Source organism: Camponotus floridanus, unplaced genomic scaffold, assembly GCF_003227725.1.
Source record: "Camponotus floridanus strain SB8 unplaced genomic scaffold, Cflo_v7.5 scaffold288, whole genome shotgun sequence".
NCBI lineage: Eukaryota > Metazoa > Arthropoda > Insecta > Hymenoptera > Formicidae > Camponotus > Camponotus floridanus.
Window position 1 is genome coordinate 45392 of NW_020229423.1, and position 72089 is coordinate 117480.

The 72089-nt window shown below is 33.8% G+C and overlaps 2 protein-coding genes across 2 annotated transcripts; one reads left to right on the forward strand and one right to left on the reverse strand.

Annotated features, from left to right (window-relative positions):
- Positions 1-8093: 8093 nt before the first annotated feature.
- Positions 8094-9199, reverse strand: LOC112638326. Its single transcript, XM_025409824.1, has 3 exons — positions 8894-9199; positions 8262-8578; positions 8094-8109 (listed from the first exon to the last, which is right to left on the reverse strand). The coding sequence occupies exons 1-3, from the start codon at positions 9197-9199 to the stop codon at positions 8094-8096; spliced, it is 639 nt and encodes a 212-aa protein (XP_025265609.1).
- Positions 9200-44939: 35740 nt separating this feature from the next.
- On the forward strand, positions 44940-48698 carry LOC112638327. The gene has a single exon (XM_025409825.1). It carries the CDS (start codon positions 44940-44942, stop codon positions 48696-48698), a length of 3759 nt encoding a protein of 1252 aa, XP_025265610.1.
- Positions 48699-72089: the final 23391 nt, after the last annotated feature.

A 72089-nucleotide genomic window follows, 5' to 3' on the forward strand; every position in this document is an offset into this window, starting at 1 on the left:
ATATATAAATATAAAAATATATAATATAAAATGTACAAAATATATACAAATATACAATATAAATATATACAATTAATAAACAAAATATACATTTATTTACAACGGTATCCGATAATGTCCCTACGGTAGCGTATCGGTGGTATCGGGTACGATATACCGCTTGTCGTCGTACGGACTCAGAGCAATTTTCGTCTCGCGGATCGTGTATACTTGGTGTAATTTAGATCGTATACATGACTGCTGACGCGTCATTTCAATTTCTTCGTTCAAGCTCCGCGTGTAATCGTTGAACGTTATTGTTCTCGCGACAACGTTGCTCTTGACGCCTTTGACTTTCTTCGTATCCTTTTTCCCATTCACTCGTAACGAGTACATCTTTGCTCTGAGCCTAACGAATTCGGTCATTATGGCACCGTTGTTTTCGTCCTTCATCAGACCCGGTACCTTTTTATTTAGAAGTGGTATAACATACGCATAATCGCTCGTGTCGAATCTAGCGATGTCGCGCTTTATATTCTCATACACATCCGCACACTCGACGTGATATATGAGACTGTCCATATCGGTGTACATTACGGCATTTGTCGCGATACATTAGCGCCATATACTCGTGATGAAATTCGTACAAACATGTCTTGGATATGTCAGGATGCACATACCCACGTAAATTGGTTTGTAGAATTTCACCTCGAGTTTACGCAATTCCACAGCGATTAAGTTTTCCGAAAAAACACTTCTGCTGTGGAAATTTGGTTTCGCGATCATCGCCTCTGCGCCGCACAGTGGTCCATATCATTATTCTAGCTGGACAAAATTAGAAAATATGATTTTTTTAGAAAAATATTTACATCTGTCACATATAAACTATTCTCTAACGTTTATATTAACATATTAAATAGAAACAGACATTGTATTTATGCCGAAGTGCAATATATTTTGTCTCCATCAAGTAAGAATAGAATCAAATGCAATTTCAGAAATTGACGTATATACTAATCTTATTCTCCGTACGTTACTTCAACAATATATTTTATCAAAATGTTAGTACAATTTCATATCTTGCCAACTTCATTTTTTTAGTTTTCAACAGTAGATAGAGCTGTTTGTTTCTTTAGAACTACTTTCGCTTGTTTCTGCTATCACTTATTTTTTTTCTCTCTTCCGTGCTGCATTGTGTAAGACAAGTAATAGAGACAGATCTTTTTTAAATGATTAACAGTGTCTTACTTAGAGAAATTCTAACAATGGACAATAAAATTACTCGAAGAGTCTTATTCGATGTCTGGCAAGCCGAGAAAAATGTTTCGAATAGGAATAACAGTGTTTATAATAACATAATAGATAATTTAGGATTACTAGATTGCGATGATAATGTGACAGAATCTATAAGAAAAGTTACAGACAGTTTTTGTGTGCATTTACAAGATAGATGGCGAAAAAGTTTTTATATACTGAATAACTTTTTAACAAAGAATTCTAAGTGGCTTGACGGTGTAGTTGATTTTTCTAACATTGTATTAAGTGCTGCTAGTAAAAGAAGATCTGAATTATCTTATAATTCTTCGACATCAAGCGTCCATGTGGTGGGTCGTCCAAGAAAGCTTTTTGGAGAATTAAGCGATAAAACAAAGAAGAGACGATTGGCATCTTTAGTAACGCACTCGACGACTGAAGAATTGATTTATGCAACGCAGATGAGTTTACGTTCAAAAGGAAAAAGAGATGCTGCTGAAACTGTCAAGCAAATTGAAATTTCACCAAATAGGGCGACAAGAATTAAGAAGGCGTACAAGAATTCACACAAACTTACGCCAATCAAGCTAAAAGGAGAAGAAGCTTTAGCGCTGTATATTGACGCTAAATTGACGAAAAATCAATACGTTTTAATTCGTAGCCAGGCAAAAATGCAAAATGCAGATATATATCCCTCTTATAATAAATTGTTAGAGGCAAAGAAAAAATGTTATCCGAAGGATATAATTATTACAGAAGTATCTGCAGAAATAAAGCTCCAAGCTTTACTTGATCACACTATTCAACGCTTTTTCAGTTGTAACAACAATAATATATTAAAAAACTTGAACATAGAGCTTCATACAAATTTGACAGTATTCTTTAAGTGGTGCTGTGATGGAGCATCGGGACAAAGTACTTATAAACAAGTGTACTCAAAGGACACAGGAGATGTACCACATTATGATGCATTTTTGTTTGTCATATCATTGGTACCTCTGCAATTAAAGAATAATGAAGAAGTATTATGGCAAAACCCACGACCATCGTCAACTAGATATTGCCGGCCCATAAAGTTTCTGTTCACAAAAGAGACGATAGAATTAATACGGTCAGAAGTTAACAAAATTGAAGAGCAAATACAGGCTCTTTATGCTACAAAAGTTGATTTTCAGTCTAAGGAGATATTTGTGAACCATAAAATGTTGTTGACAATGGTAGATGGAAAAGTTTGTAGTGTTCTTGCCAAACAATCATTCCAAAAGTGTTACATTTGTGGTGCAATGCCCAAAGAAATGAATAATCTAGCTAGCCACTCAACAAGAACAATTGATCCGACAACACTTGCTTTTGGATTATCAAGCCTTCATTCGTGGATAAGATGTTTTGAATGTCTTTTGCATATAGCATATAGACTTGAAGTGAAAACTTGGCAAATCAGAAAAAATGACAAAGAAAGTGTTGAAAAATGAAAGAAGATTATTCAAGACAGATTTCGCCAAGAAATGGGTCTACTTGTAGATGTTCCAAAACCAGGCTATGGAACGAGTAATGATGGTAATACTGCCAGAAAATTTTTTTCGAAACCATCTTTATCAGCCTCAATCACTGGGATTGATGAACAATTAATTAAACGATTTGCAGTTATTTTAAGAATCATTTCTAGTGGTTATGAAATTAATCGAGAAGAATTTGAGACTTACACTTTAGACACAGCCAAGTTATATGTGCATTTATATAATTGGTATTATATGCCTGCAAGCGTCCACAAATTATTAATCCATAATAAGCAGATTTTGGAATCTGCACTACTTCCAATAGGCCAACTTTCCGAGGAAGCACAAGAAGCTCGCAATAAAGATTGCAGAAGGTTCAGGGAACATCATGCGAGAAAAACTTCTCGAGAAAACAATGTGCAAGATTTAATGCACATGTTATTGATAACGTCAGATCCACTAATAACAAGTTTAAGAAAATTGGCCCCCAAAAAAATAGAACATTTTTCAGAAGACATTGTTACGCTATTAAAAAATCCCCCACAGCATAAAAATGATGCTGAGGAATCTATTCGAGAGGAGGAAAGCTCAAATGAAGAATACAGTTCTTCATCCAGCGATGAAATATAGCTTTAAAATTTTTATTTTTTTAATAAAGTTGGTAAGATATGGTTGTAAATTTTATTATTTACATTCTATGATAGTTATTGTAAACAATAATTATGATTAGAAGATGGAGACTAACGGAGAATTTCCTATAAGCGTAAATAAAATTTGCATTTTTTAAAATGTCATAATAACATTACATAAAGACAAATTCTTTAATTTAAAAACACTACGTATCTGTAAGATCTGTAAAATTTTCACAACATAGAACTGAAATTGTACTAACATTTTGAACAAATATATTGTTGAAGTAACGTACGGAGAATAAGATTAGTATATACGTCAATTTCTGAAATTGCATTTGATTCTATTCTTACTTGATGGAGACAAAATATATTGCACTTCGGCATAAATACAAATGTCTGTTTCTATTTAATATGTTAATATAAACGTTGGAGAATAGTTTACGACAGATGTAAATCTTTTTCTAAAAAAATCATATTTTCTAATTTTGTCCAGCTAGAATAATGATATGGACCACTGCGCCATACCGATCGTCCCTCTTTGTTAATAATTTTACATCGACACGATTGCGCACATTTTCCATCGTTTTACCAAACACCGCATTATTCATTAATTTGTATAAATTTTTTTCGAAATCATTTTTAGCCAATGTTCTGAAATGTGTATTTAATTCTATGTAATTTTGAAGCCAGGGAGATTGTGAAAACTGTAAAATTCGATGTATTTTTGTTACACGAAGGCCGTGCCGCGTACACTGCTGCAGGTTGTGGTAGTGTATCACGTAACGCTTCTTATCGTATAACGTTGCAAGCAGTTTGAATTCCCGCTTGCCAGGTGGTTTATCGCGTGTCAAGCAAAACGGTAGGTCAAACGGTGCATCGTGAAGATGTTGCGGGTACTCGAGGTCCACTTCGAGGATATAGCCCGTAGGCGAACCTAGCGCGATGGATGATACGTCAAAATTGGACACATTGTCGACCCATCGAAAATCGGCATAAGGCAACGGTTGACACATTGCCCATCCGTACAAATTATTTACATCAAGTACGATGATGGTTTCGATGGATCGTACGAGTCCATGTACTTGTTATTAGCGCGAGCGTATCTACCAGAACATTGACTCAGACCCCCGCGTATGCCACGTTCGATTAACATAACCATATCGATGTCTGTAAGCAACTCAAACGTGAGCTTTGTATGCTTCAACATGGCGTTCCACGTGTATCCGGGGGGGGGGGAGTATAGTAATACGCGGGGTCGAGTCCGTAACTTACGATACATTTATCTCGAAAGTTTTCGAAAATGTCAGCTAATAACAAGACATCGATTTTGAGTCGTGATTTTGAGACATTGATTTACAAGTCGCTATATTCGCCTAGCGTCCGAATGGAGAATCGCATCCAGACGTTCTCGGCGTGCGCGTAATCGCTCTCGGATATAATTTCGCTAAGCTAAACTAAATACCCGATGGTGTTGATACGCGTTTTTTCCTTCTTCCGTCTTGGCTAGGACACATTCCAAGTCGGCGTACACGATGAATGGAAGCCGCTCCTTCCGATTAGGGTTGTTGAACGATAGCCACTTGTCCTTTTCGCTCGGCAATCGGACAGCGCAGTCGTTCATCTTTCCGCAGTCGACCGTATGCGACTGCAATTTGGCATCCGAATCAAAATAATGAAGGCATCTGTAAAAGAAAAATTTTAATTATGATTCAAACAATCCATATTATAATTATATAAATTATAATTATTCAAATAATATAAAATACACTTACCGATCGCAGATATATTTCTTGCGATTTTTTTGCTCAGTTGCGAGCTCACGAGCCTGGATAAATTCTTGATCCAAGCAAAATGTCCCACGCTGTTGTTATCTTCAATGTACAACAGATTCACATGCTTATCCCGCTTCTGCTGCGAAAGATGTATCGGAACAATGCTGTTTTTGTCTTGGATGCCGTACACATTGATTGAAATGTCATTTGCATGTTCAAATTTCTTAGTCTGATTCACAGTCACGAGGAAACTCAATGTTCCGGAGATTCTGTCGCGTAATGCGGGCACGATGATTTTCCGTTCCGCGGGACTTTCGGTGTGATACAGAGCGGCGACCACTGCCATCCCGCGCGCATGGGTTTGTACTTGTTAATATTTACGGTCAAGTTGAGTATTCGCGACAAAGGCCACCCGCTATCGCGTTCCTGAAACTCTTCCAGAGACGCTAGAGTGGACTCGATAATGCGCCGTTCGTACCACTCGCGTAAATCGAATGAGCGAAAAAGTTCATAGTTTCTCGTATTCACACTTTTATTCGCGTGTTTATCTCCGGCCACAAATTCACCGTTAAATATAGTGTTCACTTTTACACTGTTGTGTTTTTTTAAAGCGTCCTGCACATGTTCTATCACAATGTCTTTGGTGTCGAGAAATTGGCGGGGTTCGATGTGATTATAGTTTATTACTGCACCAGTCGATACGCGACCCTCGAACGCCGTATCAATTTCGTGCCACACAAGTCCATTTTGACGCGCACTACATCCGGCACCCGCGTATACGAAACGTCCACGTACCGAATTTTTTAACTCTTCGAGGCGCGCGATCTGAGCAATCAGCGATTATCGATATTCGATCGATAATCGCGGTCGTTTGATTCGACTTTGCTCTTCCAACGACTTGATGTACTCGCATCGTTGTTCCCACACAATGTAATTTTCCAACGAATAAAGCAAAGCGGATTGCTCTCGCAAAATTTGCTCCTCCATATTGTAACACTTGCGAAATTTAGCGTTTCTGATGATACTCCTGATGCACTTTAGCTACTGGTGAGGTGCGCCTCTCTATCATGATTTATATATCGTCTCATGCATTGTTTTATCATCGAACATTCTAGAACGATTTCATCTTACAAAAAATTCTCCGTAGTATCGTGTGCAATTTGACCTTGAAAATTTCGCGTTTTGTCACGTATATTTGAAAAATCTAACGTGATTGTATCAGGGGCAGCCGTACATCGGCGCTCGATTTTAGCAAATTCAGCTAAATCTTTGTCTGGGGATGATACACATTTTAACCTTGGCTGTTATTTTTCACTATTTGTCACGTACATTTGAATAATTTTGACATGATTGCATCAGGAGCAGCCGTACATCGGCGCTCGATTTTAGCAAATTCGGCTAAATCTTTGTTTCGATGCGGATCGTAACCTTGAAAATTTCACGTTTTGTCACGTGCATTTGAAAAATCTAACGTGATTGCATCAGGAGCAGCCGTATATCGGTGCTCGATTTTAGCAAATCGGCTAAATCTTTGTTTCGATGCGGATCTTAACCTTGAAAATTTCACGTTTTGTCACGTACAATTAAAAAATTTAACGCGATTGCATCAGGAGCAGCCGTAAATCGGCGCTCGATTTTAGCAAATTCAGCTAAATCTTTGTTCTGAGGATAATGTCATCGCAGCCGTACATCGGCGCGACAAAATTTTGGAGGAAATTAAAATGTTGCGTCAGCAGTAATCCCATCTACATCGCAATTTACGATACTATTTGAATTGATATTAATTCTAATACAATTGCAGTATTGCATCAATCGCGCATGTGAAAGGTTCACCGCTGAAGAAATATGAATTTCTACGTTCCGATTTGAAACGATGAAACTCCGCCGTGTAAGAAGCAGAAATGCGACACGTAAGATTTGATTATTTAAAAAATTTGTTATATTAATTAAATTATAAATAAAATTTGTTATATTAATTAAATTATAAACATATTGGTTTAATTATTTATTAATAAAATAACTAATGTCGCTAGTCAGATAATCACAAGGATCGTTGAAAAAAATGTAGTCGACCAAACTAGCCAGAAATTTGTTTATTAATACGACGTTTCGACCATATGGTTGTGGTCCTTATCAAGTATATACTGGAAAGATTTATAAATAAATTAAACAATTAATTTACGATTTGAATAATATAACAAGCACAACGAAATAAAGTGTGATCAATTTTACCGATGCAATAATAATCAGGAGACAGGCATAGACGATAATCTTGCAAAACTGCACAAGTCACATTAACAAAAAACGTTATTTTTTATTCGATTTGAATTTGAGAGAAACTGATGCGTCCGTTTGAGATTTCGTCAAGAAACTAAACACAACCAGAGGAAAAACGAAACTAAGTGACCTTTATTATTTTGTCATAAATGTTGTTTAAATTATCCGTGTCTTTCTGTAGGTTGATTAAGTTATTAAATCTCTTGATAAAGAACATCTCAGCGATCTCTCTCTTTCGAACATATTTTTCGCTATGTAAAATATTGGGTTTAGACCAGTCAAATTCATATCTCGATTCTAATCTATGTTTGCTAATGACTGAATGATTAATTTCATGTAACTTTATATTATTGCAATGTTCTTTCATTCGCGTACGTAAATGTCTTTTTGTTTGCCCAAAGTATGATAAGTTACAATCTTTACAATTTAATTTATATACAACACTTGTCTTGTCATTATTATGTAAGCTATCTTTACCGCGTCTAATTAAATTATTTAGTTTTTTTGTTATTTTGTAAACGACGTTAAAACCACTATTTCGTAAAAGACGGTACAGATCATGACTCGTATTCTCTACGTATGGTATTGTAATAAAATGAGTTTTGTTTAAACGAGTAGGATTCACATCAATAGTATCATTGTGGTCGCGATTATTTAAAAAATTAATTCTTTTTTGAATATGCCTATGGATGATATGTTCTGGAAAACAGTTATTGATTAAGGTGTCATATACTAACTTAATGTTTTTTTGTTTGAAGCAGTCATTAGATAATAAAATAGCATGGTCAACTAAATTATAGATAGAGTTAATTTTGTATTTTTGCGGGTGGTTCGAATAATAATTAATGTACCTCCCAGACCATGTAGGTTTCCTGAACCAGTTTGTAATTAGTCTAGTTTTCGATCGAATGACTTTAACATTTAAGAAACTAATCGACGAATCAATCTCCATCTCGTAAGTGAATCGCAAGCGTTCGTGGTAATTATTAAATTTGGTTAACATTTCGTCAATTCTTGTGCGTGGCACTATCGCAAAAACATCGTCCACAAATCTATAATAAATAGGAACGGTAAAATTCAGTGAATTTAAGCATTGTGTCTCCAGATCGTCCATCACCATATCTGCTAAGATAGGTGAAGGCGGAGAACTCATATGAGTGCCGAAGATCTGTTCATAAAATCGTTCGTTAAACGAAAAGCAAGTTGAATCAAAAATCGCTTCTATTGCATATAAAAATTGAGATAAGTTAAATTTTGTGTTTTTTGCAATATCATCCCAGCGATTTCTTATGGCCTTTACAACTAACTCTTTTGGGACGTTAGTAAATAGCGAAGTTACATCCAACAAGATCATGATGTTGTCATCATTAATAGTTGTATTTTTGATATTCTCGACGGAGGATCAACCATCTTTAAAGAATGAATTTGGTTTCTTTATCGATTTATACAGAATATTGTGGATGTAACTGGAGATATTATATACCGGGATTCCCAGAGCAGATACGATAATTATCAACGGAAAACCGTCTTTATGGATCTTCGGCAGACCGTAACAACGCGGTAAATTTCCGTTCGTACAATTCAAGTTTTTGTATGTCAAATCATTAATCAAATTATTTTTGCGCCATAATTTGACCAACTCATTGATCTTATTTGTTAGTTTTTTCAAAGGATCCTTATTTAATTCTTTATACGTGGTTTGGTCACCCAACAGCAAGTCCATCTTGTCAAAATAATCTTTTTTGTCCATGACGACAGTAATCTGACCCTTGTCGGCTCTCGTTACCATGATATCATTATTATTATCGCGTAAATATTTCTTGGATACGGCGAACGAATTGAGAATACATCTGTCTGAATAATTAATATGTTTCTTGGTATAGAGAAATCTTTGAAGGATATTAGCCACGGAAATCCTAGTTGTTTCAATAGCGTCAGTGGGCAGATTATTGCTATTCACTTCAAAGCTCTTGACCACGTCCAAAACATAATTGATGCGATCATTTTTTAAATTCTGTTCTATAGGCAACTCAAAATTTTCACCCAGCTCAAAAAATCAGAAACTGTGTCAGGTATGTCCTTGCTGCTGATGTTAACAAACCACTTAGACTTGTCAATATTCGAAAAAGGATGTAAACAAGTGTTGTATTTTTGTTTCAAATTGTTGAACTCTTAATTGAGTTGTTTTTTATACTGTAGTCAAAAGATGTAAGTCTATGTCTATTTAATTCAAAAAAATTAGTCACTAAGTCATGTGGTAAGCATTCAAACAGTCGTTTTTCTATTTAATATTTTTAATTTTGTTATGTAGATAATTTAAATTAATATTTTGATCCTCAATCTCAAAGTTCAACAATTTGTATTGATTCGCTTTCTTAAAATTATCGAATTTGCGTTTAATGCTGTTGCTATGAAACGCGACGCTAATCTTTATGTTATTAATATGTGCAGGGATCAAGTCGTGTCTTCTGCAACGAATCAAAAAAGTTAATTGTTGTTTCGAAGTGTAAATCTTCTGTTTACAATTTATCCATGATTTCAAAAGCGTTGTGCAGTTGTCATCAAACCGTTGAGAGATATGTTGGAAGAAGTCATCAGTACGAATTAGCTTCATAATTAGGTCCAGGAGCGAAATTAAAATTATTAAAATAACTAATGTCGCTAGTCAGAAAATGTGTTCGAAAGAGAGAGATCGCTGAGATGTTCTTTATCAAGAGATTTAATAACTTAATCAACCTACAGAAAGACACGGATAATTTAAACAACATTTATGACAAAATAATAAAGGTCACTTAGTTTCATTTTTCCTCTGGTTGTGTTTAGTTTCTTGACGAAGTCTCAAACGGACGCATCAGTTTCTCTCAAATTCAAATCGAATAAAAAATAACGTTTTTTGTTAATGTGACTTGTGCAGTTTTGCAAGATTATCGTCTATGCCTGTCTCCTGATTATTATTGCATCGGTAAAATTGATCACACTTTATTTCGTTGTTCTTGTTATATTATTCAAACCGTAAATTAATTGTTTAATTTATTTATAAATCTTTCCAGTATATACTTGATAAGGACCACAACCATATGGTCGAAACGTCGTATTAATAAACAAATTTCTGGCTAGTTTGGTCGACTACATTTTTTTCAACGATCCTTGTTAATTATTTATATTTTTATAGTATTCAGCCTCGTCGTGCAGCTCGCATACTTGGAAGAAGGTACGGTCTAACCCCGACGTCGTACAAGTATTTGGACATTGGAATAAGCGTTGGAGCTGTATCGTATGTGGGACTGATTCTCGGCGATAATCGAGGCAATTAAATAGTGTTGTCTTTTTCAACGTGGAATTTGTTGATGCGGAAGCAAGCAGACGTTGAACAATTTCTACAATCGGCTGCTCCCCCATTAAGGATTGGAGATTTAACGATCGAAATGTATCAATCAAAAATTGTGAAAATCACATTATGTGGCAATTCTTTGTATATGAAATCAGAAACATTATTACATTTATTTAATTTTGAGAATTGTATCAATCATATGCACAATTGGTTATGCGAGAATACGTATCTCGTAAATGAAAAATTTAAACAATTTGAAACTGTATTACAACGTAGTAATATTACTACTGTATGCGATGTTGTAAAAATGATACGTGAGAGTGATGTTTTTAACAGCGAATCATTGATCGATTGCGAATTATTAACATGTGCTGTAAATGATATTCGTTACGATGCATGCAATAAATAATTATTTTTATTCCATCTATGATTTTATTTCTTTCCTTCCATACGAATAAGAATAGTCGACAATTTTTCTCAACATGCTCCGCTAAAGATGTAGAGAAATGCTGAGGTAGATGAGACGCGATGCTCTAGTTGGAATGAGACGCGAGATATTAAAAGATATATAATGAAGAGGAGTCTGCGGCATTAGAATATTATTTCGTTGTTCTTTGCGTGTCTTGTGTGTTACGTTAGTGCAATGGCTGAAGAAGATGTAATCGTCGGCATTGAAGGTATGGATGATAATGATGATTTGATGGATCCAGTTGTGGCGGAAAAAATTGAGATTGAGAGAGAGAGGAGAGCGAAATGGAAGAAATTGTATGCGAAGGAAGAATCATACGATAAGGAACCTGATTTCGATTTTCGAATTAGTGATGTTGAAGAATTACTTCAGTATGAGCGGGAACAACATTCGAAGAATCTGGAAACTTCAGTTGTTCAATTTATAAGAAATCGAGAGTTCGGCTTGAAAAAACCTCGCACAATTTCGTTGAACAGATTTCTCAAATCTCGAAAATTTTGGGCGAACTCAGTTAAAAAATGTAATGCAAGTTTTTGTATAGATTGTATAGATGCGGAAGATCCTAATCACACTAAAGTAAAATGTTTCGGAAATAGACTTTGTAAACATCTTGAATCATGTAAAGGGATAGAAAAATTCGAAGAAGATGTGCATGAGAATATGCTACGACATGACTTGGAAACGTTGAAGGTAAAAATATTTTTTGTCAATGTGTAATAAATTTAAAACATTTACAATTATTATGTTTAATTTCATAGTTTACGAGAATATATGAATGGTCGACGAGAGGACCAGGAGCGGCCTCCCCCTGGCCCAGCGCAATGCCCTCCCTAGTCTTCCAGGAGCGGCCTCCCCCTTAGTCCGGCGTTCCCCCCATTATTATCATTTTTTAATTTTATATTTTATTATTTTTATATTATTTTAAATTTTATTCTTATTATAATCATAATTTTAAGTACATACACACACACACAAATATGTATAATACTCACACATTTTTAATAAATTTTATATTTTCATTTAAAAAAAAATCTAATTATTTACGCGCCTCTCCTTGCGCTCCCATCCCTGCGTCTCTCTCGCGCTAGTTATCGTGATATCGTTCTCTCTTATGCGTTAATTGTAAGTCTATCTTCATCTTTCGCGCTTAAAATAAGTAATCTCTTACGCTGACACAAAAATGTACAGAGTTAAATAAATTATATATTTTATATTTGTAAAAAATGTGATTATTTACACGCTTCTCCTTGCGTCCCCATCCCTACATCTCTCTTACGCTAGTTGTAAGTATTGCGTTAATCTCGATTATCGTTCTCTCTTGTACACGTCGTCTTCGCGCTATCATTCTCTCTCTCTCGCACGCGCTAGTTGTAAGTCTTCGCGCTATCGTTTTCTCTTTCGCGCGCGTTAATTGCAAGTCTCGCGATATTATCATTGTCTGTCTCGCACGCGTTAGCTTAGAATATTATCATTCTCTCTCTCTCTCTCTCTCTCTCTCTCACATACTCGTTGCTCACTTGCCTTTGCGTCATCCTTCTCACACCTATGCATCGTCCTTGTCCAACGATGACGCCATCCTTGTCGCACTCGTAGCACTATCCTTTTCCCACACGTAGCGCTGTCCTTCTCACACCACCGTCTTCTTTCCGCGAATCCCCTTCACTGCGCGGACCCCCTCGTCCATCGCTCACGCCGCTGATCCCCCTTCACTGCGCGGATCCTCTCGTCTATCGCTCGCGTCGCGGATCTTCCTTCACCTCGCGGACCCCCTCATCAATCGCTCGCGCTGCGAATCCCCCTTCCCTGCGCGTGACGTCACCCGCCGCGCGCCATAATTCCTCCTTCCCCGCGCGTGACGTCACTACCCCCGCACCGCGGTTCCCCTCGCGCCTCTGAGAGGACCTGGGTTAGAACCGGCCTAGTCTCACTACTTACATGTATTGTTTATGCATGTTACACATGCTTTCTGCATTGTACAACTACATTACTTAATTTTTTTTAAATAAATATTATTCTTTATGCTAGCATTCTTTTTATTATGATTCCTTCCTATATTATGCTGTTGTTGGCTATATGTTGGCTCTTTTTAAAAAAGGATAAAAAAGGATGTTTTCAAATTACTATTATTTTTCAATCTTTTATTTACATGTTTATTAATTTAAAAAGATTTCTGTACTAATATTTCATACAATTTATTTCTTATTGCAATTAGGAAATTACAATTTCTTATAAATTAATTATAAATTTTTTTGCCATAGGTACAATGAAAAAATTTAAAGATCGCATCCTTAAATGATGAAAATTAAATAAAATATTTACAAAAGGTCGGAAATAAACAAATTCTTAACTCGAAGGTTAAATCAAGCATTTTTTATGTAAAAATTTAAATATAATAATAATATTTGCTGACATATATATGTAGGATATTTTATGAGTACATATGCTGATCAACCCGATCACGTATTACCCGCGCACGGTCGCACCGCATTAAAACCCGAAGTGTCTTGCACTGTGTTATGTCTTCCGCGTGTGTACCTTTTCGGACGCCCCGCACAGTTCTTAGAACATCCTGCGCTTTATTCAGATACCTTTTAATAACTGAGGATACATGACGGAAGGGCGAGTGTAAATTGCAGCAATGCAGTTCAGACAAAGGCAGTTCCTATCGTTCGAAGAGTCGAAATGTACTCTCACTGTACTCTAATTCTGTAATTATATTCTATATTATATACCGTTTTAAATAAATTATACTTGTAAATAACATCTTACATATAATTCTTTTAATGTTATCATAATATACATTTGATGCCTCAATTAAAAATATCTTTTATCATATTTAATTATATCTTTATATTTAATTAAATCTTTTCTTATACTTAATTATTCCTTTTTGTTGAATTAAATTTTTATTATATATAATTATATCTTTTTATTTAATTCTACAATCTTAAAGATTATTTCATTCTTACATTTTATGTTCGACGTGTAAAACAATATACAGAGTGTCTCAAAAGTTTCGGATCGGTCGAATATTTCATAAACTATGCACTTTAGAAAGAAATGTTTCAGACAAAAGTTGTATGGCTTGAAGGGGGCCGTTAGATAATGTCAATGATTTGACCTTGGAGAGTCATTTGAAGGTGACGTAAAAGTCACCTTCAATTTCTTAAATAGAACTCCTTATTTTTTATTACATATTTGTGTAGCTTATCTCGAGAGCTTTCCAAAACATATACTAAAGTATTTCTTCATTGAGTACTTTTCGAGTTATGAGGCTTGAAATCATTTCTTAATTTTGCATAAACCATAAAATATCTAGTAAAATATTCATTTTTCGATTATCTTACCTTAATACTTTTATGAGAGGACAAAATAATGAGAGGAACAGGTGTTCGAGAAACGAAACGATCATTCGAAACATGCTTCGCGATCAAAATTAATATTAGCTGAAGAAATTCATAAAAATTATTCTCGAATTCAAAATTAACGGGTATTTAGAATCTTCTCGACTTTTCGATCGCTTCGAAAACCTCAACCGCTCGCTTATCTGCCGTTTTTTTTATCGCATAGGAAACGTTCGTTATAAACATTCATCATAACAACATCAACCGTCAACAAAGGCTGCGTTCCAAAATTCACTACCAGTACTAAAAATCTATAGTTAACGTGACGTACACTATAGATTTTCAGTACTGGCAGTGAATTTTGGAACACAGTCAAAATCAGCGCAGCGAACGGACATGTGCGCGATCATACGTCACGATCAGCTGACTGCCAATCAGCTGATCGAAAAAGAGTGCGCGTATGCCAACCGCAAACTTTGACGCGTGAGAACCTAGCAGTGGCCTCTCAGATCAAGAGCCCTGAGATCACCACCAAAAAATTGAAACCATTGGCCCGCGTCGTAAAGGGACACCTCAATAATAAAAGACGCGATTAAGAAACGATCGCAGTCTCTCACAGATTTCTAGCTAGCATCGCTTACGCTACATTCGCTAATCCGCATTGATAATCCGCAAAAAAATCGCTCGTGTTAAAACGCTCAGCTCTAATCTGTAAAAAAAAGGGCTAGAATCTTGAGCAAGAGTTCTTGAGCAAGATCTTTGTAAATATATGTATATATTCTAATTAAAAATTGTGGTGTCGTTTATAATAAAATCGTTAAAATCAAATAAAAAAAATATAAGTGTAGTGTGCAATCTTTATAATTCTAAGAGTTTGTTTTGTCCTCGCGCTTCGCGCTTATGAATTCAGCATCATCGCGTCCATCCGCGTTCATCCGCCAACGACAGGGTTTAATACAAAAATGAATATAAAATATAATTTCGAAACTTAATACAAAATAATTTATATATATTACATGGAATAATTTATTACGCAAAGATGTCCAAAATATACATGTAATACGAAATTTAGTAAAAATTTTTATATAGTTTATATAGTTTAGACAAGTCTGATAAACGATAATTAATTACGCGACATTTATCATTAATAATCGATATGCAATAATAGAATTTAATAAGTTTTATGTAATGTAAATAATCGGGATTAAAAGAGTCATTAATAAAATTATTGATTATTTCTTCGATTGTAGAAGAAAGTACTTGCATTACTGGCGCGTTTTGTATAGATTATCAAAGAAAATATTCAAAACGCCAAAAATATTAAATAAGCTTCAATATAAATCAATAATTAAATTACAAAATAAATCGCGATTTTAAATTTGCGATGAATAAATAAATCGATAATATTCAAAATATTCATATTGCGTATAATTTTTATAATATAATAATCGAAGCCAGATACGCGGGTGACAAACCGGTAATAAAAAGAGGAGCGATTTTAAAAATGAAGAAAGATTAACATCTTGTTTCTATATCAGATTTCACAAGATCAATTTACGAAGAAAAGTTAGGTGATCCATTGAACATCGGTAACTTTACTGTAGGAGGGAACGAATCCTGGATCTTTTGGACTATTTCCAATGATCTCAGTAGTAAATCAACGACAATTATTCCTCGTCATTATTTTCAATTCATGAAATTGATATTCACGTCAGAAAACATGTTCTTCCATTATTAAGAAATATATTTCTTTATTGAAAATTAAGTGAATATAACAACTTTTTATAGAAATATGATTACGAACGATTACATTTATAAATAATAAAATCCATGCATCATTAGAGTTTGTGTTGAGTGTGCGAACACATATAATAATTTTCCGAGTACCGTTTTGCGCGCGAGATGAATCGAATCAACGAATCGATAACAACAAGATTTTAAATTTTAATTGGAATAGTTTACAAAATAAAATAAATCAAATAATTTTAAATAATTAATTCTAGAATAATTTTCTAGATTTTTATTCTTATAATTTAAATATATATAAATTAAAATTATAGTTTAAATTAATAATTTTTTTCTTTTAATCAATATCTTACTGATATAGAGATACTCATTCGATTTGTCTCGAAATTTTTAAGTGTTCGCTTATTTTATGTAACATTCATATATCATTTTGTGTATATATAATATACATATAATATTAATAAAAATTATAAAAATTTTGGATACGTTAAATTGTGCATATATTTTATTATGCATATACATAAAATAGCATAAAAACTATATTCTAAAATAGTGATGGATGTCCAATACCTGTAAATAGTTTCTTAAAAGAAACTAAAAACTAACATTAATATTCCCAGTACCTAGAAATAATTTTTCAAAAAGGATAAATTATATGATTTAATAAAATATTCGTTCGTAATCATTCTTCTCAAAAAAGTTAATAAAATCTAATTACAATATGAAACTTAAAAAATAGAACTTACTTAAAAAATAGAACTTACTTAAAAAATAGAACTTACTTAAAAAATAGAAATTTATACACAATGCTATATCCATATTTAATCTACTATTAAATCTTTCTAGCATTAGATAATAATAATACCAATCCTAATAATGATAGAACATTTTTTTATCGAAGAAAAAAAAAGATGCATTTCTCTTATCTAAATATATATTATTTTAATTCGACTTTAAAGAAGCGTATGGCATTCATCATTAAATTACTACCGAAATCATTACTTTCGGAAATTGCCAGGAAATCCTGGCTTAGTTCCAATCTTATAATAAAAATCCTCAATTTTTAACAGAATCAATTTTTACACCGAACTAGACGTCACAAATGGATCTCACAAGAATTGATGAGAAATAATTCTCCATGATAAAAATCGTTTCAACTCCTCGACGATATAAGCCATGCAACTTTCATTAACGTTTATGTAATGAAAGAAACAAGGATATCTCTTTTATTAAAACGACAATCTTGTTTAAGAACGCAAAAAGAAACACGGTGTTTTCGTAACCGTAATTTATTAATTTATTTAGAAATATTTTTCGATGTGAAAAAGAAAATTCGTAAATACAAATATAACTAAAAAAATAAATTAAGTTCATAATAATTAATTCGCAATTCTATATAATATCGAAGGTGATCGTTAAATTTTTTGAAGCTGATATTTAATAAAATTGGTAAATAATTCGGCTCTATATATTTAAACAACGTGATAATTAAATAACGAGCAATAAGAGCCTACAAAACGCGGATGGCAATGCGTGAATTGTTTCGAACATTAATTGTTCGCGAAAAATTTTTTAAGACACATGCACACATGCCAAGTTACAGATTCTCTTGGTTTGAGACTTCTATAAATTTTTAAGACATATGCACATATGCCAAGTAACTTGGCATATGTGCATATGTCTTAAAAATTTATAGAAGTCTCAAACCAAGAGAATCTGTAACTTGGCATGTGTGCATGTGTCTTAAAAAATTTTTCGCGAACAATTAATGTTCGAAACAATTCACGCATTGCCATCCGCGTTTTGTAGGCTCTTATTGCTCGTTATTTAATTATCACGTTGTTCTGATATTTAATCGTTGACTTCTCGAATTTTCACACTCTTATTCGATATTTCTTTATATTTAAATAATAACATTTAGCAATAATATCTGATGAGAGTGACAGCGATAAAATTCTTGTATTAAAACGACAATTTTATATAAGAACGCGAAAAAAACACGTGCACGGTATTTTTGCAATCATAATTTATTAATGTATTGTACGAATATTTAGTTTCGCGCGATATGGAATTCAAAAATATAATAGATAAGTTTAATGAAAAGCATATCATTAAATTTATAATAATTGACTCGCGATTTTGTAATCGCCTTCTGGCGAAGGCGTTCGTCAAATTTTGTAAAGCTTATATTTAATATAAAATTAGCATCGAAAATTTTTATATTTTATATAAAAATTTTCCGATTTTATTAATGACTCTTTGATAATAACTCTTTGAAAATACAAACAATTACTCTTTTATGAATATTTCAAAAATATACAGGGTGTCCGTAAATTTTCGACCTTAATGAAATAAATAAGTAGATTGGCTCGAATTAACAAGAAATGACCGGTATTGCTTTGGGATTGTCGCAATAATTAACGAAATATTAAATAAAAAAGATCGGCCAATCTGCGTGAGTAAAAGCGCGCGGCGACGAGAGTCATCCCACCGTAATCCGATACTACGAACGCGGCGAAGCGGTGGGCGGGTCGCTCTCCGAGACATGATGGTGGTTTGCGATATATCGCAATACCGCGCCGAAAAATGACCCGTCCCCCCTTTTCGTGGCGAGAAAATGATGCGCTATCATTTCCACACCACCTTGCGGTAGATAGCATGGTGCGCTTTTTTTATAGTGGTTTCCCCCATAGGCCTATTCCACTCTCAATTTAAAAATTATTCAAAATGCCATTTACTATACGCTGAATATATCGTAAATGTAAAAAATTAATGGACAGTACCTTTACAAAAATTCGTGGTTGAAAATTCCTCGATAAAATGTATTACACACGTTGATAATGTGATACGATGATAAAATTCTTCAAGAATCCTTTCTTCATCTCGTACACGAAGACGCACTGCTGGACCGGTTATCCCGATATTATGCACGACACTCAGTTTCACATAATTATTGCACAACACGTAAAATTGTACGGCCACTTGGTTTTCGTGCACGCCCGAGAAATGATTCCATGTAAATTGCGGCCGCACGATAAGTATTTTCTCCCGCTAGTCCGTATGCCACAATCATATCCGTATATTCCTGCAGAGTACACTTCATTTTCACTGGTAATTAACTGCGCGAACATAAGATTTTTACTAAGCGTCTTAGCTCTCGCACGTTGTTGCCAGACTGCGTACGCCAGCAGCACGCAACTACAGCTGAGCGGACATGCGAGTGTAATCATAGTGCGCAGGGGTCGAACTCACACGTACGCTTACACTCACATGTCCGCTCAGCTGTCAGCTGTAGTTGCGTGCTGCTGGCGTACGCAGTCTGGTAACAGCGTGCGAGAGCTAAGACGTTTTAATAAAAATCTTGTGTTTGCGTAGTAAATTAACAGTGAAAATGAAGTGTACTCTGCAGGAATATACGGATATGATTGTGGCATACGGACTAGCGGGAGAAAATACTTATCGTGCGGCCGCAATTTACATGGAATCATTTCTCGGGCGTGCACGAAAACCAAGTGGCCGTACAATTTTACGTGTTGTGCAATAATTATGTGAAACTGAGTGTCGTGCATAATATCGGGATAACCGGTCCAGCAGTGCGTCTTCGTGTACGAGATGAAGAAAGGATTCTTGAAGAATTTTATCATCGTATCACATTATCAACGTGTGCAATACATTTTATCGAGGAATTTTCAACCACGAATTTTTGTAAAGGTACTGTCCATTAATTTTTTACATTTACGATATATTCAGCGTATAGTAAATGGCATTTTGAATAATTTTTAAATTGAGAGTGGAATAGGCCTATGGGGGAAACCACTATAAAAAAAGCGCACCATGCTATCTACCGCAAGGTGGTGTGGAAATGATAGCGCATCATTTTCTCGCCACGAAAAGGGGGGACGGGTCATTTTTCGGCGCGGTATTGCGATATATCGCAAACCACCATCATGTCTCGGAGAGCGACCCGCCCACCGCTTCGCCGCGTTCGTAGTATCGGATTACGGTGGGACGACTCTCGTCGCCGCGCGCTTTTACTCACGCAGATTGGCCGATCTTTTTTATTTAATATTTCGTTAATTATTGCGACAATCCCAAAGCAATACCGGTCATTTCTTGTTAATTCGAGCCAATCTACTTATTTATTTCATTAAGGTCGAAAATTTACGGACACCCTGTATATTATAGAAATAAATACTTTAATTTAATGAATTACTATTATGTTAATTACTATTATGTAATCATTTACATATATTTTCAATAATTTTTCGTTTAATTTACATAAGAATTTATAATCGTAAATACAATTTCATATAATATAAATATAGTCATAATTGTATTGTATTTTACAATATATTTTACAAAATATCAATATTAGATTATAATTAAAATACAATTATAACTATTTATAATTTACAATTTACAAATTTATAATGCTATCAATATCAAATAATAATATTCGACTTATTCAAATGTTTAATAACATCAATAATTTGATATTGATAGTGTGACGTTCTAGTAATATCGATCAGTTGGTTCCGTGAGGCAGGATTTTCCAACAGTTTTACGAGTTCGACAGAACATCTTAATTGTGGGTTCTTCTTCTTGCGGTTAAGGGGGTAAAACCCCAGGATAATTAACTGCTTTGAGTTGGGTTTTCTTTACAGACGATGATTAAAGAGATATACTTTTATTTAAAATTTGAATTTTTTATTCTGACTTGACTTGGTCTAGCGGTTTACAATACGAGTAAGAATCTGAGTGAGTTTAAGTCTGGAGTGAATCTATGAGAATGAGGCTGAGAATGAGAATGAGCTTGAGAACGAAAATGAGAATGAACTGAGCTGCTCTTCCGTTGTTGGAAGTGTTTTTATACACTTTAAAAATTGAATGATAGGGGTAATTTATGACAGAGTTTTAAGAACAAATTCCTTAGCTATGAAACGGATTTTTGCGAACTTCTTGGGTGATCTTTAAGAGAAAGTTTTTCTAGGAATACATATTAACTAATTCTCTGAATGCATTGCTTGCAAGGTTGTGTCTTACATACATTATAATAAATTACGATAAATGACTTTTTTTAAAGATTTACAATAATTATTTAATTATTTAAAATATTGGTCATTTATTATGATTTTTACATAGTTGTATAATAAGAGAAATTTATATTGAAAATTTCTTTATATCGGTCTTCGTTTTTCCTAGATATTACATAGAAGTCTATCTCGCTCATATAGATGATTCATATATATATCTCTCTCAGATTAGCATTTATTATAGGTGATGTATAAGTGTGTTTTTCTTAGTTTCATGTTAGTTTATGCTTGTAGCTTATTGGATGGAGGATAGTGAGAAAAGAAAAAATTCTGCTAGATCTAGGGATCTATGGATCGCCGGACGTGACAATAGCATTAACATTTGGATTTAATATTTGACTTGATACACAGATATTTTTAAGTTTCAAAATAAAGTATAACATGTTAAGATATTTCTTAAACGTTAATAATTGTTACGTCTGATGGACGTCGTGATTCTTTTCTTTTTTCGAAACTATACAAAAACTATACGATAGCCATATGCGCGAATAACTATCTGAACCAAAGAAATAAAAAATAATAAATAAGGCTAAACTACGCGGATAGCCTGTCATTATAAATAAAAAATTTCACTAAGATAAAGAGCTCTAATAAAATCGAACTAGCATATGTTTACAGTTGGAACGTCCGTTAGAACCATTGGAACTCTAGAAACAAAGCGATTCTTCTTAAGAATCGCACCAACGATAAACATATGTATATCTAATCCTTGCAGCGGATATCTGAGATCGGGAGACTCGAAGCAATAAATAAACGAGAAAAGTTAGAGCTAAGGATGGCCAGTCGAACTTAGAAATTCTAAATAAAATCAGAACCAGAGCCGCAATAAGATATTTTATAGCGCTCCACACGTGAAGCTATGAAATCCGAAACTCTTCAAGCCTGCAGTATCTTAGACGGGCTATGAAAAAAAAGGGAAACAATTCGCCTGGCCGCTTAAGTGTTAGTCGTAACGCGAAAAGACTCTCGCAATTCATAAATCTGTCCGCTAAGCTCCCACTCTCCCGAATGGAGCGAAATCTTATACATATTAATCAATTGATAGAGGTAAATCTCAGAGATAAATCTCATTCTCAATTATTCATTCTTCTTCTAAATATTTTGTTGCTTCAAATTTTGATAATGTACAATCAATAGTCCTAGTAAATTTTTTGTTAATATGCAGTTAATAACCCTACAATAATAAATAAAAGAATAATATTATTCTGTGATAAACAATCAATTATAATACAAATTTATATTTTCAAATTATTTATAATTATTAATTAAAATTATTGACCAAATTTAACATTAATTTAAATTTAACATTAATTTAATTTAATATCTATTTATATAATATCTTTATTATGCAATATCAAACAATTTAAATTCAAACACCTACTGCTATCCAATGCCCAAAACAATTTGTCTTCTTAAAATTAATTAAGCAAACACGTAAACAAGTCACGATTATAGCTAACCTGTGAAGCATAATCATAAACTAACAATCGCGAAAAATAAACTTCATTATTATAATAATGCAACATACACTCCGGGACAATGATTCGTTCCGTGGCCCCTCTCTTGCGAGGCAAGGAGAGCGTAGAAGTGACCAATCAGCTGGCAGATGACAGTGACTGATTGGTCAGAGGCTATGTTCCCCTTGCCCCGCGAGAGAGGCCGCGGAACGAATGTACTTGCTATAATAGCAATCTCATAAAGGAAAATTATAAGGGCGTCATATTTAAAGTAATAATAAGCCAATAAAAAACAGTGCTTTTTTACTGTACATAAAGTTATGAATCTATAAAAATGATCGATTAATGGTTTCGATCAAAGATGGCAACGAATATGTCGAATGAATGGTCCTTGTGGTCAAAAGAGAAAGGAGAAAATATAAATGATGTAAGTATCGATTTTATTATATATCTTTACATTAAAAGAAAAATAATACTGTTATTTAAGACTATTAAATATTAAATACTTTTGTAGATACTAATGGACGAAGAATTTTTACAAGAAATATCCATCGAAAATCATTCAAATAAGAATGTTCCTCTTCAGAAACATCGTCTTTTCGCCTCCCTCGCAACTACTCCTGGTGAAGCTACCTCTGTCGCCGCTGCCTCCCGTCGCCGCTGTCCCCGTCGTAATTGTTCCCGTCGCAGCTGCCCCCGCCGCCGCTGCCTCCGTCGCAGCTGCCTCCGTCGCCGCTGCCTCCGTCGCCGCTGCCCCCGCCTACGCTGCCTCCGTCGCCACTGCCTCCGCCGCCACTGCCCCCGTCGCAGCTGCCTCCGTCACCGCTGTCCCCGTTGCCACTACCATTGCTGCTCCTGTTACTGCTGCACTCACAGAACATGTATATCATCGCAGAGATATTAGACAAGGTAATTTTCATTACATGATAATGAAACGTTATACTTACTATATTTTAATACTTATATATTTCTTACATTTAATTTGTATATATTTTTTGCATTAAATTTCTTTACACTAAAACACATATAGTAAGTAATTTTCTAACTTTAATAATTACTTTAATAATTGCAGCACAAAAATCAATGGATACAGCTGCTGGAAAGCTTGCTAAAAAAGCAACAAGAACGATTCATGCACTTCTTATACAAATTATCTTCTGCCCATTATTATTGGGACAGAAATAGAAGAAGAGGCAGAAGGTAAAAAAATAGTTATATTTATTACTATTTATTAGAGTATTTATTAGTAGTTATATTAGATGATAAACTTAATTCCTGCCGCTAAATATTGTACAATACTATTGTAGGCAGGAATTAAGTTTATCATCTAATATTATTAATTTAATTTATTTTTTTTATTTTTTTATTTAGAAAGTAGAACTTAAATATATATTTATTGAAAAGCGGATGGATTTACTTCATATTAAGATTTTTTGTATTTAATTATGTACGTATTTAATTATGTAATTTATTATTTCAGATTCTATCCTATCATCCCATAATAAAAGAAGACAGGAAAGAAAAACAAGACTAATCTACAACAAACTGTGATCAACATAAATTTAACTATAATTTATATTTTATTTTTGTTTTATTTTTTTTCTTAATTATAGTTTATCTTACATATTTTTCTTTAAGTAATGACTTTTGTTCACGTTTCAAATATGTCAAAATCAGTATAAGTACTCCTGGGTGAAAATACGGTACTCCTGAATGGAAATAGTATTTTTTAAATAACTTTTTAGTTTAATTAATTTTTTTTAAACTACCCATTATCACATTAAATATAAGTTTATGAATATTTATTTTCTTGTTTCTTCACTGTTTCTGTAGTGATTTTGACATATTTTTTAGGCATCTCTTGATAGTATGACTGATACTATGATTGATATAAGATATTCTATAAAATGTTTTAGTTGATTTTTTTTTATATTTGTTGTTGTGCATTATAACATTAAATATAAATTAAAGGTAAGTATGTAAGTTTTAGTGCAAAATTATTATTTAATTGTATTTCTATATTCATTATTTAAAATAAAGTTATTAATGTACATTATTATTTTTTCTTCATTAAAATTAGTATTTTTTTGTATGTAATGTGACAATAATATTAAATATTTTTTGGTTAAAATATTTTCTCATTCACGTATTATGCATAAAAACTATTATTATCTGATAATTTTAATTCAACAATTTTATTTCCAGATATCATAATTTCCTTCTTTCTCAGATATGTCTTTTTTAATTATAGCAAACAACTTATTCTTATCAATAGAGTCTATAAAATGTAAAGTTTTATCAGTTATGACAAATGTATGATGTCTAATCTAAATAATTGGAAAATTATAAAAATATGCCTAATATTAAAAATATATAATATTCTATATAACAAATGTAATGTATATATATATATATATATATATATATATATATATATATATATATAGATGTATTAAAATATATTAAATATAAATATTTTGTATACGATAACTTTAGAATTTTTACCTCTTGTAAAAGTGAAATGTATATTTACAAATAATTTTAAATCTCAAACACAGAAATAAAAAATTTAAATTTATTTTTTATAATTACATTATTGACTTAATGAATTAACGTTTATTAATAAATTTCTGTAATATGTATTTATGAAAAGTTAATTAAATAAGGACAATAATACAGTATACTTCAATGATTAGTTCCGTTTTCCTAAAGAGAATTGATAATATCTATCCTTTACTAATGCATACGATTTTTATACATTAGCAAAGGAGAGATATTACCAACTCTTGCTAGAGAAATTATTTTGACGCGTATTGTACATCTCTCATCGTCACGAGAACACAGTGCCTCTTTCGTCAAACGTGCGAACCGTACAAAAAAAATATGTAAAAAATGTAGTAGCCACGACGGTGACGGTATCTTAATTAAAAAGTTTCACATTGAGACTTTGCATCGTTATATTTCTGCTTATAGAGCACATAGAGCAAAAATAAAGACACTTTCCTTATATAAATCGAATCCAAGCAATTAATTAAACCTAATAAGAATTTGATTGGTTCAGCGATTATTGAGAACCGATAATATTTTACTCGCAACTTAGCCATTCGCGTAAAGATACACGGTGTGTCTTGCACCTAAGTGATGATGACTCGACTTCAAGACACTGTGTCTCTTGATAAATATGTCCTCGGTTGTCAGGACGTAAACAGGAGTCAACCAAAGACATACGCAATTGACTCAACGATAAACATACCGATGCATAAATGAAAAAATTAATAGCATAACGTCACATGCTAATTTAAGACTTCTTCTCCCAATTGATTGAGATCAATTTTTTACAATCTATATGCGTACACACATTTACAATCTATGATATATAAATTCCTCGCCCAGATAGAAGTCAAGCATAGCAGTAAATAACACGAGAGGATCAAGTGCATATATACTCAATAAATCAAAGTAACATAACGACTGATAATAAAGACAAATGTTAGTGTTATTTTTGGCGATCTTGGAATTGGTTAGCGAATTTGCAAATATTACATTTATTGTTAAACGAAAATAAGCTTTGGAACGCTTTATCAATTTTTTGAAACTCTGTGGCAGTTAAACTATTGCTTTTATAAGGTGTTTGTGCTTATTGGCACTTTTTATCAGTATAAGGTAAGAAGAATATATATTTATTTTAAATTCAAAAACCGAAAACCAATTTCTGTAAGGAATGTACGGAGTCCTTTTTAAAGTTGCAGATATGATAATTAAATTATAATAAAAATTATTGCTTTATATTTTCAATAATTATTAATTCCTTTTAAAGAATTTTGTATACCGAATGTGATAAGATCAGCTTATGTAAAAAGAATTATATAGTTGCATTAAAATTATCTAAGTTAATATATATTTTTTTCATATTAATACTTGTAATTCACTACTAACTAAATTTTTAAAAGTCTTTTATATTATCTTGTCTAAAGTAAATATTTTCCGAGATATACAAATCTCTTCTTGAACTAAATTTTATATGAGCAGCTTTTCATAAACTTAAAATTTTCTAAATAGTGTATCATTTGATGCGAATCATTCTGTAATTATATACCTGTGTAATTATACAGGGTGTTGAAAAATTAAGTGCCATAAATTTGTGTGATGAAAGAAGGAATCAATATAAGCATTTTAAGTATAGGAACCGTGGGTCGGCGACGCTTAGTTACGGCGTGACAAGGGTTTAATTAAATTGTCACAATGTCTGCAATACAATGATTTTATTCGGTTAATTTTAGATGTTTATAATAAATGTTCGAAATTACGACCGCCAACGTTCCGACAAAAATCAGAACGACGGAGCAATGATTCCCGCGTTCTTTGGAATATTCCAGGAGTTTGTCGGATAGTTTCAGACGCCTCAACGATACGAGCGACCAGATCCTCCTCGGATTCAACCGGTTCGGAATAAATCATATTTTTCATTGCACCCCAGAAGTAGAAATCGAGAGGCGTCAAATCTGGTGACCTTGCAGGCCACGCCACAGGTCCATCCCGCCCGATCCATCTGTTGCCAAAAGTCTCTGTCAGATGATTGCGTGCTTCAGCCGTAAAGTCGTTCTGATTTTTGTCGGAACGTTGGCGGTCGTAATTTCGAACATTTATTATAAACATCTAAAATTAACCGAATAAAATCATTGTATTGCAGACATTGTGACAATTTAATTAAACCCTTGTCACGCCGTAACTAAGCGTCGCCGACCCACGGTTCCTATACTTAAAATGCTTATATTGATTCCTTCTTTCATCACACAAATTTATGGCACTTAATTTTTCAACACTCTGTATATATATATATATATATATATATATATATATATATATATATATATGCACACACACACACACGTACATATACTTGCACAAACACAGAATAACACGTATGCAATTCATGATCAATGTTTGTGTATATATATATTATATATATATATATATATAGGGTGCGCCAAAAGTCTGGATACACCTAAATATCTCACGATGCATTTTAGAATAAAATGTTTCAGGAAAAAGTTGTTTGGTTTCGAATGAGCCATGGTACCATTGGTTTGACTTTGAAGAGTCATTTGAAGGTCACGCGAAGTGCTTCACTTCAATTTTTTTTAATGGAACACCCTATATATTTTTATATATTCTTGTAGCTCATCACGAGATCTTTCCAAAACACTATAATAAAGTATTTCTTCATTGAATATTTTTCGAGTTATGAGGCTTGAAATAATTTCTTAATTTTACATAAACCATAAAATATCTAGTAAAATATTCGTTTTTCGATTATCTTGCTTTAATACTTTTATGTACAAAATAATGAGAGAAATCAATTGGTGTAAAGAAAACATACAGTTGTTTTTAAGAAAAAATATGGAATTGTTAATTGCAAATTCCATATTTTTTCTTAAAAACAACGGTATGTTTTTTTTACACTAATTGATTCCTCTCATTATTTTGTACATAAAAGTATTAAGGTAAGATAATCGAAAAACGAATATTTTACTAGATATTTTATGGTTTATGTAAAATTAAGAAATTATTTCAAGCCTCATAACTCGAAAAGAATTCAATGAAGAAATACTTTATTGAACAAAATAATGAGAGGAATCAATTGGTGTAAAGAAAACATACAGTTGTTTCGAAGAAAAAATATGGAATTGTTAATTGTAAATTACATATTTTTTCTTCGAAACAACTGTATGTTTTCTTTACACCAATTGATTTCTCTCATTATTTTGTACATAAAAGTATTAAGGTAAAATAATCCAAAAATGAATTTTTTACTAGATATTTTATGGTTTATGTAAAATTAAAAAATTACTTCAAGCCTCGTAACTTGAAAAGTATTCAATGAAGAAATACTTTATTATAGTGTTTTGGAAAGCTCTCGAAGTAAGCTACAAAAATATGCAATAAAAAATAGGGGGTTCCATTTAAAAAATTCAAGTTGACCTTGCCCTAAGCTTGGCGACGTCACTCAATGTCAAATGGATGTTACAGTTAAATACATCTTTTTAATCCTTACAACTTTTGTCTAAATCATTTTGTTCTAAAATGCATTCTATACGAGATATTCGACTGTGTCCAGACTTTTGGGACACTCTGTATATATATATATATAAATATATATATATATATATATATATATATTTATGTATATACAGGATGATTCATATAAAGTGACCAATGTGAATATTAGCTAAAATTCAAAAGCTATGAAATTCAAGAGCTATGAAATTCAAGAGCTATGAAAAAATTTTTACCAAAAGATGTTTGACACAGAGGAGGACATTGTATGGTACAAATGATATTTTTATAGATAAAGATAGGAGATTTCAAGATCAATTTAATTTTTTTAAATGGAACCCCTATTTTTTATAACGTATTCTTATAGCTTATTTCGAGAGCTTACCAAAACACTATAATAATGTATTTCTACCAAACCACTATATATTTTATCAAAACACTATAATAAAGTTTTTCTTCATTGAGTACTTTCTGAGTTATAAGGCTTGAAATAATTTCTTAATTTTATATAAATCATAATATATCTAATAAAATATTCATTTTTCGATTATTTTACCTTAATACTTTTATGTACAAAATAATGAGAGGAATCAACTGATGTAAAGAAAACACATAATTGTTTCGAAAAAAAAATATGTAATTTACAATTAACAATTATATATTTTTTCTTAAAAACAACTGTATAATCGAAAAATGACTATTTTACTAGATATTTTATGGTTTATGTAAAATTAAGAAATTATTTCAAGCCTCATAACTCGAAAAGTACTCAATAAAGAAATACTTTATTATAGTGTTTTGGAAAACTCTTAAGATAAGCTATAAGAATACGTAATAAAAAATAGGGAGTTCCATTTAAAAAATTAAGTTGATTTTGAAATCTCTTTAATGCCTTCATCTATAAAAATATCGTTTGTACCAATGTCTCTCTCTGTGTCAAACATCTTTCGGTATACAAATTTTTTCATAGCTCTTTAACTTTAGCTAATATTCACATCGAACACTTTATATGAATCACCCTGTATATAAACCTATAATATCTATACGTATATTATAAGGTACCCATATACATATATATATATATGTATATAATGGGATACTCTCTCTCTCTCTCTCTCTCTCTCTCTCTCTCTCTCTCTCTATATATATATATATATATATATATATATATATATATATATACAGGGTGGCCCATTTTAATTTCCCCAGCCAAATATTTCGGAAAATAATGAAAACTCAAAAAAATGTTTCAGACAAAAGTTGTATGCCTTGAAGGGGGCCATCAGATAGTGGCAACGATGTGACCTTGGAGAGTTATTTGAAGATGACGTAAAGGTAACATTCAATTTCTTAAATGGAACTCCCTATTTTTTATTACATATTCGTGTAGCTTATCTCGAGAGCTTTCCACAACACTATAATAAAGTATTTCTTCATTTGAGTACTTTTCGAGTTATGAGGCTTGAAATCATTTCTTAATTTTGTATAAATCGTAAAATATCTAGTAAAATATTCATTTTTCGATTATCTTGCTTTAATACTTTTATGTACAAAATAATGAGAGAAATCAATTGGTGTAAAAAAAAATACATAGTTGTTTCAAAGAAAAAATATGTAATTATTAATTGCAAATTACATATTTTTTCTTAAAAATAACTATGTGTTTTCTTTACACCAATTGATTCCTCTCATTATTTTGTACATAAAAGTATTAAAGCAAGATAATCGAAAAATGAATATTTTACTAGATATTTTACGATTTATACAAAATTAAGAAATGATTTCAAGCCTCATAACTCGAAAAGTACTCAAATGAAGAAATACTTTATTATAGTGTTGTGGAAAGCTCTCGAGATAAGCTACACGAATATGTAATAAAAAATAGGGAGTTCCATTTAAGAAATTGAAGTTTACCTTTATGTTACGTCCGGACCCTGAAAGGATGGGCTGTATGGAAGAACGTAACTTACTTACCCCGTGACACACTTTATTCGGGCGTGTGTATGGATCGGGTCGAACGAATGTGAAGGGCCTGATACAGGTCAGCGACCGAAGGTCTCTTTAACTCTGCGTTTTTACGCCTATTCGTTCGGTGGTCCCTTTTCGGTAAAGGAATCTAATCCTTGTTACGCGGGATAGGACCTAGTGCGATCTCGGGATTTAGGGAAGAGAACGGGTTAAATAATTAAATTCTACATTAAATTAAAAAAATACATATATTATATAAAAAAAAAAATATAAGGAAAGAAAAATACATCTTAGCAGTTATAGTTATGCATGAATGAGTATGTGTGCGTGTATGTATATATTCTCGAGTATGTTATAATTAAAATTAAAATTTTCTAAATTCGGCGAAACACAGGTCCAAATTAAAATACAATAATAAAATTAAGATAAACGATTCGCCATGTCTAAGTTCGAAAATTATTCATCTATTTCAATGATTTCTCCCAAAGTAGTGATAATACATAGGAAATAATATAAAGGGGAAGAAAAGGAAAGAAAAAAAAAAAGGATAAATAATAATAATAATGCAAGGAATGGGAAATTAAAAGAAAATGAAAGGGAGTAAAGAAAAATAGAAATGAAGAGTTAAATATATATAAAGAAGGGCTTAAACGAAATATAAAGATAGAAAACAATACGAATTGTTGATGAATAAATCAGAAAAGGCAATTAAAAGGAAATGAAAATTAAGGAATCGTTCGCGAACCGCCTTGCGGAGATTCTCAATGAACGGGGAATTGTTCGCGAACCGCCTTGCGGAGATTCTCAACGAACAAAGAAATGTTCGTGAATCGCCTTGCGGAGATTCTCAACGAACAGAGAAATGTTCGTGAATCGCCTTGCGGAGATTCTCAACGAACAGAGAAATGTTCGTGAATCGCCTTGCGGAGATTCTCAACGAACAGGGAAATTATTCGTGAATTCCAATGCTGAAATCCTGAACGAATGGATAAAGATCTTAGGAGATTTATTCGCGAATTCCAATGCTGAAATCCAGAGCGAATAAATAAAGGAAATATTCGTGAATTCCAATGCTGAAATCCTGAACGAATGGATAAGGATCATAGGAGATTTATTCGCGAATTCCAATGCTGAAATCCAGAGTGAATAAATAAAGGAAATATTCGTGAATTCCAATGCTGAAATCCTGAACGAATAGATAAAGATCGTAGGATAGATTTATTCGCGAATCGCCTTTCGGAGATTCTAGGCGAATTAGGAAGAAAGGAACAAGGAATGAGGCTGGAGGAGAGGTGAAACAAGAATTGATTGATTGATTGATAGTAAATTAGTAAAGATTTAATGATTATTAAACTGTTTAAAATTATTTGTTAGACATAGGTGTTTAAATTATGAGATAGTAAGATATGGAAAAAGGAGAAAAGTTGCTCAAATTTACTCACAATTCGTTGGAATCACAAAAATAAATGCGTTGATAAAATTACAATGGCTGAAGTCGGAGGTTGATAACATGAAGAGCCGAGTAATAAAGATGTTCATCAGAAATTTCACATGATGCACGATTAAATGTTAACAAAATCATTTTCACTGTGATATAAAACAAATTAATAACTTAACTGCATAATGCAAAAAAAGGATCCCCGAGGCTATATAATTTTAAAATTGAATAACTGAATCTTGATTGGAGCTATCAACTGTACTGCTTATAGTGCTAGTTAGTACTTATTAGTGAACGCAAGTGAACTAATGAACTAGAGAACTTAATGAACTAATAAATTAGAGACCAAGTGAGCGCTCGCGCCTTGCGCTTGCATTTTTTAAAGTAGTTGCTCCTCCTCCTTACTGGATGGTGGGAATCTTTGAAAATCGAATCAAATGATTTCTATTACTCCCTTCTTAGGGCCAAGGAGTTAGATTTTTAGGAAGAGAGGGTGTCTTAGACCTCTAATTGGTTAAGCCCTTTTTCTTAAGGTTTGGCTTCACCATCCAGTAGAGAGTGGGAGCGACCTGATTTCTTTATCTCCTACGATTTGATTGAGAATGGCCTAATTGATCCAGCGCACGTGCGATATTAATTTTATGGCTCTGCTCGTATTTACTTTTTTGGTCAATTTCCCGATGACCAAGGCTCTTATTTCAAAGTCTCTGAGACGATCCATTGATACGCATGGATTGAATTTCTTATATTTCCGAGACTCGTAAATTAAAATTTTATTTAAATTTTCGTAGCGCTATCTCGACTGGCCACTTTGCTTGTTTATCCGAGTTGGGTTTCCTTTTAAATTCAACCCAATCGTTGATTACTTCTAAGAAACGTTTCGATGAAAGAACAGAATCGTGAAGTCCACCGGACGTAACACTTTACGTCATCTTCAAATGACTCTCCAAGGTCAAATCATTGCCACTATCTGATGGCCCCCTTCAAGCCATACAACTTTTGTCTGAAACATTTTTTTGATTTTTCATTATTTTCCGAAATATTTGGCTGGGGAAATTAAAATGGGCCACCCTATATACACGGTGGGCCATTTTAATCGATGCACTCGAATATCTCGAAAACAGCACTCTTCAGAAAGAAATGTTTCAAACAAAAATTGTAGGGTGTGAAGGGGGACATAAGATGGTGTCATTGGTTTGACCTTGGATAGTCGTTTGAAGATCACGTGAAGGTCACCTTTAATTTCTTAAATGGAAACCCCCATTTTTCAATGCATATTCTTGTAGCTTATCTCGAGAGCTTTCCAAAACACTACAGACAAATGTTTTTTCATTAAGTAATTTTTGAGTTATAAGGCTTCAAAGTTTGCAGTACTTCGATATAAAATGCAAAATATCTCGTAAAATATTTAGTTTTCGGTAGTCTTACCCTAATACTTTTATGCACAGGATAATGTAAATATATAACTATTAAATAAATAAAAACTATTGGTGCAAAGAAAACGTATGATTATTTATAATAAAAAATGTGTAATTTGCAATGCACTTTTTGTTATAAACAATCATGCGTTTTCTTTGTACCAATAGTTTTGTCTCATTATCCTGTGCATAAAAGTATTAGGGTAAGACTACCGAAAACTAAATATTTTACGAGATATTTTGCATTTTATATCGAAGTACTGCAAACTTTGAAGCCTTATAACTCAAAAAGTACTTAATGAAAAAACATTTGTCTGTAGTGTTTTGGAAAGCTCTCGAGATAAGCTACAAGAATATGCATTGAAAAATGGGGGTTTCCATTTAAGAAATTAAAGGTGACCTTCACGTGATCTTCAAACGACTATCCAAGGTCAAACCAATGACATCATCTTATGTCCCCCTTCACACCCTACAATTTTTGTTTGAAACATTTCTTTCTGAAGAGTGCTGTTTTCGAGATATTCGAGTACATCGATTAAAATGGCCCACCGTGTATATATATATATATACATATATATATATATATATATATATATATATATATATATATTAATATATATATATATATATATATATGTATTTTTCGATTATCTTGTTTTAATACTTTTATGTACAAAATAATGAGAAGAATCAATTGTTGTAAAGAAAATACATAGTCATTTTTAGGAAAAAATATGTAATTTGCACAATTAACAATTACATATTTTTTCTTCGAAACAACTGTTTCTTTTACACCAATCGGTTCCTCTTATTATTTTGTACATAAAAGTATTAAAACAAGATAATCGAAAAGTGAATATTTACTAGATATATTGCGGTTTATGTAAAATGAAGAAATGATTTCAAGTCTCATAACTCGGAAAGTACTTAATCAAAATTAACTTAATTATAGTTTTGGGAAGCTCTCGAGATGAACTATAAGAACATGCAAAAGCATATAGGGTGTCCCATTTAAATAGTTGGATGTGATCTTCAGGTAACTCTTCAATGTCAAACTAAGGACACCATCTTATGTCCCCTTTCAAGCCATATAACTTTTGTCTGAAACATTTTTTTCAACAATCAAAATTAAAAAAGTTATGAGGGTGGAACTTTTAAAATGGGACACCCTGTATATATATATAGAACATGACTATATATATATATATATATACAGGGTCTACCAAAAGTGTGGAAACCCCTAAATATCTCGGAAAATATACGTTTTACAGAAAAGTGTTTCCAACAAAAGTTGTAGGGTTTAAGAAGATCTATATACTGATTCTATCAGTTTGACCTTGGATGGCGTCGTCAAGGTTAGGTCAAGGTCACATTGACTTTTTTAAATGACACCCCCTACATTTGATTGCATATTCTTATAGCTTAATTCAAGAGCTTTCCAAAACACTATAATAATGTTCATTTTTATTAAGTACTTTGCGAGTTATGAGGGTTGAATGATAGAGTAGCGCCGGTATTAACATTATCCAAGGTGTACTACATGGAGGTTACTCGCTCGGATTTGCATCTGTTGTGTGTGTGATCCAGCTAACTAAGGCAAGATCGATTCCTCAACATATCCTCATATTTCGCTGAAGTCAAATTGCCAAAAAATTGCTCCATAAAACGTGTATGAAACGTCTCGTTAGTTCCTTCATTTACCGCTATGTGACGCACTACATGCAGTCTAACTCGCATTTAAAATTCAACTAAGAATGTATAAAGCTATCAAAGAACGAGCACCTTCTAACTTCAGCTTTGAGCAAGCAGAAATTAATTGTTATCGTCCAAATACAACGTACGATTAATTAAAATTAAACGTTTTAAAAATGGCTGGCGACTTGTCGGAACGTGAAAGAATCACTATCCTCATGATGCGTGGATGGGGTGATAACGAAAGATCGTTCTCTGATGTCGTTCGATTATTTAATGACACGTATCCGAACCGTCGAATTAATAAGTCCACTGTGTTAAAAACAATAGAACGTTTTAGACAAACTGGTAGCGTAAGAAATCGCTCTAAGTCAGGAAGACCATTGTCTGCAACCAACGAAGAAAAACAACTTGATGTTCTGCAGACATTTATTGAAGATCCCAATTCTAGTGTTCAGAGAGTCGCTCAAACTCACGATATTGCTCCCATGTCGGTTTGGAGAATTTTAAAGAAGAACAAGTTCCATCCATATAAATTGCAATACGTTCAAGAATTGCAAAACGGAGATGAGGAGCGTCGTATACATTTCTGTGAAAGAATGATGGCACTAATAGATGTCCGGCCCATCTTCCCTTATCAAATTGTTTTCACAGACGAGGCAACTTTTATCTTAACGGGAGAAGTTAATAATCAAAATTTTCGTTTCTGGTCAGATGAGAATCCGAATTGGGTGCGGGAAACTCACACACAACATCCACAAAAAATAAATGTATGGTGCGGAATAATAGATGGCTATTTAATAGGGCCGTTTTTTTTTGAAGAATATTTGAACGCTCAAAGGTATGAGAGATTACTTGTTGATCAAATAATTCCAGCCATACAGAATACTTTTCCAAATAATTTCCAAGAAATATGGTTTCAGCATGATGGAGCTCCTGCTCATTTTGGTGCAGGACCACGTCGTATTTTAAATGAGACTTTTCCGCTACGGTGGATAGGAAGAAGGAACGGAAATGAGGGAGGAGAGGATTGGCCACCTCGGTCACTAGATCTAACTCCTCTTGATTATTATCTATGGGGATATCTGAAGAGTAAGGTTTACAGAACAAAACCAAAAACCATTCACGAATTGATACAGCGAATAAGGGATGAAATGGCTTTGATACCTTTTGAAACGAATCGTAAAGTCATTTCTACATTCTACCAAAGATTAGCATATTGTCAGGAAGTAAATGGCAGCCACTTTCAGCATTTACTTTAACACATTGAAACACATTTGCAATCGTTTGGTGCAACCTAACCTGATCTCTGTATACACGCACCGCACGCACGCACACGCACACATTTCGAACAATTATTATGATAAATGAGCATCCACAAATTTATTTACTGTTTACTATGTCGATTGCTTTCCAGGTCTTTAAATGCTCGATTGTAATTTGGTTGGGTCTTTGCTTTTGCTGACTGGATCCACGACCGATCTTGCCTTAGTTAGCTGGATCACACACACAACAGATGCAAATCCGAGCGAGTAACCTCCATGTAGTACACCTTGGATAATGTTAATACCGGCGCTACTCTATCATTCAACCCTCATAACTCGCAAAGTACTTAATAAAAATGAACATTATTATAGTGTTTTGGAAAGCTCTTGAATTAAGCTATAAGAATATGCAATCAAATGTAAGGGGTGTCATTTAAAAAAGTCAATGTGACCTTGACCTGACCTTGACAACGCCATCCAAGGTCAAACTGATAGAATCAGTATATAGATCTTCTTAAACCCTACAACTTTTGTTGGAAACACTTTTCTGTAAAACGTATATTTTCCGAGATATTTAGGGGTTTCCACACTTTTGGTAGACCCTGTATATATATATATATATTGTGACGTGACGCCTGTGCGTTGTCCGTCACAGGGGCAAAGTGCTCGACCGAGAGAGAGCCTTTTTTGGGACCTGCGTTCTTCCGCTATAACGGAGGAGCGGTCCTCTTTGGCGATTTCTCTCTTTTGCGTTTTTTCTTTTTGTGTACGCACCGTTGCGCGCTCGTTTTGCGTTTGCGTTTCGTGTTGGCCTTTTCAGCGGATTTGTTATCGTTTCGTCTCAATCGATCATCGGGAAGAGGATAGCGAACAGGATGTGAAGAGATACAGTGAGGACGGGGGTTCCGCCGACTGGAATGGAGCACGTCAGGTGAATCAATTTTGTCAATTCATCTCTAATTCAAATTAGTTCGTTGCCGCGAACGCATGCCGGCCCCCCCGATTTATTATTTCTAATTACTGCAGCTCGGAAAAGGAGGCTCAAAAGGAACTTGGAGAGGATGCGCACTCCACACGGTCACATCCCCGTGGGAGACCTCAATTCGGAGCGGCGTCGCGAAGACCCCGACTGGTCCGGCCCTGCGCTCGGGGCCGGGAATATAATGGAAGTCACCCTGGAGATCAACGGAGGATTTCCCGAGCCCCGAGGAAGTTAGGCGAGGCAAGAGGCGCTTGCTGCCGGGAATATTTCCCTTTGCGGCCGAGAATTTCCGGGGCCCACACAACAGAATTACGGCCGTGATAAGAATCGGCCCGCGAAAGGCGAGACACGGCCCTGCGCCAATTAGATTCGGCGAGAAAAATCGGGGGAAACGATCACCGACGTGTCTTCCGCGGACCTCACGCACCTCACTGTACGGCGGACTGGCGACGCGAAAGGACGCAGATCCCCTTTTACAAATACTGAGAGCCTTTTCTGTTCCTATGGACGATTTCGAGGATCATTTTTGATGAGACGAACGATCTTTCTGTAAGGCCAACAATTTCGCTGTCGCTTGGGTGAATTGTGTCGGGCCCTCGAGTTTACGCATCCGATAAAATCGATTATTTCGCGTTATCGCACGTGGCACCTACGCCATTAACGTCTCCGTTCTTTCGCGATTTTGGAAAAATTACTCGAATAATAGAAGGGCCGAGCGATTCGTCCGAGCTTTTGTTGCAGCACCACTGCTTCCCCAGGAAATGCCACCGCCAGTCACCGTGTTATATTTCGCGTTGTCATACATTGTAAATTGTTCGCGTCTTCGTAAAGTCTGACGTCGTTGTGAGCCTATTTCGTCGTTGTTTGTCTAATCACTGCGTTTCGGCTGTCGTAATTTGCCAGGAAATTTTTGTATTCTGACCGAGAATCGTCGTATTAATGTGACGTCGTTGTATTGCGCCGCACGCCCTGCCGCATTTCATCGCGCGGGGCTCGCGTAATATCGATTGCCGCCGGATAGATCTCGGGCGGGCGAGAACAGTATCGCGGGTGCGATTAATTGCCGCAACCTCATTAATCTGTCGGCTACTAATTTACTCGTCTTTTCCAGTTTTTCACGATAAACACGCATTGACCGCGTGATATAGGCTCTGTCTCGCTCGCTCTTGATCGCGGCCGTGCGCATCGATAGCGCTGTCTTTGTTTCACTCGCAGGACTCGCCGCCGTAATATAAGACGCCGTAAATAAAACAGATTTCACCGAATTGCGACTGGTTGTGCGCGAAAGTTATGCCGGAATGGCAACTATGTGATTAAATACTTTTTTTTTATTTTAGTCGATTTTCCTTCTCGACGAAATATATGATATGAAGTTTTATGATTTCTAGTAGTTTTCTCTGAGTATTTCAATCGTTCTCGACTTCCTCTCCTCCGCTCTCCGCGAACTCCACGCCTCTACCGACACCATTTGCGTGAGCTACCGAGGCTGCAGGCCGTCACGATCGGCCCTCCAATTTTCTCGCGATTAATTAGCTTTTCGCGCGGCACGGATATTCGCGCCTGGCGCCCAAAAATTCTGGCTTCTGACTTGCGACCGCCGAGTCAACGGAGGTCGATCGTGCCGAAGGTGTGCCGTGGGCCAACACCGTCGGTCCTCTCAATGATTTTTTCCTCGTTTCCAAGTATAAGAAATTACACGGTCACAATATATATATATATATATATATATATATATATATATATATATATAGTCACGTTCTGATAAATTCGATTAGCTGTCCAGATAGCAAGCACACGTCATTTTGACGATTCAAATTAGTCATTCACTGACTATTCTTGACGTCAGAATTGACGTTTTTATGACATAAAAGTGACGGTCTAATATCACAGATTCTTGACGTCATGACATGTACCGCATTTTGGCGTCATAAAATGTACCATATTTTGACGTCTTTTTCTTAGCATAATAATATATTAATAGTGTTGTCGAATAAAGCACTCTCTGAAAGTGAATCAGTATATTATCACTGAAAAACAGTAAATAGTCACTAATTACAGCAGTTATAAGTGCAGCATTGTCAATCAGTGATATTTTATTGAAAAAATCAATTAATAATTTTGACTATTTCAATCAGTAATATATCAGTAATATTTCCCAATATCAGTAAAATATCAGTAATATTTCTTTCGTTTTTGCCAGTAATATTAAACTATAATTCATTCTATCTATTTCATAAATATAATATAAATATAATAAATATAAAAATAAATAAATATATATAAATATAAATAAATATATGAAATATATAAAATATATAAAATATATATAAAATATATAAAATATATATATAAATATTTATATATTTTATTTATATAAAATATATAAAATATATATATAATATATAAAATATATTAAATATATAAAATTAAAAATTTTATTTATATTTACTAAATATTTATTATATTAAAAATTTTATTTTATTTATATTACATGTATATTGAACTTGTTATTTTAAATAAATAACGAACGAATAATTTTCATTAAGTAGCCAGACATTTATTTGTCCGACTTATAAAATCGATTTATCTGAAGCCTTTCTATTGAAATTGTATAAGAAATTAAATCGAAGTAATATTTCTAATTTTATCTGTCATCTTTCTTTGCAAACTTTATGTAATGCTCACAACTAAAACTAAATACGAGGGAGATAGCGATCATAGCTGTAAACGAATGAACTAGCGATTATTGGTTTTACAGTGAAATTTACTGATTTTACAGTGAATTTTACTTTAACAATTGTTAAAGTCTGATTACGAAAGTCATGTTACGAGTATATAAAAAATTTTAAAAGATTTTTTTATGGGATCGATGTACTAACTGATGATATTAATAATAAAATAATCGTCACTTCATGACTGAAAAATGACGTTAAAATAATGTTGTATCAAAACGTCAATATAAAGTCATGTAATAAATCAGTCATTTTGACGACATATGACCAAAAATGACCAGTTTGGAACGTCAAAATGACGTGTGCTTGCTACCTGGGTGGTTCCGTAATACGGAATCTTCCAACAGTTTATGAATTCAACAGAACGTCTTAGTGAGTTCTTCTTGCGATTAAGGAGATAAAATCTCAGGATATAATTAATTGCCTTGGTTTTCTTCACTGATGATGATTAAAGAAGTATACTCTTGTTTTAAAATTTGAATTCTTTATTCTGAATTGACTTGATCTAGCGATTTACAGTATAAGTAAGAATCTGAGTGAGTTTAAGTCTGGAGTGAATCTATGAGAATACTCTTTCTTCCATTGTCGGAAGTGTTTTTATCTTAGAATATAATATTCTGTCGTATATCGATATAATATAGTAAAGGAAGTAGCATTTGTCCGAAAAAATGAAGCCAGAACCGAACAATCTATGACGTCACAAATGACATCATGTAGTGACATTAAATTTAAATGCTCAATTAATAACTTTTTCAGTCGTATCTGGAATTCAATAACAAAATAATAAATATTAATTATATTTCTTTTATATGCCATTTTTTATATCAAATATTTTACTTGAGAAATTAATCTATAAACTTATAAAAATATTATCTTATATTACTTGCAAATGATAAGACACAGGAAAACCATTATGATCAATACTTTTAGAATATCCACAAACGCAGCAAATCACTTTTTTTATTTAATGAATTATTTGCTTATTAAAATTACTTATATATTGAAGAATTTTAACCGCACTACCACTACTTGCCATTACTTACTGCTACACACACACATCTTATATTCGTGAGATGACGTCAAGTCCGCCATAATAAACAAAGTGTGACGTAGTCGGCATCATCCTCCATTCTTAAAAATCCGGCAAATGCTCCTTCCTTTACTTTTTATTCAATGGTTTTTATATATTTTTTAAATTGGTAGGGATAATTTATGACAGAATTTTAAGAACAAATTCCTTGGCTTATTCTATGAAAAAGATTTTTGTGAACTTCTTGGGTGGTCTTTAAGAGAAAGTTTTCTAAGAATATTAACTGATTCTCCGAATGCATTGCTTGCAAGGTCGTGTCCTACATACATTATAGTAGTTACAATAAATTACGATAAATGACCCTTTTCAAAGATTTACAATAATTATTTAATAATTATTTAAAATATTGGTCATTTATCGTGATTTTTACATAAATAGATTCTCCTTAATCTTTTAAACATATTTTACATTATTTTTATATAATTTGTAATAAAAGAAGTTCATATTTAAAAGGATCTTCTTATATCGATCCTTGTCTTTTCCACGTGTTACATACAGGGTGGCCGATTTATCTGAAGACATTGAAATATTTTGAGAACTATGCATCGGATCAAAAAAAGTGGGTAATGAAAGTTGTTCATGTCGAAGGAGAATATCCAATGATACCAAACTCGACCCTCTACCGCCACCTCCTGGGGGTGGAGATGGGGGAAGATAAAAAACTTAAATAGGAACCCCCATTTTTTATTGTAGATTTGGATTCTTCAGAAAAAAGTACCCCAATTTGACCTACGAGTTCTTGCATTTTGATTCACAGATGGCGCTGTAATCAACAAAAATCAAAATGGGTAAAAAGAACATGAGCGAACATTGTCTGGAAAACGCTCAGCATACTAGGCAACAGCATCGTCAACATTCCTCCTACATTCACCATAAATCAGAATCAATTTCAATTTTTTCTTCTACCGTTGCAGGATTCATTTTCCACTTGCAATTCTGTTCGAGGAATGAAGAATAGATGTACAGGCAATAAAAACTAGTCAAGTAAAATGAAATTGTTAGAAATGCTTTTAGTTCTAATTCTGAAAGAAAAGTGACCTCTGATCGCACTGCACTGCCTTTTATAATAAGCCGTACTTCGCCACACGCCCACAGTGGCGCGTCGCGACAGTCGAGGTTGGTATCATTGGATGTCCCCCTTCGAGACAAACAACTTTTATTACCTACTTTTTTTGATCCGATGCATAGTTCTCGAGATATTTTGATGTCTTCAGATAAATCGGCCACCCTGTATAAGTCCATTTCGTATAGATGATTCATATATGTCTCTCTCTCTCTCTCTCAGATTCGCATTTTATTATTATATATTAGGTGACGTCATGGTGTAAGTAGAAAGATGAATCATTCTGATAGATGCGCAGTAGATTAAAATAAGTGGGGGACAGTCAGCCAATTGCGCTTTGAGCTTTTATGCAAAATTCAATATGGCTGCTTATAAAAAAGTGATTTAATGACATTTCGTATGTAAATTTGCGAATTATGAGAATAATGTTAAATCGACTGCGTCATGACGGTCATGACGTCAATCATGTGACATGATTAGAAATTGATGCAATTGTCATTCCAATCAATTGCTTATGTGAGTGTTGCAATAAATTCGTCAACAATCGGATGACATTAGCATTTATCTATGATAATATAACATATTGCAACATGGTATGCTTTTTGTGAATAAAATATAATGTGACACAATTACCAATTTCATCAGCACGATGATACACATTATATCATAAATAAAGATACAAGATATGACATATGATAGAGAAGCACACATATACACAAATATTACACATACATTCGTTGTGCTCATAATGTGTATGTTATGATAAATGAACAGTATTCGACGATATAATTAATCATATAATATAATTACGTATTATGTACTTCAATCATAATTAATTATGTACTATGCAATTACTCCTGTAATTAATTAATAGTGATTCATATTTGCATTCCAATACAAATTCCAATACAATTCGTGCTCAATTATGGCACATTATAATATATTTATTACAGTTTGTCAAGTATAATAATTTGTAATTATATACATATCATTTTTTTGTCTTGTCTTCAATATTATGGCTGCTTATTAAAAAAAAACTCAAACATATATGCAATAAACAGTCTGTATAGTCATACTTCGCTTCTGTAATATTTATATTAAATACAACATATTTTTATCCAAATTACGTTAGATACAATCTTATTTCATTTTTGAAATTTTCAAATAGCGCGCTGCCTAAAAGTTCAAGTTCTTCTTAGACCTTGGTTTAAGATTGGTTAAGATCTTAGACCTCTGTCATTATGCACAATGGTTTCACCTTTCTACTTACATCATGGGTGATATATAAAGGTGTCTCTCGTAGTTTCATGTTAGTTTGTGCTTGTAGCTTATTGGAGGATAGTGAGAAAAGAAGAAATTTTTGCTAGAAGATCGAGAATGTGATATCTCCCTCGTTGGAGAAATTCGGTCCCCAAATTAAAAATACTACTTCTCATAAGACATACTTTTGAATAATGAATAATTCATTAGTTAAAGAAATGCTAGCAATTTTACTAATATAAGATGTGTATGTTATATAAGGAGATCAAGAAAGAGGTTGGTAATGAAGGCAATAATAATAATTGTTAGTTAATATGAATAATGCTTTTATTAGATTTGAGTTTTATACATATATAAAAATTAAATATATATATATATATATATATATAATATATAAAATAAATATATATATCTATATAAATAAAAATGAATCGCCGAAATGTATGTACGCGCATAACTTCAGAACGACTGCACCAAATTAGATAATTTTTTTTTGTTTTGTTTGTCATTATCAGGACAAGGTTTGTATGAAAGAAAATTTTAAAAAAATTGAACAGAACGACGTAAAAAAACAATTTTCTTTTTTCCGTAATTTTAAATCGCAATGTAACTAGAAGATCGCGCCATTAATATGATTAACAAAAGAAGATATGATTAACAAAATAAATGTCAGAATTGATAGCTTGACATTCATTCATATTCAATTATCGTTACTTTTGTATTACAAAAGCAAAACTTTGTTTCTGTGCTTCGTGCTATTCTTCCCTCTGAGGTTTCGTGTGTTTTTGTTTTCGTCGACGAGGTTTATCGTGATAAGAAAATGCCACCAGTGAGACGTCAAAATATCGGTCGGCATACGCGTAACGCAAGGAGAGTTTATAATCTTCGAACAAAACTTTGTTTCTGTGCTTCGTGCTATTCTTTCCTCTGAGGTTTCGTGTGTTTTTGTTTTCGTCGACGAGGTTTATCGTGATAAGAAAATGCCACCAGTGAGACGTCAAAATATCGGTCGGCGTACGCGTAACGCAAGGAGAGTTTATAATCTTCGAAACAATGACACTGATGAAGAGCGTAGGCAGCGTTTGGAGGCGAACAGAATGCGAATTTCTCAAGCGAGATCTACTATGGCTCCGGAAGAATCCATACCGTCGACTTCAGGTGAGAGGCGACAAAACGTATCAATTACCTATGAACGTTTGGCGTTTAGATATGATCCAACAGTCGATTACGCTGGAGATAAATCGGTCGATTTTGGAACAATGAACAAAATTTGTCAATATTGCAGCGCTTTGAGGTTTCGACTGGAACCAACAGGATTATGTTGTGCGAACGGAAAGATCAAATTACCACAACTTACAACGCCACCTGAACCACTGAATTCATTACTTTCAGGACAAGAACCTCTATCGAAGCATTTCTTGCAGAATATTCAAAATTACAACTGTGTATTCCAAATGACATCATTTGGTGCAAATATAATTGAGGAAAGGGGTTTCAATCCAACTTTTAAGATTCAAGGACAAATTCACCATCGTGCAGGAGCATTGTTGCCATCAGTTGATGGGGAATACAAATTTCTTCAAATTTATTTCCTCGGAAATTCTGAAGCTGAAATAAATCAACGCTGTGCCATCAATCATGCAGCTAGGAGAGAGATCATCGTGCAACTGCAACAACTGTTGCATGCTCACAATCAATTGGTCCAATTGTTTAAAACAGCCCTTGAAATAATGCCGTCGGACGATCATAAAATAGTGATCAGAGCAGACAAAAAACCAACAGGAGAACATGAGAGACGCTTCAATGCACCTATGTTAAACGAAGCCATTGTGGTTGTTGGGGAGAATATGGAGTCTCGTGACATTGTAATTCAACGACGTAATGGTAGCAAACTTCAGCGTATCAGTGAAACACATCGTTCATATGATGCATTACAATACCCTCTAATATTTTGCAGAGGAGAAGATGGATACCATTTTCAAAACAAGATGATTAATCCAGCGACTGGTCAAGAAACAAACAAAAAGGTCAGCTCGATGAATTTTTATGCATACCGTCTCATGATTCGTCTAAGCGAGAACAACCACATTTTGAGATGCCGTCGATTGTTTCATCAGTTTGCCGTTGATATGTATGTAAAAATTGAAACGGAACGTCTGACATATATACGTTTACACCAGAAAGAATTACGTTCTGAACAATACATTCATTTGCGCGATGCCATGAACGCAGATAAAAATGGAAATAATGTCGGCCAACTTATTATTTTACCAGCAACGTATATGGGAAGCCCGAGACACATGCACGAATATGCGCAAGATGCTATGACCTACGTGCGCCAATACGGTAGACCAGATTTATTTATTACTTTTACATGCAACCCAAAATGGATCGAAATCACTAATCTGTTATTACCCGGTCAATCATCCAGCGATCGTCACGACATAACCGCTCGAGTGTTCAAGCAAAAACTCAAAGCGCTCATGGACTTCATTGTAAAATATCATATCTTCGGAGACGTACGATGTTGGATGTATTCTGTAGAGTGGCAGAAAAGAGGACTGCCTCATGCGCATATTCTCCTGTGGATGGTCGAAAAAATAAGACCGGATGAAATTGACTCGATCATTTGCGCAGAAATTCCTGATCCCGAAGTAGATCCAGAATTGTATGAAATAGTTAAGAAGAACATGATTCATGGACCGTGTGGCGAACACAATCGTGAATCACCGTGCATGATCGACAACAAATGCTCGAAGCGTTATCCCCGTGCTTTGTTGGCTGATACAATTACAGGGAATGATGGCTACCCCCTGTATCGTCGTCGTTCTATAGAAGACAACGGCAGAACAATAACATTGCAAGTCAAAAATAAGGATGTCGTAGTCAACAACTGTTGGATTGTTCCGTATTCGCCGCTGCTTTCCAAAACATTTAAAGCGCATTGTAATGTTGAGTACTGCAATTCGGTCAAGTCCATCAAATATGTTTGCAAGTACGTCACGAAAGGAAACGACATGGCTGTATTTGGTATTGCAGGTCCAAATAATAACGATGAAATTTCAACATATCAGATGGGAAGATATGTTAGTAGCAATGAGGCGGTTTGGAGAATCATTTCATTTCCCATACACGAACGTCATTCCACTGTAGTTCATTTAGCTGTTCACCTGGAGAATGGACAACGAGTTTATTTCACGGCAGAAAACGCAGCGCAAAGAGCAGAACGACCACCAGCGACAACGCTGACAAGCTTCTTCGAGACATGCGCAAGCGATCCATTTGCAAGAACATTGCTTTACTCGGAAATGCCAAAATATTTTACATGGAATGCATCATCTAAAAAATTCCAACGTCGGAAACAAGGACAGCCTGTACCGGGATACGTGAATATATATTCAACCGATGCATTGGGGCGCATTTACACAGTTCACCCGCGCAATGACGAATGTTTTTACTTGCGTTTGTTATTAGTTAATATTCGTGGACCAAATTCATTTCAATTTCTACGAACTGTCGATGGTGAATTGTGCGCAACATATAGAGAAGCCTGTCAACGTTTACATTTACTAGAGGATGATGTTCATTGGGATCACACACTTACTGATGCTGTTATTTCGTCTACTTCGCAACAAATTCGATCATTATTTGCCATCATAATTTCAACGTGCTTTCCATCGAGCCCATATAATTTGTGGAACAAATACAAAGACAATATGGCTGAAGATATTTTGCATCGAGTACGTTCAATAACGGCAAATCCAGAACTTGAAATTTGCTCAGAGATATACAATGAGGTTTTGATATGTTTGGAGGATTTGTGCGTGATGATGTCCGGCAAGATGTTGAACGAATTAGGTATGCCTGCGCCTAATCGTCCCATGCACGATGCATTCAACCGTGAATTCGAACGAGAACGGCAATACGATACAAATGCTTTGAGTCAAACCGTACAAAATAAGGTGCCACTTTTAAATCAGCAGCAAAAAACAGCTTACGATACGATAATTAAAGCAGTAAATGACGGCAATGGAGGAATATTTTTCATCGATGCACCCGGCGGAACTGGTAAAACATTTTTAATTTCATTAATTTTAGATACGATTCGAGCACAAGGTCAAATAGCGCTGGCAGTAGCATCATCTGGGATCGCTACATTGTTAGAAGGCGGACGTACCGCTCATTCTGCGCTCAAACTGCCATTGAATTTGCAAACTATAGAGGAACCGACATGTAATATAACCAAAACATCAACAATGGCGAAAGTGCTACAAAATTGTAAAATAATAATTTGGGATGAGTGTACGATGGCGCACAAACGAGCATTGGAGGCACTAGATCGAACATTAAGAGATTTGCGCAGCAATCAGATCCTTTTCGGAGGCGCGATGATTCTACTGGCTGGAGATTTTCGTCAAACGCTGCCAATCATTCCTAGATCAACAGCTGCTGATGAAATAAATGCATGCTTAAAGGCATCAATTTTATGGAGATATGTGAAAAATCTCAAGTTAACAACGAACATGCGAGTGGCGTTGCAAAATGACATATCAGCAGAAGTTTTCTCAAAGGGATTATTAGACATTGGCAATGGGAGAATTCCTGTTGACTCTTCTACTGGCCTCATTTCGTTTCCACCAAATTTTTGTCAATTCACAACGTCAAAAGAAGGATTAATTTCGAAAGTGTTTCCAAATATTGATGCTAATTACAAAAACCATGCTTGGTTGCGCAAACAAGCCATTTTAGCGGCGAAAAATAAGGACGTAGATGACTTAAATACAAAAATTCAGAGTCAAATTAATGGACAAATACATTCATTTAAGACGATCGATTCCATTACCGATCCCAATGAAGTCGTCAATTATCCAATGAGTTTCTAAATTCAGTGGATTTACCAGGATTACCGCCACACAATTTACAGCTCAAGGTTGGATCCGTGATAATCATGTTACGAAATTTGAATCAGCCGAAATTGTGCAATGGAACAAGACTCGCTGTTAAAAAAATTATGAAAAATTTGATTGAAGCTACTATAATTATAGGAAAATTCAAAGGCGAGGATGTGCTTATTCCGAGAATACCACTAATACCAACTGACTTTGCTTTTGAATTTAAGCGTGTCCAGTTTCCGGTGCGCCTTGCATTCGCAATGTCAATTAATAAATCCCAAGGACAATCTTTAGAAGTGTGTGGAATAAACCTTGAATTGCCATGTTTTTCGCACGGGCAGTTGTATGTAGCGTGCTCGAGAGTCGGCAAACCATCGGCGCTATTTGTTTTCTCTCCATATGGAAAAACTAAAAATATTACACTATAAGGCATTACAATAGGTGTTTACGTATGATCAAATTTTTGGATTTTAATTTTCTAAACGTAAGATTATGTCTTATATTTTTCATTAGGCACATCACCCGTGCGAAGCCGGGTCGGGCAGCTAGTATTATATATAATAATAATATATTATAATAATATATTATATAATATATATATATAATATATATAAATATAATATATATAATATATAAAATAAATATATATATATGTGTGTGTGTATATAGCGCTTCCTGTTAAATATAGGAAACAGGGGCATGTTAAATTTTGGATGCTTAATATTATTTTTTATTTTTTTTCTCTTTTTGACCATTCTATAGTAAATGTAATATATCTATATATTAAAAATTTTCTTTTCCCCTTTTTTATTTTACTTTTAAAGGAATGAGAGAGATATATAATAATTGTATATTTTTTACTACATAATTTTTCTAAAGCAAAAGTTGAGACAAAAAACTCGTTATTCCTAAATTACGATTATTTCAAATACTTGACAAATGCTTGAATTACGATACAATTTGCCAATTTAAAACGCAAATGCATTAATGGAAATACATATTTTTACGCATATGTGAAGGATGTTGACTTTTATAATATTCATCGCAATATTATTAAAAATTATATAATTATTGCTTTTTCTTATGTATTTTATATTACGCTTATAAGCTGGAGTGTTTATGCATATTTAAATGTAGTTATATCGTAGTTACAATGTAATAAAAAGTGTATAGAATATACATATATATATATATATATATATATATATATGTATATTCTGCATATATATATATATATATATATATAATATGTGTAGAATATGTAATAATAAGATATGTAAAGACTATAAAATATGTAGTGTATGAAGTATATGAATATATATATATATATATATATATATATATATATATATACAGCGTGTGTCAAAAGTTCCGGGACGGCTGGATAATTTGAAAAATACGCATCACAGAGGAAAATGACCTAGACAAAAGTTGTAGGATTTTTCCCGGGCAATCCGACGGTGACCTTAGATTTGACCTTGGATAGTCATTTGAAGGTCACATAAAGATTACCTTCAATTTCTTAAATGGAACCCCCTATTTTTCATTGCATATTCTTGTAGCTTATCTCGAGAGCTTTCCAAAACACTATAATTAAGTACCTTTTTATTAAGTACTTTTTGAGTTATAAGGCTTGAAATAATTTCTTAATTTTACATAAACCATAAAATATCTAGTAAACCATTCATTTTTCGATTATCTTACCTTCATACTTTTATGTACAAAATAATGAGAGGAATCAATTGGTGTAAAGAAAACATACAGTTGTTTTTAAGAAAAAATATGGAATTGTTAATTGCAAATTACATATTTTTTCTTAGAAACAACTATGTGTTTTCTTTACACCAATTGATTCCTCTCATTATTTTGTACATAAAAGTATGAAGGTAAGATAATCGAAAAATGAATGGTTTACTAGATATTTTATGGTTTATGTAAAATTAAGAAATTATTTCAAGCCTTATAACTCAAAAAGTACTTAATAAAAAGGTACTTAATTATAGTGTTTTGGAAAGCTCTCGAGATAAGCTACAAGAATATGCAATGAAAAATAGGGGGTTCCAATTAAGATTTCAAACTTGCCCCCCCTCACCGCCCAGGGGGAGGGGCGGGGGGGGCTGATTTTAACGTCATTGTACGTCCCCCTCGAAATTACGAAATTTTGATTCTAACCATTTTTTCGTAGTGTGCTTATTTTTCGAGTTATTTGGCTGCTTAAGTTAAAATGGGTCACCCTGTATACAGGGTGTCCCTAAATTCGCGCCCACGGAGTACAAGGCGTGATACTTTAGACTAAAAGAAATAACTTTTTCCTTTAGCAAAATTGCGTGCGATAAGTAGTTTTTGAAGGAGAGCAGGTTGAAGTAAACCAATAGGCGTTCTGGTGTAAGTAGCGCTCAGGGCCGGCGCGCGCGCTTCGCTCACTTGTATCAAATTCTTGACTAGTATTTACAAGTAATGTTAAAACATTAATGCTTTGTTATAATTAGTTTACTATGAATTTATTTTTATCTTAGTTATGATTTTATTTTAATTATACATATAATTAGTTAGATTATACTTACAGATTATACTTAGACTATACTTAGATTATACTAGATTATACTTAAGACTCAAATAATAAGAATCAACTTGAATACTGAACCGTGATCTTTTTCCATATTGTATTCTTTAAAAAGTGAATAATTAACAAAATAAATATTGCTTTTATTTCTTACGTAATAAAAGATAAAAGAATGTCTGATTTCGTAGATCTATCTGAAAATAGAGACAAATGTAAATAGTAATGTAAATAGTAATGCTTTGCGAGCTAAACGCGTTTCTATTCTTCTAAATTTTTTTCTTTTTTCATCATTTTCTTACATTTTGGAAAATTTTCTACAAAAATATCAATTGTGCCGCCGGCATTAGGTTTAGCTCGCAAAGCACATTACTATTTACATTTGTCTCTATTTTCAGATAGATCTACGAAATCAGACATTCTTTTATCTTTTATTACGTAAGAAATAAAAGCAATATTTATTTTGTTAATTATTCACTTTTGAAAAAATACAATATGGAAAAAGATCACGGTTCAGTATTCAAGTTGATTCTTATTATTTGAGTCTTAAGTATAATCTAGTATAATCTAAGTATAGTCTAAGTATAATCTGTAAGTATAATCTAACTAATTATATGTATAATTAAAATAAAATCATAACTAAGATAAAAATAAATTCATAGTAAACTAATTATAACAAAGCATTAATGTTTTAACATTACTTGTAAATACTAGTCAAGAATTTGATACAAGTGAGCGAAGCGCGCGCGCCGGCCCTGAGCGCCACTTACACCAGAACGCCTATTGGTTTACTTCAACCTGCTCTCCTTCAAAAACTACTTATCGCACGCAATTTTGCTAAAGGAAAAAGTTATTTCTTTTAGCCTAAAGTATCACGCCTTGTACTCCGTGGGCGCGAATTTAGGGACACCCTGTATACAGGGTCTACCAAAAGTGTGGAAACCCCTAAATATCTCGGAAAATATACGTTTTACAGAAAAGTGTTTCCAACAAAAGTTGTAGGGTTTAAGAAGATCTATATACTGATTCTATCAGTTTGACCTTGGATGGCGTCGTCAAGGTCAGGTCAAGGTCACATTGACTTTTTTAAATGACACCCCCTACATTTGATTGCATATTCTTATAGCTTAATTCAAGAGCTTTCCAAAACACTATAATAATGTTCATTTTTATTAAGTACTTTGCGAGTTATGAGGGTTGAATGATAGAGTAGCGCCGGTATTAACATTATCCAAGGTGTACTACATGGAGGTTACTCGCTCGGATTTGCATCTGTTGTGTGTGTGATCCAGCTAACTAAGGCAAGATCGATTCCTCAACATATCCTCATATTTCGCTGAAGTCAAATTGCCAAAAAATTGCTCCATAAAACGTGTATGAAACGTCTCGTTAGTTCCTTCATTTACCGCTATGTGACGCACTACATGCAGTCTAACTCGCATTTAAAATTCAACTAAGAATGTATAAAGCTATCAAAGAACGAGCACCTTCTAACTTCAGCTTTGAGCAAGCAGAAATTAATTGTTATCGTCCAAATACAACGTACGATTAATTAAAATTAAACGTTTTAAAAATGGCTGGCGACTTGTCGGAACGTGAAAGAATCACTATCCTCATGATGCGTGGATGGGGTGATAACGAAAGATCGTTCTCTGATGTCGTTCGATTATTTAATGACACGTATCCGAACCGTCGAATTAATAAGTCCACTGTGTTAAAAACAATAGAACGTTTTAGACAAACTGGTAGCGTAAGAAATCGCTCTAAGTCAGGAAGACCATTGTCTGCAACCAACGAAGAAAAACAACTTGATGTTCTGCAGACATTTATTGAAGATCCCAATTCTAGTGTTCAGAGAGTCGCTCAAACTCACGATATTGCTCCCATGTCGGTTTGGAGAATTTTAAAGAAGAACAAGTTCCATCCATATAAATTGCAATACGTTCAAGAATTGCAAAACGGAGATGAGGAGCGTCGTATACATTTCTGTGAAAGAATGATGGCACTAATAGATGTCCGGCCCATCTTCCCTTATCAAATTGTTTTCACAGACGAGGCAACTTTTACCTTAACGGGAGAAGTTAATAATCAAAATTTTCGTTTCTGGTCAGATGAGAATCCGAATTGGGTGCGGGAAACTCACACACAACATCCACAAAAAATAAATGTATGGTGCGGAATAATAGATGGCTATTTAATAGGGCCGTTTTTTTTTGAAGAATATTTGAACGCTCAAAGGTATGAGAGATTACTTGTTGATCAAATAATTCCAGCCATACAGAATACTTTTCCAAATAATTTCCAAGAAATATGGTTTCAGCATGATGGAGCTCCTGCTCATTTTGGTGCAGGACCACGTCGTATTTTAAATGAGACTTTTCCGCTACGGTGGATAGGAAGAAGGAACGGAAATGAGGGAGGAGAGGATTGGCCACCTCGGTCACTAGATCTAACTCCTCTTGATTATTATCTATGGGGATATCTGAAGAGTAAGGTTTACAGAACAAAACCTAAAACCATTCACGAATTGATACAGCGAATAAGGGATGAAATGGCTTTGATACCTTTTGAAACGAATCGTAAAGTCATTTCTACATTCTACCAAAGATTAGCATATTGTCAGGAAGTAAATGGCAGCCACTTTCAGCATTTACTTTAACACATTGAAACACATTTGCAATCGTTTGGTGCAACCTAACCTGATCTCTGTATACACGCACCGCACGCACGCACACGCACACATTTCGAACAATTATTATGATAAATGAGCATCCACAAATTTATTTACTGTTTACTATGTCGATTGCTTTCCAGGTCTTTAAATGCTCGATTGTAATTTGGTTGGGTCTTTGCTTTTGCTGACTGGATCCACGACCGATCTTGCCTTAGTTAGCTGGATCACACACACAACAGATGCAAATCCGAGCGAGTAACCTCCATGTAGTACACCTTGGATAATGTTAATACCGGCGCTACTCTATCATTCAACCCTCATAACTCGCAAAGTACTTAATAAAAATGAACATTATTATAGTGTTTTGGAAAGCTCTTGAATTAAGCTATAAGAATATGCAATCAAATGTAGGTGGTGTCATTTAAAAAAGTCAATGTGACCTTGACCTGACCTTGACGACGCCATCCAAGGTCAAACTGATAGAATCAGTATATAGATCTTCTTAAACCCTACAACTTTTGTTGGAAACACTTTTCTGTAAAACGTATATTTTCCGAGATATTTAGGGGTTTCCACACTTTTGGTAGACCCTGTATATATATATATACATATATATACATATATATAGGGTGGGCCATTTTAAGTGATCCACTCCAATAACTTTTTTATATTTGAATGTACAACAAAATGTTTCAAATAAAAGTTGCTTGACTTCGAGGGGGACAGAAGATGGGTGGCAAAAATTTGACCTTGGATAGTCATTTGAAGGTCACATAAAGGTTACCTTCAATTTCTTAAATGGAACCCCCTATTTTTCATTGCATATTCTTGTAGCTTATCTCGAGAGCTTTCCAAAACACTATAATTAAGTACCTTTTCATTAAGTACTTTTTGAGTTATAAGGTTTGAAATAATTTCTTAATTTTACATAAACCATAAAATATCTAGTAAACCATTCATTTTTCGATTATCTTACCTTCATACTTTTATGTACAAAATAATGAGAGGAATCAATTGGTGTAATGAAAACACATAGTTGTTTCTAAGAAAAAATATGTAATTTGCAATTAATAATTCCATATTTTTTCTTAAAAACAACTGTATGTTTTCTTTACACCAATTGATTCCTTTCATTATTTTGTATATAAAAGTATGAAGGTAAGACAATCGAAAAATGAATGGTTTACTAGATATTTTATGGTTTATGTAAAATTAAAAAATTATTTCAAGCTTTATAACTCAAAAAGTACTTAATGAAAAGGTGCTTAATTATAGTGTTTTGGAAAGCTCTCGAGATAAGCTACAAGAATATAGCTATAAGAATGCAATGAAAAATAGGGGGTTCCATTTAAGAAATTGAAAGTAACCTTTATGTGACCCTCAAATGACTATCCAAGGTCAAATTTTTGCCACCCATCTTCTGTCCCCCTCGAAGTCAAGCAATTTTGATTTGAAACATTTTGTTGTACATTCAAATATAAAAAAGTTATTGGAGTGGATCACTTAAAATGGCCCACCCTGTATATATATATATATATATATATATATATATATATATAGAGAGAGAGAGAGAGAGAGAGAGAGAGGGAGGGACGGAGAGAGATTATCATATAATTATAATTATTATGTTGTGTTATGTTATATTCAATATTTTAATATTATTAGTTACATTTATAGTTATATGTTATTTATGGTAAATGTTTTATTTAAAGTAGGAGAGAGAGAGAGAGAGAAAGAGAGATGATAGACAAAGAAAGAGATAAAGAAATTTTATTAAAAAAAGCAAAGAGAGGGAGAAAAGGAGAGAGAGAGAAGAGAGACAGAGAAATAGAGAAAGAAGCTTTATTAAAAGAAGAAAAAAGAGAGAGAGAAGAAAAAGAAAAGAAGGTAATTATGTTGTGTTATGTTGTATACAATATTTTAATATTATTATTTATAATTATGTTATTTATGGTAAATGTTTTATTTAAAATTATATAGAAGAGACAAGATAGCGAAAGAAAGAGAGAAAGAAGAGAGACAAAGAAAAAGATAAAAAAATTTTATTAAAAAAAGCAAAGAGAGGGAGAAAAGGAGAGAGACAGAGAAAGAAAAGGAGGGAGGAATATATAGGTAATAAATATTATTATTAAATATTATTATCTTTAATTTATTTAATTTTTGTAAATAAATGATCAATATGTTTAATTAACATATATATATTTATATATATGTATATAAATATATATATATATATATATATATGTACATACATAAAAGTATTAAAAGTATAAAAAATATTAAAAAAGAGATAGTGAAAGAAGAATATTAGTATAAATGTTTTATTTATTTAAAGTTAAAGAAGAATAAGCATAAAAAGCGAGAAGAAAGTTCGTAAAATATTCACTGTTCGATGATCTTACTTCAATACTTTTAGATAAAATAATGAGAAGAATCCACTGTTGAAGAAAAAAACTATGTCCATTTTTTATAACATGAATTACTCTAAATATTTTGTGTCTAAGGTAAAATCATGGAATAATGAATATTTTCTAAGATATTTTATGATTTATATAAATTTGAGAAATTTTTTCAAGCCTAATAACTAAAAAATACTGAATACAGAATAACTTAATTATTGTGTTTTGGAAAGCTCTTGGGATAAGCTACAAGAATATGTAATGAAAAATAGTGGGTTCAATTTAAGAAATTGAAGGTGACTTTTATGTGACCTTCAAATGACTTTCCAAGGTCAAACCAATGCTACCATCTTATGTCCCTCTTCACACCTACAATTTTTGTTTGAAACATTTCTTTCTGAAGAGTGCTGTTTTCGAGATATTCGAGTGTATTGATTAAAATAACTCACCCTGTGTATATATATATATATATATATATATATATATATATATATATTGCGACATTTTTTCCTTCTTTATTCTATCTTAAACTATTTTTCGAAACACTTTTTTAAAATGCCGTCAAACACCGGACGAATATAATAGTCTCACGCTCGGAGGAACAGGGATGGGGGAGGTTCGCGCGTGAGTCGTGGCGGAGCAGGGTCCGTCTCAATATCTCGAGGTTGGGCGCCAGATACGGTCTTTCACGTATCAATTTTTTTGTTTTCTCCACGCCAAAGACGCGAAAAACGTCCGCTAACCTCGCCACGGGCCGATTAGCTCACCTAACGGTAGAGGGGCGGGGTCTAGCGATAAACGTTAATAATTTGTTGAAGAAAGTGGGGAACGCAACAAGGGGAGTAAAAGAGAAAAGAAAGCGAACACGTTGTTGAAGATGGTATAAAATATAAGCGTGTATTGCAAAAATTGACTCCGTGAGCCAGAAGAGAATAGAACAGAATCAAGCGCGTAAAAGATCACAATTACTGAAAACAGAATCAAGCGCGTAGAAGATTACAATGACTGAAAACAGCACCAAGCGCGTACGATATAATAAGTACGGAGAACAGAATGCAGTACGCGAGATTTTACAATTACGGAAAACAGACTCAAATACGTAAGATTTTAAAATCGCGGAAAATAGAATCGAATATGCAAGATTTTACAATGACGGAAAACAGAGTCAAGCACGTAAGATTTTACAATTACGGAAAACAGAATCGAATGCGCAAAACTCTATAATTACGGAGAACAGACTCAAATACGCAAGACTTTATAATCACGGAGAACTGAAAGAAGTACGCAAGATGTTATCATTATAGAGAACAGAAAGAAGTGCACCAAATATTATCATTACGGAGAACAGAAAAAAATACAAGATTTTATAATTATCGAAAACGGAAATGAATACGTAATACTTTATATTTAATTGCAGTGGACAGAAATAATAACAAGACGATATAGTATGTGGAGAGAACGGCTGTATAATCTAATCAATCTGACGCTGACTTCGCATATTGAAATGACAAGGCGCTCCCGCCGGTGCGCACACGGCGCGGCGAGTGTTGACAGCTTGCGCCTCCGACAGCCGATTGCTCGCGCATCTGAGGACGGCGGGTCGCGAGTCGCAAAACGGAACGCACGGAAAGAAAGATGGTCGAGAATCGAGGCCCACTCAGATCGCGTAACTTCCGGCTCGCTACGATAATTTCCAAGGTACTCACCCTTTTCAGTTGAGGGGAGGGAATGTCTCACGGCCGTCTCTCGAAGACGCTCACAAAAAGAAATAGCGGTCGCGGGACTTTCACTTTCGGTGGATGGTCGACAGCACTTCCGGTCGGTCGGAATCGCGCACTTCCGACCGGCGACAGCCTCGATTTTAAAATATGGAACGTTGACACCAACACGCGCCACACGGATAACGGAGAAGCGAACGAGTATATCGGGACCGATCGATGGTTCCCTGTCGGCCCTTGGTTACGGTCGCACTAAAATTCTTCACACTACCGCAAATTTTTCGTAAACGAAACACTATCGCTATCGCGACCGGCCAGAGGGGTCGACCCCGCGAGCTGTATCGATGGACGGCGTACAAATTTCGGCAATTACACACGAAGGTAGCACCGATGTGAACCTGGCGCCCGACTTTACAAAAATTAAAAATTTTTTATACAGTTCGTTTGTACTTCGTTTGTACTTGTTTGTACCACACTTCATTTCGTTTGTACCTCAAAGGGTAAACAAATACAAAGTGGTTAAAAAATAGCCAGCGCCCAACTTTAAGATATTTTAATTTCATTAATGTCATTCGATAGAGCATCGTTTGTACCCGTTTGTACCTCTTTTCAAATCGTTTGTACCTCAAAGGAACCGGAAGTACAGAATTTTCAAAAACCTCCAAGCGGTAGTTTCGTCAATTTTTGAGATATCTCAAATCGGCCAACGCCCTTCGAAAGAGCATCGTTTGTACCCGTTTGTACCTCTTTTCAAATCGTTTGTATCTCAAAGGAACCGGAAGTACAGAATTTTCAAAAACCTCCAAGCGGTAGTTTCGTCAATTTTTGAGATATCTCAAATCGGCCAACGCCCTTCGAAAGAGCATCGTTTGTACCCGTTTGTACCTCTTTTCAAATCGTTTGTACCTCAAAGTTCTTTTTTGGTTGACGTGGCATTTTGTATTTATTGGTAAATTTACTTTCGTAAATAAACTTAGAAATTTCGCTTATATCAATAATTTCGTTTATAAATTTATAAGCGACAAGCTAATAAACGAATAAATAATAAACGAATCGGTCGACACCGTGATACGGAGATCGTATAATCTAATGATAAGAAGGACGCAGAGAAAGTCTCTAAGAAACAGTTCTGTGCCGTCGCGCTGTTGATCGTCGATTCTCTCTGATAAATGCCCTCTACTCCCCTCCATCAGATGCCGAGTTTCCACCGCGCAAGCGTGGACACGTCCACGTGGGCATCTGGTGGAGGGGAGTAGAGGGCATTTATCAGAGAGAATCGACGATCAACAGCGCGACGGCACAGAACTGTTTTTTAGAGACTTTCTCTGCGTCCTTCTTATCGTTAGATTATACGATCTCCGTATCTCGGTGTCGACCGATGCGTTTATTAAATTATTCGTTTATTAGCTTGCCGCTTAAAAATTTATAAACGAAATTATTGATATAAGCGAAATCTTTAAGTTTATTTGCGAAAATAAATTTACCAATAAAAACAAAATGCCACGTCAACCAAAAAAGAACGTTGATGAAATCTTTGACGTAATTAAAGATTTGAATTTTTTTGACGCTGAAGGTCAGATTCTTCGACTATCTGACCCAATTTGGAAAGATGCAGAAAATATTTTAAATAAGGAGCTTTCTGCAAAATATTTATATATATATATATATATATATATATATATATGTCGCAAAACAGAAATGGAATTCTTGAGCGGTTTCCTAAAAAATGTGATGCTTTATTTAAAGATGCGTTATCGAAATCGCTTAACTCATCTGACAAAAGTCATCAATCAAATGAGTCGAATTGGTCGATGTCTTCATCATGTCCTCTCAAACCATGGCGTACTGTTTTATATTTAGAGAAAAAAATGTGGCATGCAATTTCTGAATATGAACAAGATAATGACAAACATACATTATTAAAACCTGGATGGACAAATATAATATATAATGAAGTATGGAAACAATTAAAAATACCGTGTTGTTTCGCGTTTAAAACTGCAAGAATAAATCGAAATCCAGGAGAAATATTTTTAAAAATAAAAGGGAAATGTACAGAATGTGGTGCATTTTTTAATGCATATAGTTTGTGCGAGCCCAGTAATACGGATTCAAAAATGGAGATACATGTCTCGACTTTTGACACTAGAGAAATCGCACACAAAAAGAAATGACAATTAAGAAAACCCGAAAAGAATAGCGTTGTAAAGGATTTAGATGCGACGTCTGCATATGGTTGGAGAAGAGAGAGGGCAAACGAGATAATGGAATTTGGCGATGTAGAGCCAGCTTATTTATATAGTGAATCCGTGTTGCGAAAAGCGAAACAGTTAAATAAGGATGAAAAATTAGGACTAGGAAAAATATCCGATCCTATCGCATCCGTTTTGCAACTAAAATATAAGCCCGAATTTTCGTCAGCTATACGAGAAATCGGTTTGGATAAATTTTTCATAATTTATTTTAGTCCAGAGCAATTATTTTTATATAAACAATTTATTCGACATGAAAAGATAGGCATGTTAAGTATTGATGCAACAGGATCGTTGATTAAAAGTATTAAAAAACCTGATGAATCCAAAAATCCTATATTTTTAAATCAAGCTGTCGTTCCTTATAAAACAAAAATTTTACCTGTTCTTCAGATGGTATCTGAAAAACATGATACCAATATTTTGATATATTGGTTACGCGAGTGGTTGCGATTTGGTGCACCTTGCCCAAAAGAGGTCGTCATAGATTACTCATTTGCACTTTTAAATGCGGTCGCTCTATCATTTAACAACTGCGATCTTAATGCGTACGTCGAAAATTGTATGAAAATATTACAGAATAATGATTCGGCAAATGCTCCCAAATGTATTCTTCGGATTGACATTGCACATTTGATTAAATCAGTCTGTCGCTGGAAATGTTTTAGAGATAAACATGCGCGTATTAAAGATTTTTTTGTTAGGTGCGTTGGCATTTTAACTAACACCACAACGCTTGACAATTTTCAACAGATTTGCCTTGATATCCTGATAGTTGCATTTTCAGAAACAGAAGATATTTCCACCAACACGTGTGACACATTTACATGTTTTAACGCGCAACAACGATTATTAAATATAATAAAAACGCAAAATTTTGAATATTGTGAAAATACGGATACAAATGAAATAAATATAGATAGAGATAAAGATACAGATGAAAATGATTATTTAGATGAAATTTGTAATAACGAATCCGTTGAATCCATCAATAATTTTCTTCGCAACATCGAAGAAAGTAGTAAAAAAATAAAATCTGGAGATAGGCCCAATCCGTATTACTGTAAAAATTTTGGTGTCAATTTACTAAGAATTTGTAAGGAATTTCCTTTATGGACAGCTACAATGACATTAAATGGAATGAGTCATACAGCGTCATCAGCTAGAAGCGAGGAATATTTTAATGAATTAAAAAATTTGATTTTTAAGGGTGCAAAAAATATACGCATTGACAAATTTTTAATCTCGCATATAAGATCTCTCGCAGGTACTACGAAAATTTTAAATGCTGATACGACAAGTGTAGTCAACGAGACAATTAAAGTTTTAAATACTACAGATTCGAATGAATCTATTGATATATCAGATACTAAATTGATCACGAATAGTCCTGATAATTTTGAGATATTATCGGACATTTCATCACATACATATAACACATATGAAGATTACATGACAAAGCTAACTGAAACAAATATTTTAAATGAAGTAGAAACCTGGAAAGGACATAAAAATACAAAATTGAAACGCGGAAAATATTTAAGAGTATGTCCTGATGTTGAAAGCATTCATAGGAAACCTCATGTAACATCAAAAATTACAATGTTACAAAATGGTAATAATTTACGTCCTCAAAATATTTCAGGACGATTTACAATGATAAAAAATACGTGTGCATTTGATTCTATAATTCAGTCCTTGTTAGTAGGTTACCGTGACTGGATTTCTTATTACGATTACGTAAATACGCATAATAATAATGCAATAAAATTTATAAAAATGATATCTACACTTGGCGCATCACAAAAAGTTTACAAAGAAAGAGCACTAATTTTAAATAACATTTTCCAATCGAAAAGTGGTATGATTGAGTGCGCGTGTAACATAAATCAATTAGTGGCCAAACTTTTGATGCAAGATGCATTATCTTATGAAATATCGCAACAATGTTCAACTTGTGATTGGATGTATCAAGAAAAGATCACAATTATTGAAATAAACACTAAACCGATGTATGAATATGGTATGCGCGGTTTGGAAAAGGCTCTTAACGAAAAAATTGAAGCCGTAAATCAAAAATGCAGACGATGCGCAAATGATAATTTAAGTATAAACTTTATTTCAGGGATGCATCTTTTTATAGATATAGAGTGTTTACAATGGACCGAACTCGCTAAGAGGCTCGGATATCCTAATTGGTCCGGTATGTTTACTCTTTCAGAGATACCAATAGAGATCCAATTTTGTAAATCCACATATAAATTAGTCGCATCAATCGAATATATAGGTGGCATTAACAAAGATGACGTAGGGCATTATATTGCGCACTGTCATCGCATATCAGGAAACTGGGAAATATACGATGATATAAATAAAAATAATACTGCAATAAGAACGTCAACTAGAATGCTCTTGCAAAAAAAAAATATATCTCTATTAATTTTTATAAAACACTAAACCATTATATTTTTCTGTACGTTTTATTTAATAATTATTCAGATAACTATAATATATGTATAATTATGATATATGCATATACTCTTATAAAATTAATCCTAACTTATAAATATTATATTCCTCTATACTATATCTTTTATTAAGTTTATATATATATATATAAATTACATTTTATACATGTACACACATTTTACATTAAAAAAAGGTATATAATCTTATTACCTATATATAATAATATATATATATATATATATATATATATATATATTATATATAGGTAATAAGATTATATACGTTTTTTTAATGTAAAATGTGTGTACATGTATATATATATATATATATATATATATATATATATATTATTACTTATTCTATGTATAACTTTAGTACCTACATAAATATTTACTGCACAATCTTATCTATATGTAACTTAATTATTAATCAATAACTATATTAGAGTAGTCAAAGTGACTTTGCTTTAACCAGCCGGTAGATTCTTCGGGCTCGCTTTAATTAGTTGGCTGAATTTTTGATTTGCTTTAACTAGCCAGTACACTGGGCTGGCTCGCTGTAATTAGTTGACTGAATTACTGACTCGCTTTAACTAATCAATCCATTCTTCCGGCTTACTTTAATTAGTTGGCTTCATTTTTGACTCGCTTTAATTAGCCGGTCCATTCTGCAGGCTTACTTTAATCAGTTGGCTCAATTTTTGACTCGCTTTAACTAGCCAATCATAACACTATAAACTAAAAAGTTGAAAAAAATCTGTACTTCCGGTTCCTTTGAGGTACAAACGATTTGAAAAGAGGTACAAACGGGTACAAACGATGCTCTTTCGAAGGGCGTTGGCCGATTTGAGATATCTCAAAAATTGACGAAACTACCGCTTGGAGGTTTTTGAAAATTCTGTACTTCCGGTTCCTTTGAGGTACAAACGATTTGAAAAGAGGTACAAACGGGTACAAACGATGCTCTTTCGAAGGGCGTTGGCCGATTTGAGATATCTCAAAAATTGACGAAACTACCGCTTGGAGGTTTTTGAAAATTCTGTACTTCCGGTTCCTTTGAGGTACAAACGAAATGAAGTGTGGTACAAACAGGTACAAACGAAGTACAAACGAACTGTATAAAAAAATTTTAATTTTTGTAAAGTCGGGCGCCAGGTTCACATCGGTGAAGGTAGCCGGGTGACCTCACCGTTGAACTCGCCGCGTGCCGTTTCCTCCAGTTCGTCTTCTCACGTGCCGAGCGTCTGCGATACTCTCGATCTGATCTGACAGTAAATCTTGAAGAACAAGGATCACTTTCTCTCGGAATCGCGATATTTATTCCCAGTTATCCACCCCTTACCCCATCGAGAGGGGTGCTAGGCCCGTCCTGGCGCGCTCGGATTTTCGAGCGCGGCGCAAGGGCGCATCGTGCGCCCGCGGTCCCGCGCCTTCGACGGTCCGCTGTTCCTGCGCGTGTTTTAACGCAAAAAGGTCGGGAATTCTCCCGTCAGGGCCGATATTTGCTGCCTCCGTCCCTCTCCAGTGGAGGGTAGTGAATTTCCGGATTTCTTCAGACGAGGCCTAGACCCATCGCGGGGTGTTTTCGGCGTCCATCGCAGCCGGCCGGCCCTGGGATGCTGGGCCGATGGACCGAAATCATGCGAGGCTGGAGCGAGTATCGCCGATCCTTGTTTTCCTCGGCCGATGTTTTGATCGGTGATGATTCGGCGATGTTGCTTTTCTTGCCAGCTTCCTGGTTATTCTTCGTTATTGTCGACGATGATTTATGGCATCCGAAACAATATAATTTCGACAAATATGATTAATAATAATGCTTTTGATTACAAACGCGCTCGCCTCTCTCGAAATCCCGACGGGGCTCTCGATTTCTCGACCGACGCGGCCGCTCGGCTCGCGTCACGCAGTCTTTTTGGCGGGTGGACGTCCGTCGTGACGGCAACGTCACAATATATATATATATATATATATATATATATATATATATATATATATATACACATATAGGGTGACCCATTTTAATTTCCCCAGCCAAATATTTCGGAAAATAATGAAAAGCCGAAAAAATGTTTCAGACAAAAGTTGTATGGTTTCTAGGGGGACATAAGATGGCACCATTGGTTTGACATTGAAGAGTTATTTGAAGGTCACATGAAGGTCACTTTTAATTTTTTAAATGGAACCTACATTTTCTCATTACATATTCTTGTAGCTTATCTCGAAAGCTTTCCAAAACACTATAATAAAGTACTTTTTCATTGAGTACTTTTCGAGTTATGAGGCTTGAAATCATTTCTTAATTTAACATAAACCGTAATATATCTAGTAAAATATTCATTTTTCGACACGACGCGACGACGCGACAATGCGACGATAATTACTCGGCGACTGCAAGCAATTTTTTGTCATAGTAGATTGCGGTAGTAATAATATTAATATGTTAAATGTTTATGTTTACCGCATTCTTCAATCGAACACATGATCGCGTTCGATAGCGCCAGTAGTACCTTAACCTACCTACAGTGTATCAAAGAAAATTTTTTCTACCTACAGTGTATCAAAGAAAATGTTTTCTTTACACCAATTGATTCCTCTCATTATTTTGTACATAAAAGTATTAAGGTAAAATAATCGAAAAGTGAATATTTTACAAGATATTTTACGGTTTATGTAAAATTAAGAAATGATTTGAAGCCTCATAACTCGATAAATGCATGAGAGAAAAATATTTTATTATAGTGTTTTGGAAAGCTCTTGAGGTCAGCTATAAGAATATACAATCAAAAATAGGGGTTCCCATTAAAAAAAAACACTTTGACCTTCAAATAACCTTGAAGGTCAAGTTCAAGATCAAACACAAGGTCACTCTTAGATGCACCGTTTGATTTCCCGAAACTTATGTTATTGACGTTTTTTTCTAGCACGCTTATTTTCCAAGAAAATCAGGTGTGTCCATACTTTTGCGACACACTGTATATATATATATATATATATATATATATATATATATATATATATATACAGGATGGGCCATTTTAAGTGATCCACTCCAATAACTTTTTTATATTTGAATGTACAACAAAATGTTTCAAATGAAAGTTGCTTGACTTCGAGGGGGACAGAAGATGGGTGGCAAAAATTTGACCTTGGATAGTCATTTGAAGGTCACATAAAGGTTACCTTCAATTTCTTAAATGGAACCCTCTATTTTTCGTTACATATTCTTGTAGCTTATCTCGAGAACTTTCCAAAACACTATAATTAAGTACCTTTTCATTAAGTACTTTTTGAGTTATAAGGCTTGAAATAATTTCTTAATTTTACATAAACCATAAAATATCTAGTAAACCATTCATTTTTCGATTTTCTTACCTTCATACTTTTATGTACAAAATAATGAGAGGAATCAATTGGTGTAAAGAAAACACATAGTTGTTTCTAAGAAAAAATATGTAATTTGCAATTAACAATTCCATATTTTTTCTTAAAAACAACTGTATGTTTTCTTTACACCAATTGATTCCTTTCATTATTTTGTATATAAAAGTATGAAGATAAGACAATCAAAAAATGAATGGTTTACTAGATACTTTATGGTTTATGTAAAATTAAGAAATGGTGGACTCAAAAGTATGGACACACCTGATTTTCTTGGAAAATAAGCGTGCTAGAAAAAAACGTCAATAACATAAGTTTCGGGAAATCAAACGGTGTATCTAAGAGTGACCTTGAGTTTGACCTTGAGCTTGACCTTCAAGGTTATTTGAAGATCAAAGTGTTTTTTTTTTAATGGGAACCCCTATTTTTGATTGTATATTCTTATAGCTGACCTCGAGAGCTTTCCAAAACACTATAATAAAATATTTTTCCCTCATGCATTTATCGAATTATGAGGCTACAAATCATTTCTTAATTTTACATAAACCGTAAAATATCTTGTAAAATATTCACTTTTCGATTATTTTACCTTAATACTTTTATGTACAAAATAATGAGAGGAATCAATTGGTGTAAAGAAAACATTTTCTTTGATACACTGTAGGTAGAAAAAATTTTCTTTGATACACTGTAGGTAGGTTAAGGTACTATTGGCGCTGTCGAACGCGATCATGTGTTCGATTGAAGAATGCGGTAAACATAAACATTTAACATATTAATATTATTACTACCGCAATCTACTATGACAAAATATTGCTTGCAGTCGCCGAGTAATTATCGTCGCATTGTCGCGTCGTCGCGTCGTGTCGAAAAATGAATATTTTACTAGATATATTACGGTTTATGTTAAATTAAGAAATGATTTCAAGCCTCATAACTCGAAAAGTACTCAATGAAAAAATACTTTATTATAGTGTTTTGGAAAGCTATCGAGATAAGCTACAAGAATATGCAATGAAAAATAGGGGGTTCCATTTAAGAAATTGAAAGTAACCTTTATGTGACCCTCAAATGACTATCCAAGGTCAAATTTTTGCAACCCATCTTCTGTCCCCCTCGAAGTCAAGCAACTTTGATTTGAAACATTTTGTTGTACATTCAAATATAAAAAAGTTATTGGAGTGGATCACTTAAAATGGTTCACCCTGTATATATATATATATATATATATATATATATATATATATATATATATATACACAGATATAAATAAAAATCAAAGAAAAAATATACATTTTATAAAAGTTTAAATTGTACAATTTTTAAATTATTAATACTCACCAAATGGCCCAAACAAACAAGCATAATCGTATTTTGTCCATTTAGATTTATATGATACTTGTTTTTTTATCCATGTTGTAATTATGGAATTTTTTCAGTAGGCCAATAGACAATTTTTTTTTCTTTATCTAACCAGTTTTCTGGGATAGATTGAAACCAATTGTCAACATGAACAACATAAAACATCTATAACCATTTATTTATTTTATATCATCTTTATACACATAGACAATAAATATATATAAATTTACTGAATATAATATGCAAAAAAAATTTACTAAAGAAAATTACTAATAATTTTATTACTTAGTTTAGTATTATTTATAAAGTAATAAAAACACAAAATAAAATAATTATATACAAGTATAAATATCTCATGTTTAATTTAATCTTATTGCAGTATTATACAATAATTAAAAAAATTTAATGAATGTTATTAATTACCACCAGTAACAAGTTACTTTTTAAAGATTTATTTTTTAAATAAAAGAATATAACAGTAATTCATTTGGAAAGAAGGGAGGGTGAAAAGAATAACTATTCTGATTATCACATATGTGTATTGTAGATATGTAGATATATCGATAATCGCTTATGTAAATTATGAATTTCTAATTTATTCTTTCATCTAATTAACTCTTTATTATTACTATCAAATATTCTTTTTCTTCTCATAATAAGGACATATAAAATAAGAGGTGCGCGCGCGCACACACACGCACACACTCACGTACACACACACGCCCACACACACACGCACGCACGCACGCACGTTCGCACACACACACACACAGACACAGACACACCCACACACATATAGACTTAAAAAAATAGGAAAGCAAATAAAAAATTTATAACGATGCACCCTTGCACCCCCCTAATTAATTCCCAGCATGCGAGCTGGAAGCTGCCGCCCGGCAGAACACCGCCGGGCAAAAGGCAGGGCGCATAGCGCCACATTTTTAACCGCCACAACGGCTTAAAATCAAGCCGGGCCGAATCGGCGAAGCACGTCGAAAACGGCCGACAAGTACCGAGCGAAGGAGTTAGATCTCCCCGCGCCCGGCTCCGCCGCGCTCCTACGAGCGGGACTCACGCCGTTCCGTTTTCCCGACCGCTCGGTGAGGGTGAGTCTAATGTACGCCGGCGCGGGCTAATTAGCCCAGTATAAAAAGGGCGACCCATCAACCATAAGCACCCTTTTTATTCCGAGCTTCTCGAGCGAACAGTCGCAAAAGATAGCTATCCGATATCCGCCTACAAGTTTCAAGACCAAGCGGTGGGGTGCTCTCCACCACGCCTGGGAGATCTCAGGGGTCCGACCAAATAGACAAATCCATTTTTTTGTTCTCTCTCCGCGTGCACACTAAATTGGGGCGCACCCCGATTTAACCGGGAGATCTCGGTACACGCACAGCATCCATCCTCGTCCCGTCGGTTCATACGGAGGTAGAGAAAAGAGCTGCCCCCAGCGGTTGTTCCCGCTAAGAACCGACTATCCCGGAAATCCCGACCACACCATACGGGGAAAATACGGCCCGATTCTACGAACATCGGGGAGCGAAAAAGCGCGACGACAAAAACCATAAACACGCGCCGCTTACGTCACGCGGTCATCGACCGCACCGCGAGCAAAATCATATTATAATTCTCCCGTTGCCAAAAATAACGGATTGCGCCGAAACCACACGACCGTTCCAAACCGGACTTGCCGCATCCGAACCGCGTTTTAACACTGTAACACCCCCCGGAAGCGCATCATTCCGCGGTGCCCCCGAACGCTAATAAACGCTGCTGTTTTCCAACGGCATTTAATCCGGCGATACAGCGATCGCGCAAAAGAAACCCGGCGGCGGTCGCGTTTCGCGCGCAAGGAATTTCACGTGCGCACACCGTTACCCACATACACACACACACCGACACAATTGTATCTCGTCACCCGCAAATATATGTGTATATTACTTAAACTACCACGCGTATCTTTTTTTTTATTACGCTTGCCTACCCGATCCTGGGAAACACGACTGCAGTTATCCGCGACTCTGACGGCGAACGCCCGTTACAAATTTAATGATAAATTAACAATATATGGTTTCAACCATAAGGGAAGAGAATATTAATTCAGAATATTACATATAATGTTTGTTCAATACAAATTAAAGAAATCAAAATGAGAAATGTAAAAGTGGTAATACAAATGCGGAATTTTGTAACATTATTTTTATACCTTTTCCTTTGATATGATTGATTGTAAATCTCTCTAATATTTTACTTTCACTTTTTATCAAATATACACCTAATTTATTAAATTCTAGTGGATAAATGGATACATCAGAAACTATCATTTTATATCCTATGCAAAAAATTTCCGAATTTAATGTTGCGATATATTTTATATTATATATACTGCCATCTTTTAAATAACATATATTATTTGGTGCTGTTGTACGTAATGTGATCTTTTCAAAAAGTAATCCTTCATAAGAACCATCATTACAAAATGGAATAGCTAATTTTGTCTTATTTTTATGTATTAATATTGGATACGTCTTCTTTTCCAAAGTTTTAACATTTGAAACAAAGATTTCTTCCGATATTCGTTTGTAAAGTTGTGATAATGGTTTATCATGTTTGCGTAAGTATCTCTTTATCTTCTTCATTTCATTTTCAAACGGAAAACAACTCAAATTATCTAGTGATGCTTGAAATGTACCTACATCATCAGCAAGATGTATTAAATTATGTACGGTATATACACAATTTTCTGTACCATATAGACATTTAAAATTTTGCAAACCACATCAATAATTTTGTAGCATATTCTTTGTTACGTATGCAGTTTAAGGGATCGCATAAAATTCTAATTGCGCAATGAAGAGCAGAAAAATGTAGAATATAATTATTTGGTAAAACATCATACAAAATGAATGGAGCGAAATATAACAGAAAAAAACGAAATTCCGTGGCTTTCCACCTATGAAATTGATTCAAGTTTGATCTCGGTTTTCTCGATATTTCTGAGGGTAACTTTTGATTTAAACGTAACCGCTCGTTAAGTACTTTATAATTATGACCGCTAATGCGACATTCTTTGATACCTTTTGTCCACAATAATAACAATCTTTTCATTATTCCAAGTAAAACTAAATGCATATAATCTAGTGGAAAAGCACTGACCATTCCAATTCCAAATCTCTCTAATGGAGAAATTCCGGTATGATGCTTAGGATCAAGTTTATTTTTAAAACTGTGATCAGTTCTTCGTTCACAACAATCTACAAATATTACTTTCTGTATTAATGTAGTCCCCTTTTATTATACAACGTTCACATCCATTATAACCAATACAATATTTTATGCATTTAACAAATGAACGAGCTGGAGAGACACAGATGACAGCTCTAATTCTAACAAAATAATGGTTACCATTCCATTCAAAACCTTGATCTCGTAAAATACAGTATTCATCGACAAATTCATTTAAAAATTCTTCAACAGATGAAGGTTTTGACATGCCGTGATAAATTCCAATAATAAAAGGCTGGTCTACATTAATGATTTTACCTTGAATTGGCCATAATTTCTTGTTAGTACTTTCAGAAATTGGCAATCCATCAATGTTTATATCAATTATTATAAAATTATTGAAATGAAGTGTATTTTGTCTACAATATTTAAGTAAAACTTTTTGAAGACCGAAATATAGAAATTCTCCATTACCACATGGTTTACATTGTGTTACACTGACACATTCTTTCAGTGTATGTAGGAAAACTCGAGCATCACTTGGAATATTTTCATTAGGGTGATATTTTTTATATAATGTTAATAATTTTGACAGAGCATTATTGGAAATATTATTTGAAATAGCCCAAAATTGTAATTCTAATGCAAATGTTTCGTTACGATCTGTTATGTTGATTGTTTCATAATTATTATCCACTATATTTTCAGTTAAATCAACTTCTTCAATATTAGAATTATTTGAATCGCTGCTGGAATACTGTAAAATTTCATTAAAGTCTGTACATTGTGATGGAATAGAAGGATTTTCTATTTGACATTCCTCAATGATTTCTTCTTCAGTTGGGATGACTATATTAATATTACTTTCTTCTTCAATATTATAATTTTCAAAAATATCTGATTCTATACTTATTTGATGTAAACGTCTATTTCGTTGCCATCTTGATAATTCGTTAAATGGTTTTACTTGACGCTTCATTTTCATTTATTATTACTTAAAATGCAAAATTAAATGCACATAAATACAACTTACTTTTATTTTTTATAATAGTTGGTTATTCTTCAGTTTCGTCTAAAACTTTTATTGTGATACATGACTGATAAATCTGTAATAAAATATATGTATGAAATTATATAACATTATATTATACATTAGAAAGACTACAGGAATAAGACATTCTATATAAAATTAATATATAAAAGTAATATATGAACATATAATAGAAGTTTGTATTCATATAATCAGAAATCGCCTGTTGAAAAAACATGAACTGCATGCAGACAAATATTTATCCAAATTTATCAATAGATAGAGATTTTGATTGACTCTGTTGGCAAACCAACTA

What these genes read in the sequence shown, in the direction of transcription:
- LOC112638326 (XM_025409824.1), bottom strand. Translation starts at nt 9,199, where the DNA reads ATGGTAACGAGAGCCGACAAGGGTCAGATTACTGTCGTCATGGACAAA. An exon ending in TATCTGCTCTGGGAATCCCG is followed by an intron (nt 8,579 to 8,893) that starts GTATATAATATC and finishes TTTTATGAACAG; the next exon opens with ATCTTCGGCACTCATATGAG.
- LOC112638327 (XM_025409825.1), top strand. Translation starts at nt 44,940, where the DNA reads ATGGCTCCGGAAGAATCCATACCGTCGACTTCAGGTGAGAGGCGACAA.